The sequence below is a fragment of the Mastigoproctus giganteus genome, chromosome 8, assembly GCF_048544385.1.
Source record: "Mastigoproctus giganteus isolate SK-2022 chromosome 8, ASM4854438v1, whole genome shotgun sequence".
Classification (NCBI taxonomy): domain Eukaryota; kingdom Metazoa; phylum Arthropoda; class Arachnida; order Uropygi; family Thelyphonidae; genus Mastigoproctus; species Mastigoproctus giganteus.
Genome location: NC_143582.1, coordinates 201,820,670 through 201,892,758, shown reverse-complemented (window position 1 = coordinate 201,892,758; position 72,089 = coordinate 201,820,670). Strand labels below are relative to the sequence as shown.

Sequence of the window (72,089 nt, the reverse complement as noted above, 5' to 3'; positions counted from 1 at the left end):
AAAAGTGCAATGAGCTGAGTGAGGCACGTTAATCATACGCCATTGTTGTTGCACGGACGTGCGCTGCTTTCACTCCACTGATCATCTAGCATTAAAACGGTTGTCTCTAGGGTGGGGTGCAGACGTATGCCTTTGTGGCGGTTTATTGCCTTTGGATTGTTTAATATGTTGAGTGACTCTAGCCATAGGCGGTGGCGAAAGTGTCGTGAGTGGTCTACTACTTCAAAGTCACGTTTGGGATCAAGATCGTGGTTGGTGGCCCAAAAATGTTCCGCGACTGCGGACTGGTCAGTTTCGGCAAGTCGGATTGCTCTGTCATGTTCCGTAAGGCGATCTTGGAGACGCCTTCATGTTTCTCCTTATGTAGCAGCTGTCACAATCTCTACAGGTGATGCGATATACTACATTGCTGCGTAAGACAGGTGTGACAGGGGTCTTCACACTGGAGACAAGTGAACGTAGGTTCCTGCAGGGTAACTGCACGCATTTGATGTTGTAATTTCTAAGGACCTTCGAGATCCGTCCTGACACGCCTGGATAATAGGAAATGTAGGCGGACGGTATACCGTCTTGGTTCGGTGGTCTTCGTTGGGATGCGAGTTCTTGTACCTGTAATAGGCACCTGCCTAGCACATGGGATGGATAACCACATTTGATTAGGTCTGTCTTCACACGGGAGATCTCGTTACGCCTAATTGTGTTGGTGCTGGAATGGCTCCAAGCCCTGGAGAATCCGGTGCGGCAGTGCTATTGAGATGACTTGGTGCGTGGCCGGATCTGTAGCTAGCGAATTGACCGCACCACATAGGTTTGCGGTATACTGAAGTCTCTAGATGTGGGCCTCCGCGATGCACTAGGGCATCCTGGAACGGGAGCGCATCTTTGACCTCTAACTCTATAGTGAACTTGATGAAATTAGACAGGGAGTTGAGGTATTCCAGTAGTGCTGTTTCGGAGCCACGTGGTATTACAGTAAAAATATCGTCAACGTATCTACACCATGTTGTAATAGGTGTAGGTGTGTTCCGGTGTATCTGCTCCTCCAGATCTTCCATGGCGATGTTGGCTACTACGGAACTAACAGGGGCACCCATAGCAGTGTCATGTACCTGCTGATAGACTGAATCCTCAAAAGTGAAGATGCTGCTTGATAAGCATATGTTGAGGGCGGTACAGATGTCATCAGTGGATAGTGATGTCATGGATTGGAGACTTAAGTCGTTCTCGAGGATCCTTCTGGCGCAGTGTACGGCCTGTTGGACGGGAATTGAAGTGAATAAAGAAATCACATCAAATGATGCCATGACAGTGTTGTCAGGGATTGGAAGGTCTTTAATGAGGTGGATGAATTCACTGCTATTTTTAACGGTGTGTGAGGTATTTCCTACAAGAGGTGAGAGGAGGCGCGCGATATGCTTGGACAGTTCATACGTTGGGGCACTGCAGCACGACACTATTGGTCTGAGGGGAATACCCGGTTTGTGGATCTTTGGTAATCCATAGAATTGCGGTAGTTGATAGCCAGTAGCACGTAGAAGACGCTGAGTTGTAGTCGAGATCTTATCTTTAAACCATGTGTGGACGAGGTTATTGACATGTGTCTCTAGACATTTCAAGACCTTAATGGGTGGATCAGATAGAGGTTCATATACGTTTGGGTCTAGTAGTAGGGCCAGGGCTTTCTCTCGGTAGGTTGATCGGTCTAATACAACGGTCCGGCGCCCTTTATCAGCAGGAAGTACGACGATGGAGTTGTCTTTTCTTACAGATGATAGGGCGGCATGTTGACGATGGTTAAGGTTTGAGTAAGTTTTTCGAGTGCTGCAGAGGATTGCGGCAGTCCTGAAACGGATCTCGTTGGCAGTTTCTTCGGGAAGGTTGGTAATACTGGCTTCTATACCCCATAGAGAGCTGTGTGAATGGAGGTTTGGATGATATGACGGCGAATTTCATGCCGTTGAATAAGACATTCAGCTGTTCAATGGATAGTTGTTTGCTGCTTAGGTTCAAGACGAAGGAAGTTGTATCACTTGAACGTGTGCTCGCCTTTAAGGAGTTAGCTTCTATGCTTAAGTTTATGAATTTGCGCTGCTGACGTAAACGGTAGGTATCAGAGATCTGATTAGCCCGATGACAGATGGCATGTATAAGGTTCGTAAATATGATAGGCAAGACCTTACCTTGTAGATGTTGTAACAGTCTGGACCTGTTGTAGTCAGCGCTCTTGATTTCACGGTGGAGATGGGTTATCCACAATTTTGATGTGCGTAGACTGAAGTTAAAACAGGCATGATCATGTGAGAGTTGTGGAACGGGGCTTTGTAGCGGAACCCTTTAGGTACGATTCGATATTCCACGTGGCTCTGAAACAGCACTACTGGAATACCTCAACTCCCTATCTAATTTCATCAAGTTTACTATAGAGTTAGAGGTCAACGATGTACTCCCGTTCCTGGATGTCCTAGAGACTTCAGTATACCTCAAACCTATGTGGTGAGGTCAATTCGCTAACTACAGATCCGGGCACGCACCAAGTCATCTCAATAGCACTGCCGCACCCTATTCTCCAGGGCTTGGAGCCATTCCAGCACTGATAGAATTTTTTTTTTTTTTTTTTTACGAAAACCCCAAACACGAAAGGTATCAAAACCTATAGTACTTAGTACCGTGCATGAGTTGAAGGAGAAGTATGGGGGGAGGGGAAGGCCGGAAACTTTGCTCTAGAGACTAAACATGGGTTTCACCACTTCAAGCCTCCAATAAGCAAAGTGGTGGTATTTCACCGGTTGATGAAAGTTATCTACCACCTGAGTTTTAGGCGTAACGAGATCTCCCGTGTGAAGACAGACCTAATCAAATGTGGTTATCCATCCCATGTGTTGGTGAGGTGCCTATTACAGGCACAAGAACTCGCATCCCACCCAAGACCACCGAACCAAGACGGTATACCGTCTGCCTACATTCCCTATTATCCAGGCGTGTCAGGACGGATCTCGAAGGTCCTTAGAAATTACAACATCAAATGCGTGCAGTTACCCTGCAGGAACCTACGTTCACTTGTCTCCGGTGTGAAGACCCCTGTCACACCTGTCTTACGCAGCAATGTAGTATATCGCATCACCTGTAGAGATTGTGACAGCTGCTACATAAGGAGAAACATGAAGGCGTCTCCAAGATCGCCTTACGGAACATGACAGAGCAATCCGACTTGCCGAAACTGACCAGTCCGCAGTCGCGGAACATTTTTGGGCCACCAACCACGATCTTGATCCCAAACGTGACTTTGAAGTAGTAGACCACTCACGACACTTTCGCCACCGCCTATGGCTAGAGTCACTTAACATATTAAACAATCCAAAGGCAATAAACCGCCACAAAGGCATACGTCTACACCCCATCCTAGAGACAACCGTTTTAATGCTAGATGATCAGTGGAGTGAAAGCAGCGCACGTCCGTGCAACAACAATGGCGCATGATTAACGTGCCTCACTCAGCTCATTGCACTTTTCCGTTGTATTTTTGTATTTGAATTTCAGTTGATGAAGAGACACGCCAGTCTCGAAAGCTACTGCCTGTTAGTATATATTTGTATTTTTACATTAAACTGGATTTATAATTTATACGTGTATGTCATTTCAACCATGGACCCCAGTACACCAGGCCCATTCGTTACTATAATCTATGTGAATGATACTTTATATACATCCCATACATTCTTGTTCTCTGCCACTAGCCTCATTACTTCATATGACATCCATTTAGGCCTAAACCTTGAACTGTATTTCTTAGTTGGAATGAAAAGCCTAGTAGCCTCCAAAATTAAGTCCCTGAAGGCTTCCCATTTAGAATTCACTGTTGGTAACATCATCAGTTGATCCCACTGTACAGAATTTAAAAACTGTCTGAGACCTCTGTAATCACCTTTACGAAAGCAAAAGCCCTTCCCTTTAGCCTTGATGGCAGTTACATCTTTAAATAATTCCCACATCAATACATTGTGATCACTGTCGCCCAGTGGTTCCATTATCTTCAGATTCTTGATGCATGAAGAATCACTACTGATAATCAGATCAAGAGTATTACTCCCTCTGGTTGCCTCTCGAACATGTTGCTGTAGAAAACAGTCATCCAATAAATCCACAAAAGCCTTGCTAGTGTGCGAGTGACCAACCCACCAGTTCCAGTCAATATCTGGAAAGTTAAAATCTCCCATTATAAGACATGGTGATTTACTGGCCCACTCTATTTCTCTGCACAATTTCTCATTATACTCATCAGATTCATTTGGCCTATAACACACACTCCTCTTATTTTTCCTTTCTCAGTGCTTATGTCACACCAAACAGACTCAACATTGTATTGTCCATCAGTGTTAATTGGATGCCCTTCCTTAGATTTTATGTGTTTCTTAACTAACCCCTCCTCCCTTCCTGTCCTGTCTATCCTTTCTGTACGTTGTACTCCCCAAATTCCAATTCTGCACTGCTCATGTGTGTGTGAAACCGCATCTCTGATATCCCAACAATATCTGCCTCTTGACTAGCACTTCAAACTCATCAAATTTATTTACCAAACTCCTAGCATTGGTGTACATGCAAATATACATGCAGCTGTTCCTGCTCCTAGCCACCCTAACATATCCCATGTATTTACTTGTTCCACTATGACTCCCAGCAGTCCTGGAAATCTCTATTACCTTGCTTTCCAGTCTGCTGCCCATTCTGATAGAAGCAATGCAAGAATCACTTTTGCCTCTGCCTGCAGCCACTGTTAACCTTTTAGTCTGTGTATTCCCCCACGCTAGCAGTTTTCCGCCCCACCTAACACTGCCTCGATAGCATCAGCAAATATTCTTGCACTCTTTCTATTTAAGTGTATCCCATCCCTGTAGAAGCAGTCTCCTATCAACAAGCTCAGTCCAACCTGAAAAAAATTGTACCCCTTAAGCCTTGCGCAATCTCTCCAGGGCCGAATTGATCCACAAGGCTCTCATCATATACTCCCTCCTATCGTGTCTGGGCAGAATTGCAGACACTTTCACATTCAACCCTAACTCGCGACTTTTTTTCAACATTGACTGTACTTGTTGAGTAAATCTGCAGATCTCTTACTCTTAGTGTCATTAGTTCCAACGTGTACAACAATATCACCTTTTCTGCCCTGAAAAGATGATATCTGCTCTACAACGTCATCAACTTTTGCCCCTGGCAGACATACCCTGGTCCTGTTCCACCTATCGTTCTTACATAGTATATTCCCGTTTCCCTGACAATAGAGTCACCAACAATAACTAGTTCCTTTGGGACCAGCGCATTCTGCCTTGGAGTTTGTCTCTGTGTTGCCTGATGCACAGGAGTGAGTTCTGTCGTTGAGCTGGCCAGCTGAGAGCCTGATCCCCCCCCCCCCCCCCTAATATTAATTTCTTCGTTACCTTACACCTCAAGCTCTCATAGACATCCATCAGAACGCTGAGTTATTAGGATGTAAAGTTATCACTTTACATCTTCCTATTGTATTATTTTCATAATATTTTTGCTATATCACTTATGTTATATTTATTATATAGTTATTTTTATTAAAAAGACTTGAATAATGAAATTTTAGTTAGTTTTCTCTAATTTATTAAATTATTTATTTAAATTTTAAGTTATTAAATAGAAAACAATTTAGACACCTTTTCTTATTTTCTAATTGTATACCAACCGGAAGTATGTATTTTGAGGTCACATGATAATCTGGGACGTCCTGCCAAATACCACAGGGACGTCATACCATACCTAAGAAATATGTGTCCTTTGGTACTCCTGGTGAGGACAATAGTCCTAAGTGCACAAAATCGATTAATTATTTTATTTATTAAATAAATTATTATTATTATTATTATTATTATTATTATTATTATTATTATTATATATAATTTATTGTTGTATATAAATTATTAAATGCTTTAATTAATGTTATTATATAACTGTATTTTCAATTTTAATTATTAATTAAATCAATTAATAATTTCATTTATTTTTATAGGCACTAAAATTAAAATCGCGGGAGTCTTGGCGAAATAATAGCGTCTTCCCGGATCTGCTGAGGACTGTTGCAAAGAATTTGGTGGGTGATGGATAGTAGCGATGCTTTCTCCAGAATATTTTGCAATACAGAAGCGATTGACCTGTGTTAGCATGGGAGAGTTGACCGTTGGTTTTTAGGAGTGAGTCGGAGAGCATCTCTTCCATCTTGATGAAACATAATGGTTTTCAAGGCATTTTTATAAAGGTTGAGGAGCGGATTGATGATGATGGCACTTCAGCATTTGATGATGGAGTGGAGATGACATCATCACGGATGGTTGCTGTGAGAGGTAGAGCGTTAACGGCTCTTATTAGTTGTTGCATGGAAATTCGGATTGTAACGAGAGCGTCAGTGGGATGAGAGTGGCTGAAGACTGGCAGGTTAGGAAGAGCTGAAGGCTACTTAGAAAATCTGGCAACATAGTCGAGACACTCATCCGAGTAAATGTTTTCCGGGGAAAACTAACCTTTGTTTTGTATAATGGCTTTCTCTTTTTTGGAATTCTTTCTAGGTGTGCCTTAATTGTTGCCGATTTTTTTTTTTTTTGTTGTTGAATTCCGCCCTAGCCGTGGAGAATGCAGTGCGATGCAATGTGGAAACTTTGGTTGAGGTGGGAATGCCACCACGCTTTGGAGAGCGGAGTGATAATGATGGTCTTGGTAGCTGTGTGAAGGGGCGTGCGGAGTACCTGTATTAATCTCATCCTAAGATCCTTCTAAGATGTTTCATGGGAACATCTTAGAAAGATCTTCGAACATCCTATCTTTAATGCAGCTCATTGGATTCGAAAATTGGGAGCAGCGACCTTTCACACAGATTTGATTTTTGAAATATTGAAGTTTTTATGGGTAGGAGGCTGTAATTATGATTGATTCCCTGTCCGATTGGAACATATCGCCTGTGATTTCTTCAAGTTGGCATGTCTCCAAAGAGTAGACTCTATCTAGGAGGTTTTGGATTCTCGTTAGCAGATAGTTAATTTGGAAGGTTGGAAGAGTGATTGAAGAGATTCTGTGAGTCGACTTTTTTGACGTTGGATAGGCGGCGGAAGATTGAAGTCTCCACATACGATGTGAGTGGCCGCTGGATGCAGATTATTAATGAGTGAGTGGTTTTGTCGAAAGCAATCACAATTGATGTTGGAGGTAGGTACAGGGATAAGATGCAAAGTCCATTGATGTTTCAGTTTTACCATTAGGACTTCGACGTGAGCTATTTGAGAGAGAGTGTACGTTGGAAAATTTGGCCGTACTGAATATTATGGAAACTCCAACCCTCTACAGTTGTCGCGAGAGGCCTACAGAAATGGGGAAGCTTATATCTCTCTGGTTTGGCTCCAGCCACGTTTCATCGAGGCACAAGATGTCTAAGGAGTTTAATGGTAGAATCTCTTCCAGTATGTCAGATTGTTTCTTATGGACCTGATATTCTCGAATATTATCCCAATGGTGGGAAAAGTTATTATGCTTATCCGCATGGGAACGAGCCTTGCTTCCCGGCTGAGCACGAATGGAGGCTCTCTACATTGAGAGATCAGGACAGGGATGAGGCGATCTTGGGGTCACTGACGTTGGCGAGCGATATTAGCATCCTTGGGGAAAGTTTACCCTAGGACATTAGTGCGGGTTCGTTCTGCTGCTGGCGTCCTTTCTGGCAAACATGCATAGTCGCTGAATCAGCAGCGCCTGAAGTGAGAGTTCTTCTGTTGGGTCTGAGCAGTGCCTCTAGTTTTCGGGGTTGACTGATAATAAATAAATGGACTGATCCTGGTTCCAACGGACTAAATGACGATGCTTCCTAACGAGGGGACCATTAGGGCTGACGTCTTGTAGACCATTAGGGCTCACGCCGAAGTCCCAATGGTCTACAGTCGATTTTAAATGCAGCATTGACTCCTAGTTTGTAGTTTGTGTACGGTCGGCCGCAGATTCTAAAACAATTGTACGACTAGTTGAGGGGTTGTGTATGGTGACAGTCAATATACGAAAAGGCTGGTTGTGCTCTTTTTGGTGGTAACTTCAGTCCTGAATGCTCACAGCTTGGAGTTTATCGCTATGCCGTACTTGACAACTTTTTTCAGAAGAGACGCAATTCACAGACATATTATATACGGCACAATATGGCCTAAGTTTCTGGTGCTCCTAAAACCCCTACAACAACCTAGAACCAATCATTGCAATGACTGCCTTATCCTCTGGATGGAGGATTAAACTAGAAATATGTATGTATATTGTTATTGTTGGTTGGGTTTTAGGAGCATTGTCAACTAAAGCCATGTTGTTAGATATTAAAAACCTTGGGAATGCTCCTTTAACCGTTCCCATACATTTTTTGGACACAGTGGATAGTTGCTTTGTCGTCTTGAAAGAATCCATCGCAATCTTGAGGCAAATTGAAGCACTGCAGGGTACAGTTGGTCCGATAGGGCAGAAAGATATTCACTGGAGGTAACACGACCTTTTAACAGTATGAGTGAGTTCGTACCAACAGAGCATACCACATACCATGATACCACCTCCAGCATCAATGGTGGGCACGAGAGAGTCTGGATGGGGTGGCTTCATGAAGTGTACACCATGCTTTCACAATACCATCTGTGCAAAAAAAGTGTAAATCGAAACTTGTCAGACCACACGATCTTTTTCCACAGTGCCACAGTCCAGTGTTCGCGTTGGCGGCACCACTCCAGCCCAGAGAGCTTCGACTACTTAATAAAATATCTTTTCTTTTTAGAAAAATTGTCTCCTAAGAATGTGGCAGTATGATTTCTTTTATATCAAGAACTGACATGAGTAGAACACAATCCATCACATTAACAAAGCCAATCATGCTGTGGGTCATCGAAAATAAATCGTAAACAGATATAATCACAGGTATCGAATATCACAGATCTGCTATGGACAGGTTTCATTAGTAATTTGAGCGATGCTAAAACATCTTTACGAGATTATCTACTTTTAGAAATGGAGTTCAGGTGGGTTACCGATTAATGACCTGAAAAAACAACAGTAAAATTCAAGAATACGGTTCGTTGCCGCGGTAATGCTGTAAATTAGTTTAATGTGGCTGCAGATCGTAACTGGGGATGTGTGAGATAATTTGATCTTCAGCTATCACACCAAACAAGGACGTCTGGATGCTCTTGGGAAACAGGGTGTTAATCTGATGAACCTTATTGATAATAAATGTCCCAGATGATCAAAACCTTAACTATGTTTACGTTACGAAATCTCTTCCGCATCGTCTGAAAGTGAAGATTCCAAATATATTGGTCTCATGGCTACGCTGGAGAGAGAACTGCCCGTCATAAAACAAATATAATAAAACTATTAACACCGGTGGGATTGTAATCTGCATGTGGAAGCCATTGAGATTGACTTCCTGATTGCAGCTGATCCAGGGGTCGGAAACTTACAGAATTTATGCCAAAGGGGCACACCGGAAACGACTCTAAAAGCAGCAAGAAAATATTTCATTATCCCAATCAAGAATCACCACGAAAGTTTCCACAAACACAAACACGCGTGTCCGTGTTGCAGTTTAATTTGAAAGTGAAGTCCCCGCCTCCTCAATCTGATTGCATATAAAAATTACTTCGTGGCGGTTTCCTTACACATAGATCCCCCCTCCCCATTTCAAAATTCACTATTGATACTTGAGACACCAAATCAGAATGAATCCGTATCTGAAGACCCGTGCAAGAGAACCTAAGTACGCGTCACCCATTGATAGTTTATAGGACTTGCTGTAGACAATCAGTCTGATAAGTTTACGTTAATTATTTGAAATGAACTAATAACGATCAAGTGAATTCCTCTTTTTACAATTTTAAGACTGTTTCTACTGTCACGCACAGTCACTGAGTAGAAATGTATAGCCTCAGACAACGAAATGAAAACCATCCTAAGGCAACTACACTGAAATATCCAACCGAAGTTGCAATGCCATCATTTGTTGGGATTCTTTAGACAGTAAGATACATTTTAACTGAAAAGATTTTAATTATACACACACTGTCCAAAAAAATACGAACCTTTATACGGTATCGAATCGGGCTGCCTTTGTTTCAAATAACAGAAAGTGGGCGGTGGGCCATGAATTCTATAGGGTGTTTTAGTCTCATTGTAACCATTCTTCCAGCAAAATGTCGTGTATCTGTAACAGAGTTATAGGAGGAGGACTTCGTTGCCGTACAGCTCACTCCAGCATATCCCACTCATTCTCAATAGGTTTGCGATCAGATGAATGTGGGGAGCCAGGGAAGATGGTGGAAATTCGTGTCATGTTCTCCTAATTCTTGCCATTGTCATTCATAAAGTAGCCGTCACCTTCGGGATAAAAGTGTAACATTGCAGGATTTAGTTGATCTGATAGAGTCAGGTACTTCCTGGATGACATTCGACCTTCCACAGGTATCAACGGATCCAGTCCATGCCAGACTAGAGCGCTCCTTTTTTAAGTTCACTTTAATAACATTGAATCAAGTCAACCACAAGATTGTCAAAGATAAGACACGGCGTTATATAAATGAGCTTTAACTTTGTGCCAAAGTTGATCTATTTTATTAACACCGTATGATCGCTGACACAGGAAGAGGTGAAATGGAAAAATGGCTACGTGACATACTGGATTTCGCATTAGCCAAAAAAAAAACTCTTCCCATTTCACCCATCCATTAACTCCAAATGTTTGTCTAACCTTGAATTTATTTAAGCTATCAACTTCCACAACGACAGATGGAAGTTTGTTCCAGCAATCAACCACCCGCTGGCTAAAGGCAAATTTCCGCAAATCTATTCTACAACTGTCTTTCCTCAATTTGAATTTATGTCCCCTTAGGCGATTAATCTGGACAAGAGGAAGAATACCATCAGCATTGAGCTTGCTCAAACCATCCAAGGCCTTATACACCCCAATTAGATCATCTCGCAATTCATTTACTAAGGTTAAATGAATTTCTGAATATTTATATAAGCTTGGCTTTATATTTTCGACCGCTAGCACATGCCAGTAATCGATTTAAATGAAACATCAACATTGGACATGAAGAAATGCTCAGATTTAAATAAAAGCTGGAATTTCTACATTTCTGTGCAAACAAATCGTACTTTTTTTTTTAATTGTTCATTCTTTGTTTTCGCTTACTTAATGTAATAATCAAATATAAGCTCTCAATCCTTCTACTTCTACTTCCATGCCGGTGTATAATTTCCCATGAATTCACCTGTAGGAGGGCTTACTTATGATGTGTGGGTCACATCTGTGTCACAATACAGAAGTGTTATCTCTTCCGCGACCTGTGACATCATCAAATAGTATTGCGGAACAGAAAACAAAGATTGGGCTGTTATATAACCTACATAGCATATTTGTTCCAGATAAAATATTCAACCCAAATTAAACACATGTTTTCCAGTTGTCAATTAAGAAGATGCAAAAAAAAAAGGCAGATTTATATTATTCATTCAACTCTGGTGCTTCATAAGGTGTTAAAGGAATACATATTATTTATTTTATTTGTTTCATCCATGTGGATGAAATTCGCCCCAATTCCTTATAATAGTTAATCAGTTTGGTGAGGCATGATCGCCCTTTAACAAATCCAAACTTGTTGCTTTATAGCTGAATTCCTATCAAGACCTTCAATTGCGTTTTTTTACCACTTTTAAGCACTAACTCCTTCGTGAAAAAAGAGATGCATTTGTACATCTTCAATCTGTAGAGACCTCCACTGAATTGAGGGATGCTCTTAGTATAATAGCCAAAGGTGTAGCTACCTCTTTTTCTGTTTCTTTTAATGTAATTGGATAGATTCCATCAACCCCAGTTGCTTTTTTCACTTTTAGCAGTTGCAGTTTCTCTTCCACCATCCTTTCAATTATGGTAAAATCATTTAACTCCCAATCAGTAAACGTCTGCTAGCCCCATCTCTAAAGACCTCTTCAAGAATGAATGTAAATTTTTATGTAAAATATTTATTTAGTTTATCAGCAGTCTGCACTGGACCATCAATAATAATACTATTCATATCCAATGGATATCTGGTTTATCCCTTTTCTTCTTTTGCTAATATAGAAAATATTCCTTTACTCATCCGTCACTTTTCTTTGCATTATTCTCCAAAGACTTCTCATAATTCGCTTTGGCATGCCTATCCCCTCCCTGAATAACTTGTCATTTCTGACAAAAATTTATATAAGATTATTTTTATAATTTTATAGTTATAAAATGCACAAATATATTTAGAGTCCTTTTTTTCTCTCTCTCTCTAGAATGACATTTAATTTGTAACTGCAAACAGTATTGAAATTAAGTTAGGTTTGTCAAGAGGTGGTCCACATTGAATACTTACTTAATAAGATGCTTCTAGCTCGAATCTTACAAAATAACATCTTTTAGAGCAATTCAACTTTTTTGAAACTGTTTGTTTCTTTTTGAATATGTTGCTTAACTTTTGGACACCAATGCATAAACACTAAAAATAATGTTATCTGATTAGACCTGGATGAAATTTTTCGATAATGATATTTAATCTTCGGCTAAAGATTAGTAACGATGTACTTTACCATGCCAATGTCATCTTGTATTTGGTTATAACAGTTCAAAATTCAATTTTGTGGTGACAATTAGCTTTGAAGTTGGGTGTAAAGGGCGAAAGCTTATTGAAAGCTTCCGTTGATAGATAAGAAGCAGTCGTATGACACTTATCTAAAAGTATATCTGTTTACTCTCTGGAAAGGGATAAAATATTGTATATATTCCTCAGAACTTTCGTTTACATTCAGTTCAGCGGATGATATCTTAACACGGTTCTGTGTATTTTGAGGCCTTCAACTTCGTTCACAATCAGGGTTTACAAAAATGAAAACGTTAATCTCAATAATTGTCCTTATTTCCATTTTCTCCGTGGCTGTTCCGAAATATTATTCGAATTGGAAATCAATTGACAGCCGTCCCTTACCTGCTTGGTACGATAACAGCAAAATTGGTATTTTTATTCACTGGGGTTTATTTTCTGTACCCAGTTTTGGTGATGAATGGTTCTGGATGTTTTGGAAAGGCAATAAAAATCCAGAGTACGTGCAGTTCATGCAGAAAAACTACCGTCCAAATTTCACATATCAGGACTTTGGCCCTCAGTTCACTGCCGAATTTTATGATCCTGATGAATGGGCAGAAATTTTCAAAGCATCTGGTGCCAAGTAAGTTTTGCAGAAATTTTCATTATAATTGAAGTTGATATAAGTAGACGGTAAATTAATGAAGCGGACACAAAAATTAATTTTTGTGTCCGCCCCTTACTTTAAACTTTTAATATATATTTTTGGATTAATTATCGCAGTAAGCTCTCACTTGGGTAGCAGCCCTCTCACTGGGAAAATTCACTAAAGTTTCCCCGATTAAAAATAAATAAATCATAGTAACTTGTTTCGAAAATGAAAGTTTCACTTGAAGGAAATCGAACCATGGGTGAAAGATAAGAATTGTAGCTACGTGAGAACGTTTCTTAGCTTATCAAATAGACATGTCATAATTAATGCAACTCTCCATAAATATTTATGAAGAGTTGGAGTTACAGCCAGTGCTGACATATTAATTTTCGTGTGTATTTAATTATAAAAATCAACGTAGTGTTTCTTTTAGTCTCAAATATATTTAGATAAAAAAAATATTATATTTACTCTTCTATCCTATATATAAAATCTGTATGACAAAGTGAGTTTCCTCTAAATATATTTGTAAAATATGGTTGAATTAAATTGACAATCATTAGGCATAAAAACAACTCGAAAAAAAAAATGAAAATAATAGAAAAAAAATAGATAGGCAAGGAACGACAACAGCGCCATCCATTAGGCTTTTGACAAATTATTGTGAATAATTGTAAGTCGGTAATTCTGACTCAGTAATCACACTTCTGATTTATTCTTCTTATATTTTCTTTAATAAGTCAATTAGTTTCAAAGATGCCTGGAAGACGATTCCAAATTTATTTGAAAATAATTATAATAAATAAACAGTCTGACAAATAAGAATAATTAATTGTAAAATTGCATTACTCTGTATTATGCTGCAGCAATAACGTTGTTTTCTTAAGGTCATCTGCGCATGAGCAAAAAAATTCAGGAAAAGATAAATAAATCAGGAGAGAGGAGGACGCTATTAATTCCTCCCGAATTATTCCAAAAGCACGTGTTTGTATGTTATTTCTACAATATAATTTTATTAATGGAGGAAAATAAAAAAAACTGTTCCCATGCCGGGAATCGAACCCGGGCCTCCTGGGTGAGAGCCAGGTATCCTAACCACTAGACCACATGGGATGTTCCATGCTATGATGTTACTATGACAACCTATTAAAGTCAAAAGTAATAATGGTCGTTAAGTAAAATATCAATTACGTGAAGAGCTTTAGTGCTATTGGGTCACCATGTTTTACTCCCCTTTCTATTTTGAATTTAGGTCACAACTCCCTCCCCCCCGCACACACAAAAACTTCACCCACTGCAAAAAATAAATCATTAGACCTTGGACTGAGAGTCAGGGACAACATGAAAATTAAAAAAAATAAATAAATAAAATTTTAAAATAATATATCATTCTCTGGTTTATGGTGGAGGTCCGAGTCCCTTTAGAACTCCAGCCTCCAGTGCAAATGCTGGTTATATATACTCCTCTGATATATGTGTTAACGGTATTCAAATTGCAAACTATATACAGTATCTGGAAACGATATTAATATATTTATCCCCCATGCAAATATTATACTCGTTTTCATTTCTTCTTACTTTTGGATGTCTCGTTTAATTACGGATGTGCTCAACTTGAAATTTCAACCGTGGCTCAAACATCGGTGACTACATAGCAAAACCAACAACATGTTCACCGAAACATAAACATTCTACTGATATTCTGCAAAAAACCATTCTGCTGACCTATTTTAATTTACATATGTAACCTAATTTACATTTGTTTTAGGCAATATGTTGTTGGTTATTAGCATAACAGTTGATGGTTATTAGCATAACGTAATGGCAAAATTATCTCTTATCTCTACATCTTTCAACCACACACCCACCCACACACACACAAATATATATATATATATATATATACAGATGTGAAAAAAAAATAATACGTATACATAAAAATATTATAATACAAAATGATTTTATGGTATATCGCACAACCGTAGCATCGTTTTCAAGTGTCAACCATCGGAACTGCCCGACAAGACGACAATATAGTATTCTTTGTTTCTAACTTAAAGTACATGCCATGGCATGGGAGAATAATATCATTATACAGTACTGAAAAAAAAAAAAAAAAAAAAGGCGAAGCCAAAAGGGAGAAAAATATTGAAAGCTGGCATGTAATTTAAGGTTGACATGACAAAGGACCCAAAAATAAGTATAAATATAAATGGGCGTACAAAAGAGCGAAAGATATGACAATGAAACTAAAACAAAGGTCACAGAAGTAGTATATCGTTGAAAGTAGAAAATGGCTAATGACAGAAATAGTTATAAGCGATTTATGGCGATTTAGCTAACGGGAGAGTAAATTACATAAGTAAATAGGATAAAAAATAGACACTCCTGCCCTAATATTACGCTAATAGGCTAGAGTGTGGAAAATTTTAGTTTTAGGAAAGTGAACGTATATTGACTGAAAAATATAAAAGTGCTCGGGTCATCCGGAAGCGCGATTTCCTGTCCGTGCTAGTAACGACCCTGCAGAGAAAATTAAAAATAAAGATAATATTAATATTAACATTACGTACAACACAAAGGAAATAAGAAGAATGCAATAGTAGACCGTGTAAATAGTAAAGCGAAACGGATGATAAAGAACAGACTACATAAATATGAATTCACCCAATACACGGCGAACATACCAATACGGGTCGATCAAATCTGATAAGACTGGTAAAAGAAAGTAAACTGATACACGATGTATTTGCATATTTATGCATTATTTTTTTTATATATACCTTGTTCTCCTATCTCTACATCTTTCATCCACTTTCATATTATATTATTATACTATTATGGGTATTAGGTTCCTTCTGGCCATTACTTGGCTTTGTTCATAATCAATTTCCTTTTTCATACTACTTCTCCTACTAATCTTAAATAACATGTATAATAAGAAAAATAAATAATTACAAAATAAGGATATTGCACACAACTTACAAAACCGGCCTCTCATCAGGTGTCAATGGCCAGGATTTGAAGCAAAATAGCAACATGTGTCTTCATTTCTGATGTAAACTACAATCCAAAGGGTAAAAAGCATAAACATAAATAAAATTGAGAATAATTTTTTTCGCTACCAAAATAAATGAAAATAAAATAAAAAAGGATTAAAAGGGGGTTTTGCCTTGTGGTTTACATCAGAAATGAAGACACATGTTGCTATTTTGCTTGCAGTCCTGGCCGTGGACGCCTGATGAGAGTGCGGTTTTGTAAGTTGTGTTGCAACATACTAATTTTGTCAGTTTTGTAATATTTATTTTTCTTATTACGCGTTTTATTTGTTGTCTTCTATCTCTCTTCTATCACCCTCTATCTCCCTCACTTTATTTCCAATTTTTTTTCACTTTATATATATATAATTAAACCCTGCATGTCAGGCCAAAGAAAATAATAATAATAAATGTTTATACAAGATGTTTATTCAGACAGGGGGTATAAATGAATTAACAACTTTGTAAAGTTGAGTAATTTTTTTTCTCTTGCTTTATTAATTTTTTGCTATTCTTCACAATCTATTAATTAATTGTAATTTTAATATATATAGAAACTGTTTTATGTAATGCAATACCAAGACAACTGGTTGCTAAGGTGATGGTCATGAAATAAACGGTGCCCTCTGTAAACAAAATAAAAATATTTTTAAAATTATTTCTACATTGCAATGGAATATTTAAATCGAATAAATGTAAATAGTTGCGATTAATCATGGGCAATGTTATTAAAATACTAATAAATCAGCAATTTGGACACCAGTCAAATTGCAACCAGGCATGCGCATTCAATAGTACTTCCACATTGCAGTTTTTTTTTACATCACAGAGGGAGCTGACAGTGAAAAGTAAAGAGAGTTCTACCAAACCATGCACTTTTTAGGGTCTACATAAATTAAATCATAGCACTTCAGGATTCTTCAGTAAAATCATTACAGGAGAACCCTTACTCTCCTTAATACCACTAATTTATGAACTCGCACTAAAACATAGGAGAACTTAAGTTTCCTTCCCCGAGATTATTTCAAAATGAAGAAATCTCAAACTAGCCATAAACGGCTTTCATTAACCCAGCTGTTAGCTTCATATTATTTATAAAAAGGTGTATTAAATTTATTCAAAAATATATAAAGTTTAACATAATTTATTATTGTATTTTGCTATTATTTTAAAATAAAATTCATTTTACGGAATATTTTAATAAAATTACTTAATATTTATCAATTATAACATTCGATAAAATTGTACAAGTACAAGCTAGCCTGTAACTACTATCTGTCGAACAATAGCAGAGGTGGGTGGCATTAATTTGCTTGCGTGAAGCGCAAAATTAGATAACAATATTTAAAAATTTTCCTGGGTATTTCTCTGGAAAATAAAAATTTCAGGGGGGAAAAAACGAAATCTATTTATTACTGTTATTATTATTATTTATTTATTTTTTTAATTTAATGTCCCGTAACACCGGATAGAAATAGCTGGCCCTGCCCCTTCGCTACATCCCGAGAACGACCCATTGCGATTATTTATGAAAAAAAAAAAAAAAACTCAAAGTCAACTTTGAATAGTCACTATATTAAAAAGGTAACCAAGAACGTAAAATTAATATAATAAAATCATGCATTCCCATGCCGGGAATCGAACCCGGGCCTCCTGGGTGAAAGCCAGGTATCCTAACCACTAGACCACATGGGATGACATACTGCATGATTCGCTATAGACACATATGTTGTTACTATGGGGATGAAAGATTCCAAAAAGGTTTGCAAAGTTTCGCTTTTAAACATAAACTTTCCTATGAATTTTGCTCTAATTTTTATTAACACTACCTTTTTTATTATACGATTATTACATTTAACTCTTGTTTAGTTAAATTTCTTCCATTGAGAACATTGATTGTTCTATATAATTGCCCTGTATGAGTCTGTTTTTCAGTAAAAGTCATTTCAGTTGTAGACATCAAACACAGTTGATTTGTAATAGTTTTTGGTTAGAATCGGTTAAGTTAGCAGATATTAAAATATATTAACAAGGTTTCATACATCAAACCATACCACAGCAACTACTGGAATTATTAGAACAACAATAGCTTGTTTAAATCAAAACAATCTACTAAAAATATAAAATATTGCAGTATAAACATTATTTAAAATCTATATATTCAGTAATCCAAACTCACTATTTTAAACAACAACTCTATCGTTAATTCTGAAAGGAATTGCTTATCTTACCACGGAGAATTATAATATTAACAATAACAAAAACCTGATGCCTGCACTGATAGCCGCCCCTTGACTCCATAACGATGAATAAATAAATAAATATTAATCACAGACAGTTCATAATATAATCGAGACTCTCTATGAATTCAGAACATGAATTAAAACTTCTTTAAACTTATACAATAACTCATTCACTGCAGATCCTGAATAAAAGAACGCATCTATAATAAATAATTCACCTGTCTTATTGAAGTAGTATTCCCTAATTCCTATCGCCACCCTTTATCTTATAGTGTTTGGAAACTAAGTACCTGCTGGGTGACCTAATTGAGATGTTGAAGGCTTGGAAATCATTGAGTAGAGTAAATTCGGAGGGAATTTTTAAGCTTAGTCACATGATATACACAAATGGGGACATAAATTCAAATTGACAGGGGATAATTATGGATGTCCAAAAATTTTCCTCTAGTCAAAGGATGACTGACTCTCGAATAAACAGAAGTTTATCTAAATTTAAGGAGGAATTGAATATACTTTAAATAAATAGGTAAACAAAAGGCATGGAGGCGACATTTGTTATTTTATTTTAATTTTATTTTCTTTAAAATTATTTTATTTCATTTAATTTATTTTTGGCTGGATTGTACATATTGCTCCCTTGGATCATTGTGCTAATAGTGATACCAATACTAATAACCGTTTTCAATCAGTTCACTGATTATAAACTATTGTAAATAAAACAAAAACGGAACTGTCGCCATTTTAAATATCATAAATTTTCTTCATCTTCATCACTGTTCCAACCCAAGGTTGGGTCAGGTGAGTCAAAGCCTTCCATCTTTTTCTGTCTTCCCAGATCTTGTCTTCTATCATTCTCTCCCACTCAATTCCCTTTGTTTCCACATCTTCTCTAATTTGATCTCTCCCCCTCTTCCTGGGTTTTCCTCTCAGCCTCTTCTTGTCTATTTTCATCTCAAACATTCTTCTTGGTACTCTGTCCAAGTTCATTCTCTTCAAGTGTCCAAACCATTGCAAACGTAATGTAAATCTTCTCCCTGAAACTTTCTATTCCCAAATTCATCCTCCATATCTCAGCAGCATAGGTCAATATAGGGACCAAATATGCCCTATTTATCAGCTTTTGACATCTCATTGGAACTTCCCTAGTTCATAACAGGCTATTAAATTACAAAGGAAACTCTGACTAGCTGTTATTCACCTAGTTATTTCCATATATAGGCTGTCATCCTTTGTTCATAAACTCCCAGGGTACTTAAAATTAACCACCACCACTACCAACATTTCCTACCACAATTTCACACCTTTTACACTGACCTCTTCCTCTCTATCCATCACCATCTCTTTGCTTTTCTGGCCACTTACCTTTAAACCATACTCACTTAACTACTATTATCGATTATTATTTAACAGGTATCTTTTTCAGCAGGTGATTTATTTTAAAATTATCTGTTTATTTAAATGTTAGTACATTAACAGCATATTAAAACACTCTAATGTGTGCGAAATAAAAACAAGGAAAGATTTACCGAGAGTATAAATCGTAAAAGCTGCTGACAAATGTTGTTCAACTGCATTTTCCAAAATGACAGATTTCCAACCCGCTTGATTACAACCATCCGGATATGACGTATACGAATTGACGTCATATCGCCTGAAGCCGCATGCGCAGACTGGGTTTCAGCTCTGGAGTCTCCATAAAAATGTTACATAAGATAATAAAACAGCAATTTATGTTTACATTTAGGTCATAATTATTTACAAACGTGAAGCAGCACTTGTTGAAAAATTCGTTTCTACTAAAGTCATTTAAGTAACGTCGGAAACGAACCTCATTATCAACAGTTCAAAGTTGAATGTAGACAAAAATCATTATTTATTGAAAGAAAACCAGAAAGAAAAAACCAGTTGTCCTTGACTGATAATGTCAACTTCAGATGTTTACAGCTTTGTCGAGTGCTTAAAAATGAAGCTTCTTTCAATCCTTTTGCTCCTACAACTCGTATATGTGGCGGTTCCTTTAAATTATTTACCAAACTGGGATTCTCTTGACAGTCGAGTTTTGCCCAGATGGTTTGATGAAAGTAAGATTGGAATTTTTCTGCACTGGGGATTATATTCTGTTCCCAGTTATGGTCATAGTGCAGAATGGTTCTGGATGTACTGGAGAGTGAATTACACTGAAGAGGTACAGTTTATGGAAACCAACTACCCAGCAACTTTCAAATATCAAAAATTTGCTCCTGAATTCACGGCCGAACTATACGATCCTGATGAATGGGCAGATATATTCAATGCTTCTGGAGCAAAGTAAGTAAGATCTGAAATATCTGATATTTCTAATATTCTTTAAAAGGCATTCCGATATTTGGTTTAATTCGTTATTCTCCTATAAGTCAAATTAAGGTTAAATAACATGGATGGAAATCATAGTAGTGGAAACAGGCAGCTTGTTCTTATTATCTTCCCCCCCCTCCAGTATGTTTAGGGAACTCTTCTTTCTTTTTTAAAGAGTTCCCTAAAAAAAGTTTAATCTTCTTTTGTTTAAAGTTTTGATATTATAATTGTCCCTTCCCTCTTAAATAAAAAAAATCTAGCTACATTCATGATAGAAGCTATTGTCTCTGCGAAAAAAAAAATCGCTGAACTGTGTAAAAAATTACCAATAAAAAACTTTATATTTATTAATAATGAAATAATATGCTAAAATGTAATTTTTGAAGTAAAAATAAAGATAAAAAATTAATAATAATTAAATTTTTAGATATATCTTATATTTTTTTACTGTACTCACTTTAACGATATATAAAGATGTGGAATTCCATTTAATATTTTATATAAATATTAAAAGTCTATTAAAAATTAAAGTTAATATTTATATTAAAAGTTTGAATAACTAAATATTAGTTTAACTTTTTAAAGTACTTTTGTTTAATTTTTTTTATTAATTACTAAATATAAATATAAACAGACACCTTTTAGTTCTTTTATAAGAAATTTTGCTGACATTTTATTGGCATTTTTTTACACACTTCTGTACCTAATTGTATGATGATGTCAAGTGTTCTCTATTGACACCATCATCATTCCTTAATTTCCCAGTGTAATGACCTCCACTTAATCCCAATATGACTAAAATTAATTTCGTAGATGAGTTCAAAGGTTGAAATTTATAAGAAACTACAGACACTAGATAAGAAATCGTATGACTCTTATCTAAGAATATATTTGTTTACGTTGTAAGTTTGAAAGACGCGTATTCCACTGGAGTTCAGTTTACAACCAAAAGAGTAAAGAATGGCAACTTGAAATTGTGCATCTTTAAGAGTGCAGTTTTATCTAAAATGGAAACGTTAGCTACAATAATTGTTCTGATTTCAATCTTCTCTCTTGCTTCTCCAATATATTTTCCGAACTGGAAGTCTATAGACAGTCGCCCATTGCCAGAATGGTATGACAGGGTCAAGATTGGAATTTTTCTACACTGGGGTTTATATTCTGCACCTAGTTTTGGCAGCGAATGGTTTTGGATGCAATGGAAAGGTAGGAAAATTCCTCAGTATGTGCAATTTATGCAAGAAAACTACCCGCCGAATTTTACATATCAGAATTTTGGTCCTCAGTTCACTGCCGAATTTTACAACCCTGACGAATGGGCGAAGATTTTCAAAGCGTCCGGTGCCAAGTAAGATTTTCAGAAATTTTAATTATTTACCATTAATAAATATCCGATATGCTGATAGGTGACACAAATAAAACTGGTAATTTTCCATACCGACAAGGTGGGTGTGATTCTAACCGGTTTGGTCACTTTGTTGTTAATAACGATTTAGAAACTACCTGCCATCTGGAGGTTCTTCAAAGAAGAATAGATTACTTTAATAGATTACTCAAGTGGGTAGATCATCGAAGAACCACGTCCAGGGAGGCCAGTCACAGTGACTACTCAAGAAATGTGCCAAGCTGTGGAAACCATTGTGCTGAACGATAGACGTTTAAAGGTGTCCAAAATCTCCAGGGAATGTAACATATCTGAGGGAACAGTTAAAACCATCCTTCATGACCATTTGAGGATGAACAAGGTCAGTGCAAGGTGGGATCCCTGTTCAGAAGCAATTCAGAGTACGGTGTTGTGAGGAGAATTTAGAGCTTTATGGAAGGAATCTTTCAGCTTTCGTCTCCAGAATTGTTACAGGTGATAAAGCATGGGTTCATCACTGAGATCCTTAGCCTAAGCAAGAATCAATGCAATGGAAGCATAAAGGTTCTCCCTCACCCAAAAAATTTTGGACAGAACAACCTTCAGCTGGCAATAACTGCCATTTTTTGGGTTGCTGAGGGAATTTTTTGCATTCACTACTTGTAACACAAGCAGACAGTCACTGGGGAGTCGTATGCATCCTTACTGTACAACCTAAGGGAGATCATAAAGGTAAAGAAGACTATTATTCTCAGTGGTTAGTATCCGCCGAGAATAAGTAAAATTAAACCGTTAAACCTCCAAAAAACATTGTACCCCAAATGAATTACTGTATTGATTTGCTTTTGGAGAAATTTTCGGGATCTCTCACAATCGTTAGGGTACTGTGATGAATCTTGATCACTTTCTATTGCATCATAGCGTTCCTTGTGGGATTTTTACCTGATTCTGGATGGTGGTTCCAGAGATACTTCTTTGGTGATTGATTCCGGTTGGTTGAATCCAGATGGTGGCTCATTGCGCTGCCTTAGTGAGTGATCCTGGATGGATCAGGCACTAAGGCAGCACTCACGAATATTTTCTTCTCGTCGCAGCTGAAACTAATGAAACTGAAGCCTCAACTTTAGTCAGGAACATATATCGAACCTAGACATTTCTACACGGTTTAAAAAAACAGTAACCATAATTCTCTACTAGTTCTGGAGGCGCACATGTATATACGAAGGAACAGTAATTACGAATACAATGGAACTAGTGGGCCAGACATGGTCCATGTCCAGCTGACTAATTTCTGATTGCTACCATTAGTAGGAGCTTGATGAAGAGTTTCGGAACCAGATCGAAAGAATTTTTCCTATTCCTTGAAAAATCATGTTTTATTGAATTAAGGGATTTTGCTGAAATTATTAAAGATTAAATAGATATTTTTGAATTTGTCAAGTGATCTATCAAAGTTAATAGCATTCTGCAGGGGCGTTAAATTGTTCTGGTGGATCTGTGTTGATAAAGCCGTATGATTCAGTCAGAAGTAAATCATGGAAAAAAGAAAACCATAACTAATATCACAAAGGGTTAATGGCAGCTGATAATATTTTTAATGGATAAAAGGATGGCCTCTGTAATTTTCCACTTGGATGGAGAGGTTGCTTTAGGTCCTATCGACGATGCAAGAAACTTATGGGGTTTTTCAAGAGAACAAATTCTCAAGTTCAAACACGAGCCAACCAGCTTTATAACATATGGAATTTACGGGTAAGAGGCTGAACGGTGTCTCTTCTTGGCGCTGATCCAAAACAAGATGGGAGGAGAAGCAGCTAATGATGCATCTACGTCCGTTTTCTCAACTACGGAAGTGGTAACCTCCTTTTAAATTATTGTTGTCCCGATTCTAATTACCGTATTATCAAGGTTGCTCCAATGACAAAAGGTTTTTCTTGATGCAATAGCCTGTTCTAGAAAATGCTACCCAATAGCTGAGGACAGCCTCCAGTTTTTCGAAACAAAAAAAAAAAAGCAAATGCTCAGAACAATAAGTTATTATGAAATTATTAAAAATAGCCCCATGGAATTTTGGAACAGGCATATTATCGTGCTACCAAAACCAGTTCTTATTTTCAGGAAAATTTGATCTGATCTGTCGAATTCTTACTGTATGCCACTGCACCCCCCACGCTAACGACGGTAGTACAGTAGCACACGTGTTTAAGTTGACCGCAGTTCGAACTCACGTGACTGCTAATACGGTTAAAGTATAAACGGGACATATAATATGTACACGTCACATAGAACAGCATTAAGTGAAGTAAGGTAGCGAAATATAATGCAATAATACACTCCCTTCCAAAATACTGGAGAAGCCATATTTTTGCGCATTTTATCAGCCTGTGGGCCTTTGTTTTATTGATTTGGAGACCGTTGTCCGAATACATTGCAGCATCTGAACATTCTTCCACAATAGGTTTATTGTGGAAGAATGTTCAGATACTTCTTTGCTTTTACAAGAGGATTCATGCCATACCACAAAAGCTCCCATACAAGAAAACCAGAACCCCCAGTAGTCCTTCACAGAGGGTCGAATGCGAAGTTTGAATAATGGAATGCCTAAATAAAATTGACTAGCGTTCGATCTGAATCCACCTGGACTACAGATTATGGTGACAGTTGGAGTTTATAAGATATTTTAATACCTGGCAGTCTGAAGCGATCGCTGGAGGGAACAGTAGCCAATGGGACATTAAGGATGGGCCAATTTCATTTACGAAATGAAATTGAGAATTTCTCTATGGAAGTTTTATGTGTAAATTCGGCCTGGGATTTACCAACTTACAGATGACTCTTTTATTTTGATTTACTTCGGAGAAAAAAATAAAAAATGTAAAATTTCATGAAAATCTTTAACTAAGAGTGGAGTTTGATGTGTGGCATATGATGCAAGAGGAGCTGATACAGCATCAACCATCCATCACAATGGATGTATGAAATGGGATTTCACACATCCATTCTGTTCAATCCTATCAACTTTTACAACGACAGATGGAAGTATTTCCACAATTAACCACTCTTTGCTAAAGATAAAGTTCCGCACATCTATTCTGCAACCGTCTTATTACATGAGGACGGACAGATTGATGACAATAAGCGCTATACACATATACACTATAACGTCCCTGAAAATACATGTTCGCTTCTAATCAAGTTTAAAAGTTGACGCCCATGATACGCTGGAAATGTGGCAACTCATTTTCCTCTTTGTGCGTTTCCTTTTATGCAACATCCTTGAGTAGACCGGTGATATTTAACTGCTGCATCTAGTACTATCTATAGCTGATATCCGGAAAATACTTCAAAACACAATATTTCAAAAAGCAATTCTTCCAAAAATGCAATTTTTTTGGAAGGGCAGTAATTCAAGATGAATTATTGTTGTGTTATTTGACCTGCGAGGTGTCAGAGAATTCACAGAATACCACCAACTTAACTTCTGTCATGTAACTAAGCGACTAAGAGGATTTAACTGTCTAGTCTAGAATGAGGTAATAGTCTTATCTAGACAAAATTCTGTCTTGACAACGAGTTGCCGTGGTGTAGCACTACTTTCAAACAAACCTTATTAACCTTTTGGCAATTCCATTTGTTGAAGATAGTGCAATACCAGCACTACTCGTTGCTTATCAGCATTGTCAGCGATAACACAGTGTTATTAACTTATGCAAGTGTCCACCTGCCTGAATCTCTAAAATGTGTTCCACGAAGACAACACTTGGTGTAATAGTCATCTGAGGCCAGATATGCATTGTACGAGTAAGTTGCACAGGCTCAAATTCACGAATTTTAGTCTGAGTGCACGTGCTGTGTGCAAGGGTGCATTGTCATGGAGAAGCAGAACCCGATGACCCAACTTTCCTCATCTTTTTACTCAAACTGCAGCTTTGAAATGCCTCAATAACATTGATTCCACATCACCGTCTATGCCTGTACGTCTTTGATGCAATAATGCGTCCCAAAATTGTTGATGTTAGGATCAAAAGTTGATTATGGACAAAGGCAAGTGATGGAAAGAAATAATCTAAAGCCCATAATAGTATAATAATATAATATATAAGTGGGTGAAAGATGTACAGATAAGAGAAGAAAGTATATAAAGAGAAAAAAAACACATATATATATATAGAAATAAGCAATACATAGAAATATTATAATACAAAATGATATTGTTATATATCGCACGTTCCTGGTCTTTTTCAAGTGTCAACCACCACAGTAGCGCAACAAGACGACAATATAGTGGCCTTTGTTTCTAACTTAAAATCATTACATAGTATTAAAAAAAAAAAAAAAAAAAAAAGTAGGAAGCCATAAAGGGGGAAATATTGAAAGGCAACAGGTAATTTAAGGTCGACACGACAAAGAACCCAAAAATAAATATAAATATAAATGGATGTAAAAAGAGAAAAAATGACAATGAAACTAAAAAAAAGAAAGTAGAATAAAGACCATAGAAGTAGTATATCGTTGAAAGTAGACAATGGTTAATGACAGAAATAGTTATAAGCGATTGTATGGCGATTTAGCTAACAGGAGGAAAAATTAGATAAGTAATTAGGATAGAAGTGGATACTCCGGCCCTCGTATTACACTAATAGTCCAGAGTGTAGAAATTTTAGTTTTAGGAAAGCGAACAGTATATTGACCGAAAAAATAATATAAAGTTAGCGCTCGGGTTATCCGGAAGCGCGATTTCCCGTTCGCGCTAGTAAAAGCCCTGGGCATATATATACATAAAATCCTCAGGCTTCCTTGCATCATATAGCTAATAATAATAATAATAATAATAATAATAATAATAATAATAATACATGTATAAGCATCCTGAAAATAGCAATCATTGATACAAGTTTTCCAAACTAGAAAACTGTAGCAACTAGTTATCAATATGTACAGAATATACATACCCAAAATATGGGATAAGAAAAGTAGTCAAGGAACCAGATAAGTTAGTTAGTTAATGATTTGATTAAGATTGAAATGATCAGAAATAAGTTTTTTGCGATTTTCAATACTATGTAATGATATTATTCTCTATATCCCGTGACATGAACTTTAAGTTAGAAACAATGGCCACTATATTGTCATTTTGTCGCCGATTCTGGTGGTTGACACTTGAAAACGATGACAGGATTGTGCAATATACCACAATATATTTTTGTATTATAATATTTCTATGTATTTGTATTATAATATTTCTATGTATTTGTATTATAATATTTCTATGTATTTGTATTATAATATTTCTATGTATTTGTATTATAATATTTCTATGTATATGTATTTGTTTTCTCTATATATGCTTCCTTCTCGTATCTCTACATCTTTTATCTATTTGCATATTATATTATATATATGCACCATCTTCAAATGTCCGTCCGCATGTAATATAGGGACTCCTAGTGGATGGATTTTCATGAAATTTATATTTGGACATTTTAAAAATATTTGTAGACCCATTGAAATTTCATTAAACGCGGACAAATAGAAATCCAGCAATTATTGTCTTCTTTTTTTTCATACAGTTTATATGGAAAAAAGAAATTCATGTATTAAATTTATTTTAAAAACGATATTCTTAGCTTTAGACAGTACGCGAAAGTTTCGCATTATTGTTATGTAACACTCGTGAACGTGGTGTTGCTTGTGAACAGATACATATATACAGAAAGAAAAGAGATTTAAAAGTATATGGGAGAAGAGTAACAAATATTGCACAGTTCTAATTAAACTGAAAACTTAAACTTCAAAAGGTAGCAGGTGGTTTCTGCTACTGCTAGATTTAGGCGAAGTTGTTTGAATGTAGTGTAATACCGTGGCAACTCGTTGTGTAGAGCTGAAACTTTCTTTAAGATAAAATTTATATTTTTATTATTGATACAAATTCTCAGAAGTGAGGGCTGAAAGAAGAGAACCAATATAACCATTTATACTAACCACAATATGTATATTAATTAATATTTGTGAAGTTTTTTTGATGTAATAAAATACTAAGAAGGTGTCATCGATCTCTACAGGTATGTTGTGTTGACCAGCAAACATCATGAAGGCTACACCATGTGGCCTTCTAAAGTGTCTTGGAACTGGAATGCAAAAGACGTTGGTTCTGGTAGAGACTTATTAGGTAAGTGATGACCGATACTTGTTTAAAAATAACAAAATAAATTTGGGCAAATTTCTTGTTAAATGAACTGAAGTAATGACATTAAAAACTGGAATCCTAACTCTAATTTTAAAGGACTAGTTGACATTCTCTTCTATAGTTCACTAATTAAAGATAGCCAACTTTCCAAGAATATTTCCCAGTAGGATTCACCAGGAGTCCATCTGTTACATGCGGACGGACGGACGGACGTAATAGTGGGTAAATTAAACTCACAGTTTTATGTCATAAAAAGACATAAAACTTTAAATAGAAACCTTTATTTATTTTTAAATTAAGCAAACAAATTTAGAGTTTTATAATTATAAAATAGATAATATTTGACCTTATCGAAATAAATAATAATAATAATAGATTATTTGCAAATGTGATTAGTTGTATTAAATATAAACAGTATATAGAAACAATATTTGGGCCCTCCTGCCCCGACTGTTGTGGTAAGAGGGTTTACAAAGATGAACCACTCCAGTTAAAATTTCTTATATACATTGAGTTTTTTTTTAAAATCAGATTTTTAAAATCTTACAAAGTTTGAAACATGTCTTCTTCCTTCATTGTGTTTCTTCTTCCTTCATGTTTGTGTGCCCAATAGGATTTAAAGTGCCTATCAATGAAAGGGACGTATGGCCCACAGCCTTCACAACGAGTTGCCGTGGTAGTGCATTACTTTCAAACAAATAACATCCCCGAAAGGTTAGTATGCCATTTAACTTAAAGATGTGACACCAGTATGACAGCCTGTTTCAGACCTACAGGGTCATTATCAGGTAGCAGGCGGTCTCTTTTAAATGACTACCACATTAATATTTTAGCGAAGTTGTTTAAATGTAGTGCAATACTAGGGCAACTCGTTCTGAAGACAATGTTTGCTCTCTCTTTCCAAGTTCACATAACTGAATGAAATTCCTGCACTAGTATTATTGAAGTTGTAACAATTTTATTTTTTTTAAATATTTTTATTTTCAAATAAGGTATGATTCCTAAAACTCTTAATTAAAGTGCAATAATAAAAATAACTTTTTCTTAATCTAAAACAATTATTTATTTATTATTACATACTAAATACTAAATATTATTGCATAATAAAAAATAAATAAATAAATAACGTTATTTATTTATTTTTTCTTAATAAATAACAGCTTTAAAAAACTTATTTAATTTGTTGCTTTAAATTGCGAGTAATTTTATTTTTCTTAACAATTTGTAAATGTAAACAAAGTTCTGATGATAAAATTGTATTATTATTATTATTGCAATGTTTATACCTACTCAAAGGAGAGAGAGAGAGAACAAAAAAATGTTTTATTTTTGATTTTTTCCTTTTATTAATTTTTTATATCTGTTAATAGCATCATAATGTAATAATAACCTGAAATAGGTCTGAATGGTTTTAATTTCATAGATGAGTCTTTCATTTATATATTGTGCTTCTTTTCTCCAATAGATGGCGCCAGTCGCGATATTCATTTTTCAGTATTTTGTGAAGTGACGTGTACAGTGGATTTTTTAACCTCCTTTTTGTTCGCTTTAAAAAAGGAATAATTTTTTTAAATTCTTTCTCTGTTTTTGTCTGCAGTTCTCGGGTATGAGGATGAATGAAGTGTGTAGCGTATTTTTGTTTGGCTGATTCTGTATAAGCTTGCTTTCTTGCATAATTTAGCTACTACTACACTGCTCGACAAAATTAACAGAACACGTAGAAAAGGTGGCGTACTAGTGCAGCCTACGATGAAGAGGGGCAAACGGTATGGGGTGTACCTCGGACAGGTCTAAAGGACATTTATAGGGTAAGTTGTATAAGAATTACCAAAAAGGTCACATTGCAGAAGAGATGCTCGAAAATATGGTCACATGACATCACTGCGGCGTATGATTCCCCCTCCAACAGCTAAACAGCCCTGACGCTGTGAACCACGCTCAATACAAGGGTGTCTATAAGATTCTGTGGCAATAAATCCTACTTCCAATCTTTTACTGGCACAGTATGTAATAACTTATTGGCCCAGCTTTCTAAGTTCCTTCTAATTTATAAGTGGGCCACAAAATATTATTGAAGAAACATCGTATGATGAAACAGATGTTGCAGTTTCCTTTGGGTTCCTGGAGATCCATAAAAATTTCTCTTTTTTTTTGGTACATTATAGACTCGATGAGGTTCATATAAGAATCTGCACAAACATCTAAAAGACACAGAACCAATCTCAATGTTTTTTTATTGACTTCACAGGACCGGCAACGCTAAAAAAACTACAAGTTTGAACTGCGAGACTGATCACAGAAAACATTGGTGAGTAGGAGACACCAGTACCATAGCAATAATAATAAACTAACCTGAGAGGGCAGAGTGAACCATGCGCCAGCGTCTATGAAATCAGGTTAGCATCACTAGTTGGTAGTGATGATAACCGCTGGTTATTGGAACTGTTTTTGCTGCGTGGAAGCTTCGTGTTTATTCTTTGTAGGAAATGGAAAAACACCTCGCATATCTGGGTGCATCCGCCCGTAAATGTGCAATCAACTGGAAGCGGAGCTGAGCAAAAAAACGATCCACATCGCCAGCTGTCAGGTGACATGATTATTAGACTAGAAGTAAGAAATGAAAGTAGCACATTTCGTAAGCGTTGCTAAGAAACACGTGAACTTGGAACATCCAGCGCATTTAAAACAATCTCTTGCATTTCTTCAGAAAGAAGTTTCCCCCCTCTGTTTCATTCATGAATGTCATTAAAAACATCATTATTCATTACGATGAGAGGTTTTTTCTAATAAGACTACCCAATGAGCGCACATTGGCTTTAGACAGCAGGAACGAACATCGTGAGATACCCTGTATTCAAAAAATCTCCCAAGATTTCCACTGAAACCGTGAAGTTGCAAGTCATTGGACATTTAAAAATCCTTAAACTCTTTATACGAATCCATGCTAAAGGTAGGAATTTTGATGAAACTCAAGCAATTGCTTTTGACATTTGCAAAGATAGGATTGAACATTCCAGTTGGAGAACCCTTGCCCTCTTCAATTTCTTCAACATCAGTCCCAAAATCTTTAAATGGTGATATCCAGGTAATTCTCCAATGGGGCAAAGATAACTTAGTTAATTCCATTCCTATCTTATATCTCTCAGAAAGGAATCTACTGCCCTTACGTTTATCTTCGACGGCATTTAAGATTTATAGACAAGATCACATAACTCTATTAGGGATTACCATGACTTTTAATCTGTTTTAGCATAAACATATCAAAAAGATTGCTTCTTCTGCATCTAAAACACTAGGATTTTTCTCTTTCGCTGCCGGCTTTACTTTTCTTTCGTCTAATACCTACACTACATCTATACCTATATTATATTAGTGCCTAATATCTATATGTATACTCTTTAATGAAAATCTCTGTTCCATGTTAAGATACACAACTTAGGTAGTTATTCTTCTTGCAGGTGATTTAGCAAATTCCATCAGGAAAAACACTGACTTGCATTTCGGTGTCTATTATTCACTGTTCGACTGGTTTAATCCCCTCTATCTCTTGGACAAGAAGAACAATTTCACTACCCAATACTACGTTAAGGTAAGTGATTCTTAATCAGAATGAAACGGTTATAGTCAATATCTTTAGTTATATTAATACAAGTCCATATTGTACACTCATAACCGTTTCTCCTTTCAGGGTAAAGAAATGCCAGAACTGTTCGAACTGGTGGAAACTTACAAACCAGAAATTATCTGGTCTGATGGAGATTGGGAAGCACCTGACTGGTACTGGAACAGCACAGAGTTTCTGGCCTGGCTCTACAATGACAGGTAAACAACACTGAGTTATAGTGATATCTTTACTAATAGAAGTTCTAGAAGTTAATCTGAGTTTGGTAAAATAAATTTCAGTGTAAAAAACTGCTTAAAATATTTACTGAGCTAACGTTTCATGTTCTGTTGTGAATTCCCATCGTCAGAGTATGAGAACCTGAAAATTGATATTGAGTGACGTCACTAGTCAATATTGTTGAAAAAAAAAAACAGTTGATAAATCCGCATAAATATAAACATATTAAATTGATATGTAAATGTTCAGTACAGATCAATAGAACTGCATTTTACAAATTAATTTATTATCAGTTTAATTTTATGTCGAGAGTATTTACAGATATACTATTTTTTTTACCCCTCTTAGCCCAGTAAAAGATACTGTTTGCGTAAATGATCGTTGGGGTAGTGGCATCCCTTGTCACCATGGGGGATACTTCACCTGTTCAGACAGATACAATCCAGGTGAGTTAAGTTTTGCGTAATTTTTAATGTATGTATACAATATTATTATTATGTACAGTGTACGATATTATTATCACTAGCTGCTAGAGGTATGTTCTGGGAACAGTACACCCCCATTAGCACGTTTTGCTGACCTGGGGGTGAGGCCAGGAGTCCCAAACTGAATGCATACTCTGCTAATGACAACTCAATTGCTGAGTTGATATGCTAGTTAAGGACAGATGTTTTATTGATATTTATTTAGGGAAAGGATCCAATCAGTCCTTATTTTATTTTATTTATTTTTCAATGTACCATCTCTCAAGACTTGTAACTTCCGGATCCTGGCTATCTCAATGTAATCCTTTATTTACTTAATGAGAATATTTCCTGGTTTCCTTCCTGTGGTGGTATCGTGGTTTTCGTTAATTAGGTGAAGAATCTTATTGATGACACATAGGAAGTTAGCAGGTTTCCATGACAACTATAATTGTAGTAGCAAGTCCCCATGGCATCATTCTGTACCCTAGACACCTGGTAGCCATGAAAATGTGGGTCATGCGCGAAGAGAAATAGGTCATTTTGCGATTTAGGGAACCCTGAAGTCGAAAGTAAGTCAAGGTGACAGAAAGGACTGGGAGGCTGCATTATTTGACAGAAAAATGGATCAAATAATCATCGGACCATAAATGATGGACAAGATAATCGAATGATATTATCGAGCTAAGAAATAATATTTATAAAATAAAAAGTCTAATCATAGTAAGAGGAATTCATTTCGATTGGCAATTTGATGTGGAAGAAGAATTTGGAATGAAAAATTACAAATTCCTTCTTTTTTTTTTTTTTGAGACGTGAACAACGTTTGATAGTAGAAAGCTGGTGAATTTTCAAGTATAAAGAACAGCTTACAAAATGTCATATTTAATAAAAAATAAAACTTATTGTTTGTTTTTAAATGATCGAGGAAAGATATTTATTCGGAGTTTGTTTTAGCCATTACAGAGATGATTCTATCTTATATCACTGGGTGGCAGCACCAATCAAGTAATCAAGTTCCGGTTTCCTACGTGAACCGGAACTAAAATTTCTACTTTTGTCATTTGAAATCCTTTTGTATTAGATTAATAAAGGCAAACTAATACAAAGAAACCAGACTTATTTGGCATAAATCTAATATATGTATAATAATAATTATTATTTAAGTTGTATAAATAATCCTGAATACGCAATAAAATAATTTAAATACACAGAATTGCTTTATTTTTTTTAAAATTAATTATACATGGTTAGAACTTAAAAATTATAAAATATATAACGCTATTTGGTCATATTGGAATAATAATAATTATTATTATAATAATTATTACTCAATGTTATTAATCATACCTGTCAGTAATAATAATAATAATTATTATTATTATTACGGACAGGTATGATTAATAACATAAAATATATACAGTACACACTTTGCCTTCACAACGAGTTGCCACGGTATTGCACTGCTTTCAAGCAAATGTCATCCCCAAAAGTTTAATTTGCTAATTATTTGAAAGATGAGGCAATACTATGATGGCCTGTTTCGGGAGTTGTAGGTCCATCATCAGATAACAGATAATCAATCAGATAATCATCAGATAATCAATCTTTTGAATAAATGTAGAGTAATCTTGTGGCGATGCTCTTTGATGGTGCTGCAATACAAAGGCAACTCGTTCTTAAATAAACATTATAATTTAACAAGTTATAAATAATGAAACGCTGTGCATGTTGTGCTCACTTCCCTTTCATCATTTCAACAGAAAGACAACAACAAACAAAGATATATTCCGAATACAGTGTTACTCAGATAATCTTGCAGGGATAGTAGATATATCCCCCTATGCCCTTATTTAAAAATCGGAAAAGTGAATGAACCATTGATGTGGAACTTTTGATATTTCTGACTTTTATCAATTTGCTTTGATAAAAGGTTTAATTTCAAGGCTTTTACCAAAGCCCTGAAATTTTTACCAAAGCCCTTTTATCATTTCGATAAGCCCTGAAAAAGAAAAAGAAGAAGAAAAAAAAAAAAAAAAAAAAAAACACCACATTGAACCAACTTACCTAATTCACATAATAAATTCTGTATTACCATTTGTGGTCTGGTAATTTTACTAAAAATGGAGAAACTCGGTGATTTTTCATAATTCTAAAGAGGGACGACTGTTGGTACCAAGATGGTAGGTGCCTCTCTCACCGAACAGCATGTACAGTGTGTTCCCATAGCTGTTGTTACCAAGGTGTACATGGAGTGGAGTATTGAGGACAACACAACCAGCCATTACAACTAATGTGATAGAAAATGAAAGCGCACATACAGGACGAGAGAAAGGTAGATGTTTAGTCGGGGGCGGCTCGTTGGTAGGCAAAGCGGAACTGCAGCATCCCTGTTGTGAAGAACAAAATGAAATGCAATGAATATATATTTTTTAACAGGTCCCGCATATAGTACACTCATTCTCTATTTACAATAATAAATAAATAAATAAATAATATAAAATAACTAATTGCTTTATTTAATACAAGTATTAAACAGAGTCCAGGCCCAACCATAGCCTTTGGTTCAAGGAAAACCAACTATTTCCAATAATCATTTCAATAATAAACGAATAAAAACACGAAATCGTTTTCAACTTTGAAGTTTAACCGTAGTCGGAACTGCGTGCTAGACAGTTCCACATTTTGCTCCCAGTGATTGAGTCAATGTCTGGTCGGTGGGCATTAATGTAACTTTAAGAAACAGCACTTCCATACATCAGTTTAGTGCATTCTGAAAAGCCACTGACACTGCAGCTCACTTCCTTTAAAAATGATAGTTTTTTTAATTAATTTAACAAGTAATAAATGCTAATCTTACAAAATACGACTAGTATCTTACTTATTTACTTTTCAGGAGTACTACAGCCAAGGAAATGGGAAAATGCAATGACTATTGATAAGGGATCTTGGGGATATCGACGTAACACTCAACTTAGCGATTATTTGTCTGCAGATGAGTTAATTGACACCTTGGCCGAAACAATCAGGTCAGTACCAGTCAGTCACTTATTGATGTATTAATTAAATTGGCTCGGTCAATTTGAATTAAAAAGCAAATTTTTTTTGTTCTGAGCTTAAAATAAATATAATTTTGTATAAAATAATTTTAGTAAAAATAAATAAAAGTACATAATGCATTATTAATAGGTATACAGAATACACCAATGTTTGTTTTTAATAAATCTGTCTATTTTGTCCTGTCCTTAATTGTCAATCTTATAAATAACTTCCGATAATTCATTATTTGTTGATAGATGGCAGTTATGTCGTGTTTGCGTTATTTCAAATATATTTGTACTTCGTTAATATGTTCGTAGTGTAATGTATTTATCTACAAAACAATTTAATATTAAATTGTTTACAAAGTAAAGTATATCTAAATAATGTACTTTATTTATTAGTAATCTCAGATTAACTGTGTGGTACCGCATTCAACGAGATGGAGAATAGAAAAAAGAATAATAAAGTTCTCTGAGCAGTGTAGACAGGCTGCTAGGACAGCTCACGGGCTTTTGTCACTGATATACAGGAATTTTGCCATCAGGGATAAGGAGATGATTATCCTATTGCATAAAGCAATGGTCAGACTGCATCTTGAGTGCTTCATACAGGTCTGGGAGTCCTGTATGAAGTATTTGAATGACTGCTAAATACGGTGCTGTTTCTTGTATTCTCTATCTTGTAAACTGCTCTGACCATGTGGTCCTCCCGAATTATAAATAAAAAAAATATTTATTTATTTAAACGAGGCACCTGCGAGAACTTCCATCTGGTGTTGTGAACGCGTTTAGTTTGAACAAATTTAAAGAAGGATTGGACAAGTTATTAGAAGCGATGGGAAAATGGAGAGGGTCTTTTGGGAGAGGGGTGATGATGTATAAACTTGCTTCTTCGCATCGTTTTGCACTACTAACTCATCCTATAAAAATAAGTAGAAAAATTAAAGTGAGGACGTGATTACTGAAGAATAAAAATCATGAATACATTATTCCGAACGTGTATTGAGACACCCGGGGATAATCCTTAATTCCAAAGATCATGTGGCAAGTTGGCGGTACTATTAGTCAAGAATAGGATACAAAAGGCATGCACACGTCGATGAATGGTGGGTGGATGGAGTGGGACGAGAAATAGGATTATAGAGTGAGAGTAGGCTGCTACATATCTAGTTACCGGACAGCATAAAGAGTTGGACACCCATGCTCAACTGTTGGAAACATCGTACATTAAAGGAAGATAAAAGGCAACGGAGTCATTCGTCTCAAGAAATAACCATAGCCTAAGTGCAGTTCTAAGAAAAACGTACGATGGTTGCTTAGCTGCTTGTCCAGACACACACAGGCCAGGCATGAGATGGACGTAACGGAGAATGACGTATGCCAAACCAATGGTATCATCAGTGGCGAAACTATCATTTTGTCGAGTCTACTACAGAGGTGGAAGGCTCGGGGATCCGGTGAATCTGGAGGGGGGGGTGCAGAATTTGTAGTTTTGCTAATGGTTTTACAAAATAAATTGCACCAAAACTGAAGTGTGGTGGTGGCGTGATGGTATGATCCTGTTTTGAGTAGGTTGGTCTTTAGCACTGGTCTTTGACATTGGTGAAACCATGAATGCAGCTGTCTGTTGTGACATTCTGGACAATTTTGCCTTATTGCTCTGTAGCAAATCTAATAATGGTGGAGGGGCTGTATTTTTTTCATAAATATGGTCCCTCTCCAAAGAACGCTCTGTGTCCCAAAGAACGATCAGTGCCAGAGTAGTTTGAGGATAATAGTGTAGTGATCTAAATCTATATATTTGCTATTTTCTGGAAATAGTATTAGTATTAGTACTACACTGGTGTGCAAAATTTAAGGACCAGTCAAGTTTTCACCTGTAGCTTCTCAAAGCATAACAAAGGAACCTCGTGATGTTCCTTTGTTATGCTTTTCCCATATCCAGGCCACTCGTATGTTGTTTCCTTGCTCATTTCTGTACCTCACGAGGTACAGTAATGAGTAAGGAAACATCAACACAACAACAGAAACAAAACAGTACAGAGGGACTTTATTCTAAAATGGCAACATGGCACTGGCTGCCATGATACAGATGCATCACTGCCAAAGATGGAACAAAGGGAAGAAGTGGTCTTCAATAGGAGATATGGCCACCCCCTAATGTCCATGCAGGCTTTGCACCGCCTGTCCATACTTAGAACAATATTGTTGATAAGTTCTTGCGGTAACATCGTCCATTCCTCTGTCAGCGCCATCCTCAGCTGCTGAACATTTTCTGGTGGGCTTGGATGTGCCGCTAGACGTCTCCCCAGAGCTTCCCATATGTGTTCGATGGAATTTAGATCGGCGAAACGGGCAGGCCAATCTATACGAACAATTTCCTCACTTTCCAAAAGCATATCAACAGCTGCAGTGCGATGGGATGTGACGTTATCATCCATAAACACGAACTCGGGACCAATGTTACCTCGGAACAGACTCACATGGGGAAGGATTACCTCAGTACAGTAGCGTGCACCGGTTACAGTACCGCCTTCCAGTATCTGGAGTTGTATACGTCCACTCAAGATAACGCCTCCCCATAAGAGAACACCTCAACCCCATATCGATCCCTTTCAGTGATGTCTGCGGGGTGATACCCTGTGCCAACCTCTCGCCAGATGATGTCCAGAATCGCTGCTGAGACTGAATCTACTCTCATCAGTAAAGAGTACCTTAAGTAAAGGTTTTGCGGTTGTAATCTTTAGAAATAGTGTTGGTCTTTAAGTTTTGCACATCAGTGTATTATTAGTGGCAATGATGGAAGAAACCAAGCTTATAAAGAATCAGCCAAAAAACCTAGAAAACTTCACATATCACCTGTCCATCACCCCTCCAGTAGTTTCCTAGTTCTTCGTTCTTCCTTGAATTTATTTAAACTATGCACTTCCACACCAACAGATGAAACTTGGTCCCAACAATCGACCACCCACTGGCTGAAGGGAAACTTCCGCACATCTATCCTGAAACCATCCTTCCTCAATTTGAATTTATGCCCCCTCATGTGTGTAGTCTGAACAAGAGGAAGAATGCCATCGACACTGAGCTTGTTCAATCCGTTCAAAGCCTTCTTCTTCTTCCTCCAGTCACATAGTTCCCTGAGGAACTGTTGTGGACACCAACAAATTCCTCCAACTGCATTGATCATGTGCTATACGATCGCCATCGCAAAGTGTCATGCCCAGAAGTTCACTGATCCCATCCTTCCACCTAGTTCAAAGCATCTCAATTAGACCACCTCGCAACTGTCTAGTCTCCAGTAATTGACAGAACTGAAGCCATTCTTGGTAAGATTACCCTTTCGTTCCCTTCACCAATTTCTGCACCCATTCCAGCAGCTCTACATCCTTCCTAAAATGAGGCTTCCAGAACTGTATGCAGTATTCAAGGTGTGGCCTGACCATTGTTGTACAAATGGATACTTTGGAGGGGTGGAACATTGATTCCAATGAATATTGGAATAACGTTTAACATAAATAATGAATAGCGTTTAACTACCTTTAAGAATAAAAATAAATTTTGTCAAGGAAGAATTGTTGTGGCACAAAGGAAATTCAAACCAACAACTCATACTTTTTAATCAATATCGAAATTACAAATTTTGTCCCCTCTGCGGGATTCACGAATGGAACCCCCTTGCTCCTTAACAACCATCCGAGACCCCCCAACGTCTCGAAAGAATATTAAAGGTTTGTTTTTGACATTTACGTTTTGGAAGCTCCACTTCGAATCTCTGCTGTTCTTATTTACCATTTAAAGCGAATGAAAGTTTGGAAAATCGTGCAATAAAGCTGAGTTTTCTCATTTATTTATGGATCTAATCTCGCGCGTGAAATTCTTCTAATCTCTAACTTAATGAGAAGTAATGAAGGTGTAAATTATCGAAACAGGAAAAGCGAACTTTAATATACTGCACGTGTTCTAGTTCAATTGGCAGAACACAATCTGGTGTAGTTGGGGAAGGACCAACTATGCCCATTTCTCTTCAGGTCTTTGTCTTTGCCTTTTTGTCAGTTGATTATTTAATTATTGCGCTTTATATTCTGTATTAAATATTCTTATAATTTTACTGATGCTTTTCAGCACTGGAGGTAATATTTTAATCAATGTTGGACCAACTCACGATGGTCGCATCTTGCCAATCTTTGAAGAACGGTTAAGGCAACTGGGTCAATGGCTTCAAGTGAATGGAGAGGCAATATACGAATCAAAACCATGGACCTATCAGAACGACACTATTACTCCTAGAGTGTGGTAATGTATAATTAATTATGCTTTTATGGATAGAAGTTAGAGAAAAAAAATTAAGGTTATTTACATTTCAAATTCCAGGAATTCATCCATTGTTTTAAAGATTAGAATCGATCCTGAAATATGCAGGGTGTTACGAAGCAACCTGTGTGGTATTATTATGTAGGATACACTCCTGCCTAAAAGTTTGGAGTCACAGCGTATGATAACAGTTTTCGTTATTTATTTATTTTTTTAAAATTAGCTATGTTTTGTTAAGATGGGTAATCTTCCCAGGCTTGACTGTCTAAATGATCTCATAAAAGCTCTTTTGGGTTGAAGTCAGGCGATTGGGTTGGCCACAACATAATTTGCAATAATCCCTCCTGTTGTTTAGTTGCTAGCAACTCCCCGTAGAGTTCTGCTTCCGGTCATTGTCTTGTTGTATAAATTTTCTTCCCCAAAGTCGAAGTCCAGAGAATATTTGCATTATGTTCAACAATGTTTTACTCCAGAAAACAGAAGCAACCCGAAGTCATGATGGAACCACCACCACCGTGCATGACTGTAGACACTAAACAATGTGGCACCATTCTTCTTCAGATTATAGTCTCACATGAACTCCACATTTGGTTCCAAAAGTTTCAAATTTGGATTCATCCATCCACCGTACATTTTTCCACTCTTCAATTGTCCAACCCTGATGGCTCTTAGTCCAAGCCAACCGTTTCTTTCGGTTTTAATAAGGGTTTTCGGACCGCTAAAAGACCATAAAGCCCTGCTTGTTTAAGACGAAGTTTAACAGTGGATGTGGATGGGAGTTTCTCTCACTTCCGATTGAACTCAACTCAGATTATTGCGTTTAGAAATCAGTATTATGGTCTTATCTTGTGCTTCCGTTGTTAGGTGTAGTCGTCCTGATCGTGGTTTGTCTTTTAAACTGCCAATCTCCTTGAATCTTCGAATGGTAGTTTGTACTCCTTTAAAGGAAACACCTAGTTTTTGGCCAATACATCTCGTGGAATAACTTTCTTTACACAGAGTGATAATAACACTTCTTATTTCACCACTCAGTTCCTTATTTCTTTTCATGATTATCAAGAAACACAAAACTTATTGTTAGATTATTGCAAAACACTCTGCAATCATCCACAGTCTTCTACAATATTGAAGAAATACTTCCACTTTCTAGAATCATCCACAACATTCTACCACATTCAGGAATCTTCTGCATTGTTCCCCCACATTCACCAGTCTTTCTTTTACACCTTTATGGATTCTTCTCGAATATTCTAGAAGTTTCTTTTATATTTCTTAAATATTATTTCATTTTTTGAGTTTTATACATAGCAGAAAATATTTTAATAAAAATTGGTAAACACTTTGGCCCTATTTTAATAAAAAAAATAAGGAAAATAAAACTTGAGTCCAAACTTTTAGGCAACAGTGTATGTAATATTTAAAGAAATGCGACCATAGAGAGCGTAACCTCCAATGATGGAATTAAAATAGATTGTAAAATGATTTTTCAGTGAAAAAAATCGAATTGTAGTAGTAATAGTAAACATTGTACAGTAGTAGAGAGTACACCGACTCATTCCTAATATCCGCCGCATTACAAACACACAAAAACAAGTCGCATTTAAGAATAATTGAATGCCTTTTTTCTACAGAATATAGGATTCACTCCTGAGTGGGATGCTTGTGTCTCTGTGTGATCTGTAGTGTGTTTTAAGCTTGGGAATATCCGTAAACATCCCCCCTCCCCCCTGTAAAACAACAGCTGTATCATTATCGGATTAAATGGCGTGACTTTGCTGTTCCAGCTGGAAAGAGCAGCCAACCCAGATACGCGTGAACAAAACCTCTACGATATAACCTTGAAGAAGGATTTCCAATAAGCAGGCCACTGGCATCTCAGCGATGGAAGTGAAGCTGGAACAGCTGTGGAAGATTTAATCCTCTCCTTCTGTCACTTCCGATGCGCAAATAGGTTAATGTAACTGGACTTTGTCACTTTTGGATGCACACTCCTGAAATCGAAGTCATCTTCTTCCTCGAAATATTTAAAGTGGGCACGCGAATATTAACAGCATTTTCGTACACAGAACTGAGCAGTTTTTATGACCATAGTCGGAAAAAAAATAACGTTTAATCATTTTTAAAAATTAAAAAATATATATTTAAAAAAATAATTTCAGAAATTTATGAAATAGTTTTTAAAGCTTCGGAAAAAAATTTAGAAAATAATCTTTAAAATTTAAAAACGTTTTTAAAGAATTATAGCAAATATTAACAAAATATTTTTAAAAATTACAAGTTTTAAAAATTTATGGAAAATAGGGCGGTTAAAAATAAACTAACATTCTCCTTGGTTTTCTGCCCAAGAGTAGGATTAAAAACAGAAAGGATTTTCTCGTTTCATTATGCAAATTATTATACAATATGCAAAGTAGTATTTTATTACGATTTCCACTCATTTTCCTGTGAGTTTAGCTTTCTCTGAAGGAAAAATAAAATAAAATGAAATGCAAAATATTTAAAATATTCACATAAACTGAATCTGAAATCTGTAAAATATATTTTTTGGATATTCTTCTACGCCTCTGCTTCATGATTCGAGTCCTCTTAAATAATTGCCCCCCAAACCAATCCCTCCAGTCTCTCCCTGACAAGCAGCTGTCCTTCTTACAGGGTTTCCAGTATATCAGGCGAACACCATTTGTTCCAGAACTGTTTATGTTCCAGTCTAAATCGCGAGAATATTTATTGTTTGGTGACTGTGGTCCTAGCATCTAGAGAAGACACACCAGTTGACCACTGGTCAAAGATGGCGTACATTTCTCCTGGTCTGCTCTTGTTTCAGTTGTGCGAAGTTCCAGAGCTCATGATAACAACATTGGGCTCATGGGCCCACCAGCTATCGTAGCATTAATCCTGTGAGGAATCCATTGATTCTGTTCTTTTAGGGCTGACCCCTAATTGCTGTTTAACAAATTTGCTCTAATCTTTGATGCCATTAAGGTGGACATTACCATCCTGAGGAACTGCAGATGAATGCTTTCTGTACCTCTTTAATGGTTGGGCATAAGACACAAAACAGGGTCATCTTCTCCATCGGAATTCTAGATTCAAATCGAATTCTACGAATATTATATGTATATTTTGATTGTATATGTAATAAAATATATATTAAATACAAAAGGGAGTGAAGAATGAAATTTATTATTCAATTTTACTGCATTTTTCCTTCCTTTAAATCTTCCTTTTTTGAATCTTCCATGCAGGTATACGTCGAAGACAGGTGAAGGAGCAAACCCCATTGTATACGTCATCGTATTAGATTGGCCTAAATACAACGTGCTTCATCTTGGAGCTCTTAGCATAGGAGAAGACAGCGCTAAGGTGTCGATGTTGGGTGTTAAAGGAAATCTCACTTGGAAAAGCGGAACGGCTGAAGATACCTATATATACTTTCCATCTCTCACCCCCGACCTTCTCCCTTGTCAGTGGGCGTGGGTACTAAAGATCGAGTGTCAGGCAACGTTTCCCCGCTACAATAAACTCTGAGAGCGAAGAATGTTATCCTTCGTGGTTTGGAATGAAGTCCATAAGAAGTCCATAGTCCAAAAGAAGGAAATTACAAATAAGTTAAATTTACATCTCATCTTAATGAACATCAATATTGTTTTTGCCAATATCCAGACACACGTGACGAAAAATTATCGATTCATCCTGATGGATTACAGAAGATTGATCGCAGTCCATGGACAGATAGATTAAAGATCTGAAATTTATATTTAAATCAACATTTTCGCTCTCTTCCATCAATGTTAAAATCAACAGAGATGGGAACAGGATGAAAAACCTTCAGTAACATTTTGGGTAGATGCCATTTATCTTTTGTCTTGACCACCCTTGCACACATACAGCATCCCTAAGCATCTAATTCACCCCTTTTATATTATATGACGTGATGCTATCATTGGAGTAGAACTCTATTCACTTCTGTTATGTTATTAAAAAATGTACCTCTTAAGATTCTGGAAAAGTCCTCACTGTAAATTATAGTTAAAAATAAATTTTTAAGTTCGTTATAGCTGTGCATTTTATTGCTAGCGCCTTTCTATTTCCTAATAACATTTTTCTAATTTTTTAACTTTTATAATCCCAACATAAGAATATAGAATGGCCAGAAACATGATTGGTGTAGGTTTGTGTGAGAAGTGTGCGTGTTCTGTTGTTGTTTTTTGGCCACTTGGCTACCCAGAAGCATCAGAAGAATCAGAAATGGTTCTGGGTACTCGTCCACACCACGAGAAGATGAGTCAGTCCCAGTAGAACACGTACTGTCTCAATAGAGACTCTAAGCCACCAAGTGTTGCCAGAAGGTGGGCCAGGATCCTCTGGGGCCTAATCCAGAGTAAAAACCCGAATCTAAGGTCATTGCTCCGTTAAACAGTACGAGCGTAAACACCCAGTTTTATCAAACTGAGTCTTGCATAATTTATCTACCATAAGTGGTTTTGGAGAAGAGTCAGAATTTATAAGACAGCAAGCTGGAGTTCTCAGTATTTGCCATCATTAAATTATTCAGTAGACTCAGGTCAACTAACTTTCGCTTCTGGCGCTGGCAAATTAAACCAAAGTGTTGACATCAATCCTGATAATTGTCCAAAGTGCTATGAGATCCCCCATCTGAAAACATAAAAATTTAACCGTGCCCTTTTGAACTTTTTAAATAACATTTATGTCTCGATCTTTATGGAGGCCAAAGATCGGGTTATTATTTTAAAGTGGCAATTACCACTTTACCATCCGCGAACTTGATATCTGTAAATTTCTGGAGATTCTTTTAATCTTTTCAAAATTTTCTAGAAGTTCTCTTAGTAATTTTATTACAAATTCTTAAACTACTCTTGTTCATCAAGGACAGCCAGATCAGCACGTTCGGGCCCTGCGGGACTCCTCTATAAAAACCTCTTCTGCCACTTCTGCACGGTCCGTCATCCTCAAGGTTGGGGTGAAGGTACGAAGGATTGATTTCGGGTCTATCTGTGTGTCCGAAACAGAAGATCCTCATCGACAGATCTCAAAACAGCATGGGAGGAGGATACAGGAGTAAAGGCAAGTACTGCTGCAGTATGTAGATGCCTTTTCTCATCGGGTTTGGTAGGGCGTCCCGCAAGAAAAAAGCCTTCACTCAAACAATGAAAGTTCCTGGAAGATTTGTACTGTGTGAGCATAAAGTTTCAATCTCTGCAATGTTACTCACGGTATTTGCAGCCTTGCAGATAGATTTTCCAGGACTTCGGGTAAACACTTCCTGAACTTCGGAAACTTTATTTGCAGATACACTAGGCCTACCTGCTCCTTTCTTCTGCAGCAAACTGCCGGTTTCTTGAAACTGTTTCAACCATCACCTCATTATTGTTCCGTAGATGGATATTTCAGGAATTCCCATTGAAAACGTGTCTTTAGAGCCACTGAAGATTTGATATCCCATTGCTTTCTCTTGTGTAGCCATTTTAATTGTGGACTGTCGCAATGCTTGATGGGATCAAGGCTGCCAACCGCATGAGAAAAAAACTTGAGTTGCTTTGATAACTGCAGCAAACCATTTTACACTAAAATTTTAATCGTGCTTCGTAATCAGATGAATAATTTATAGACAAAGCTTGCAGCTGGTAATAAACTAAAGATTGGATCATTTTCTTTTAGATCGCTTTTATTGCCTTCCTTAATGAAACTAGAAGGGTCTGTTTTAACATCTTTCGGTTCTTAAGGACAAATCCAAAAGGAGACCAGAATCGATTTTAATAATGGCAACGTTGTAGAGGACAGCCAAATAGGGTGGGAGGGTACAATAACGAAGATTTAGCTGCGCGCTCATTGAACTTAATACGTTTTTTGCAAAGCCTTCACCAACCTAAAGGTTCTTTGGACTTTCTGTAGTCGTAAGTAAAGCCAACGGAAAGAAGTCCAAGAACATTCAACTATTAATGGCGCTTAGAATAGGGAGCAGTTCCGGACAGGTTTATTAGAAGTCTGCCGGTGTCTGTTGACCTCCCCGGAGGCATTTCTTGTGTCGCATTATTCCGAATCCTTTTTTCAGCCACAATCAGTAATCTCAAAGTCTTTTCTTCCTAATATCCACTGACGTATGGCTGCAGGGCAGTTAAGGGGAGGCTATAACCCCCAAACAGCGCGATACATCACCATCCTGCCTCCTAAATAGTTTCTCGAAAGACCAGAAAATGTTTATTTCTCTCTCCGGGTGCTCTCTTGGTTATTAATGGTTGTCTACTTCGCCTTCCTATATATCTTGACTCTTCAAAGAAGACTGTGATCAGCTGATTCGTTCTTGACTCTAAAAGAAATCGAAGAATAAATATAATTTGAAGACAGCACTTATTGCATAAGCAGCAAGTTAGAGACCTTTTTTTGGATCGCTCGATAAATTTTTAAGTGCTGTTTTTTTTTATGCAAATCTTTCCATCAATCTGAAGGACAGGATGTACCATTCATCTCGCGACCATTAAAATGTCATTTATTGGAAACTGTACCGTGTTGCAGTAATATATTTCCTTGCCACTCTACATTAATCATTGACGTATGGGAAATTGATTTTCTTGGAACTAAAAGCCTGCGTGAGGATAATGAAACTTTTCTTCGACATTTTGGGAGACTATTTTTTTTCTTTCTTTCATTTTCTATTCTTCATTAGCCTATTTTTAGAACTTTAGTGCATCCTAGGAAAGCGACTCCCAGTTTTCAGAGCCACCAATATAAGTAGAATACATTCAAAGGTCAGAAACGTAATAATAAACAGAGCGTGTCCAAAACCTTTGTACATTTTTATATTCTAAGAGACAACACTATATCGTTCCATGGTGCAAAGTGTGGCAAACAGGAATGAAATCCTCCTGCACTGTTTCTATATAATGGAAGAGCCTGGCGGGACAGCATCCAGTAGATCTGCATTCCGAGTGAAGATGAAAAGAAACATAAACCAACCGAATTCCAAAGATGGAAGATCGTTAGAGTCAGACAGATAGGGAACTGTCATAGGACGGAGACAGGAGAGCTATGGAAAGAATGGTCCACTCGGAACCTAGGTCGACGTTGTCGCAAAACACACAAATCCTCAGTGAGACGATATAAACAGACTTTCCTATTATTCGTATTATATCCAATTATGACCGTTAATTAATATTTTTGGATGTTCGATGATTAAACTTTGTAAAAATTTTGTCATATGTTTAAAAAGACAATTGGCAAACTGATAATCATAAACAGAGTGTAATTTTCAAAACTGCAGCGCCGAATTCAGGGTTGGAAGCCGCGGGGATATAAACTTGTAATGAACTTCGTGTGCAGATGCAGCAACTTTAAAGAGAATTACTTTCCCGTTTTCGTGAGTTGTCAACACCTTAGTTTCTTAGTTTCTTTCGAAATCACTTAGCACATAACATCCTGGTCGTTTATTTATAAGATTCTTTTTCACAAAGTCTGTTTGTGCCCGAATATTAAAATTTCATTTGGAAAAAACCTGCTCTTAGGGATATAATAAATGTGCATAATGATTTTTCTGAAACTTTCTGAGTGGTTCGTTTTATTAGTCTGCAAGAACGGCTTGTATATGAGAAAGAAACTGCACTCAGAATCATAATCCACATCAAGTTAACGGATTTTTATGACTTGGACAAATATTAGCATTTCTGGTTTACTCTCTCTCTCTCTTTCTATCTCCTCTCTTCTTCGATATTTTTTACTCCTTTCTCAGCCGTATGAAACATTATAAAAAGTAGGTCATCTCATCCAAGCAAGTGGGCGTTTACAGGTTGGTTTTCCTTTGAGCATCGATTTCAAGAAGACCGTGTGACCTAGATATTTGGGTCAGTATACACCACTTTTAATTTTAGAAAGTAATATTAATATCGCGTGTGTTGGGATCAACATAAATTCATTCTCACGCGACAAGAAACGTGGTTGCTGACACTGTTCATCTCCTCGATTCTGAGGGCGTGTTTTTATAGATGTTTACTCCATCTCTTGTAAGAAATATAACGATCGTGTTGCTGATGAAATTTTCCATTTCTGCCACCAGAGGAAACTTTACACTCTTATCGAGTAATTAGGCATTGAATAACTGCTGCCCCGGCTAATTTTGATCTATTCTTATCCACCGAGTACTGGACAGCGAGATGGATACATTTAAAAGTAAAAGTAAAAACTTGGGAGTAATATTTCGAACCAATTATTCCTCTCCGAAGACTGCATTCTTTTTTTTTTTAAAGAACAAAGTCTCTTTTGATTGAAAGAACCAGGATTTGAGCCCTCAAAGTTTTGTTCTCATTCATTTCTCTTTCGGAGATATTTTTTGAAATTTTTGAGAAACAAAAGAACTTGCTCTCTTACCCAGTATTTTGATTATTATAGAAAAGGCAACAGTTGTAAATAAATTATAGAAACATACGCTGAGTGTCCATATTATTAGGTGCACCTATGGGTTTTTTCCATGAAAAGGAGGGCCCTACATTCTAAAAATAAAAGCGCAAATGCCCATCACCTGTGGAACTCTCATAAGAGAAGTGTCATTATCTTTTTCTCTTTATTTCAGCATTCGGCACGTGGAAAAAGTTTTTTTCTTCTTCTAAGAGAAAAGATAAATATTGCATTAGTTTCTATGGAAACCTCAAATGTTTTACACCCACTCAGCCATCCCCTATGTATTGTGGGAGTGTAATGAAAGGTCTGAGATGTCAAGCCGATTCTTTCTTGATCTAAATCGTTTTTAATCTGATGTCTCCTTTTTGGATAAAAACGCCCTAAAACGTGTCGAAAAATAGGGTTGTTCAACACTCGTGCGTATGCATCTAACAACAGTCCTCGCAAGAAGAATATGATTAGCAGAGGAATTTAATTTGTTATTCGCTACATGGGAAAAAGAATTGGAAGACCACGTGGAAAGAAAAAACTGTAAAGTTTTTAGAATCAATTTAAAGAAAACAGAGGCTGCGAATCAAACGTTTCGTAGATGTTTTCTCCACCTCTTCTGCAGTGAATCTCGAACGGACATTTCCATAGCATTCTAAACATGCTCCACACGGTTCATGTCCGGTGAACGGGGAGGCCATTCCATGATGGTAAAATTTGCGGAATGCTCTTCGAACCGTGTTCTAGTCACCACGGCTCTGTGGGGAGGCGCATTGTCCTGCTGGAAGAGTCTATTGGTGAACGATGGACAAGAAGGGATGCGGATGGTCTACAACGATAGACACGTAACCTGGATCGTTCGGAGATGCGTCTAGACATACTATAGGTCCGAATCTTTGCCCTTTGGACATGCCCCAGACCGTCCACCTGCCTAAACGGTTCCTTGTTGACAGAATGGGGATCCCGAACGGGAATAGTGCAATTTCTGTCGACCCAGAGTCGGGTACCTACTATTATCTCTCTTTCAAAGTCGGTTAACTCACGACGTTTATCCATACTGACATCGAATTGCCGTCTACGTGAATGCAGTGTACCTATATACCTGCCAAGCGGTGGGTTCGTCCACGTTGCCCAGCAGGGTGTCCCATGAATTCTGTCCTTTTAGTGTACACGGAGCAACATGACCTTAGTTGCTGATGCTCCTAAAACCCTACAAAATCAATCAATCAATCCTGAGGAGAACTTTGACAAACCGTTAAAGCTGAAACCGAATAAACCCCAATAAGAGGACATGATCTTTAGAGTTTCTCTACTCCCACCACAACCAGAGATTTTGTCCGTGTGTATTCATGACGAAGTCACGTTTGGCAATCTACTGTTACAACCTACGAAAGAGAGAGAAAGGAAGAAAGAAAGAGGAAATCGATCATGGAATCTGCATGCTCATTTCTTTGGTAAAGTGTATCGACCTTCTTAAGAGATTAGCGTCCACGGCACTGCTTTCGAAACCAGTTCAGCAACAGATTTGTGCCTCAGAAAGGTAATTGGATTTGCTCCTTGATGAACTGATAGCAAACAATGTTTAAGATGTTATTCTTCGAAATGCTGTCTTGGTTTAGTTCAAAGGCAACTGAGGCTGCGAGTTTTCAGTGAATCACGACTGCGGATTGTGTATTTTAAAGCAGGGTGTTCTCTGAGTACACCTCTGTGGAAATATGGAGGTTAGGGGTGTGTATTAAGCGCCAAAGCAATGAAGGCTGTGACGCGTCTGTATGTTGTCTGTAAATATGTGCATTCTTAGTTCGGTTTGCTGGATGAAAAACCCAACTTCCTAGGAGAAAAAAAACGAAGCAACCCTTGTAAACCGACTAACTCCCCGCATTGTGAACGTATCTCTGTCTTTCTCTGTCTCTTCCTGATTGTTGGTTGGTTGTTTTAGGATTTTATGGCCAATAAAAACTGTTCGCTTTATTCACTGGATACCACCACCCAGACGACACTGTCTCAAGGCTTTTTGGCCCCTCTTCGGTGGGTGGGTAGGTAACCTGTTGTTGCAATAGTGACAACCCAGTTATGAAGTATAGCTCCTCATCGGCTGATAGTGCGCGCGGTTTAGGCATTTAGCCAAGAAATATCTTTTAGATTAAACCACGCACACCATCAGGCATCTCATATTGTGGAGTTATACTTCATAACTGGGTTGTCACTATTGCAATAACAGGGAACCCACCCACCCACCGAAGAGGGGTCAAAAAGCCTTGAAACAGTGCCGTCTGAGTAGTGGTATCCGCCAAGAAGGAGCATAAGTAACATTACTCTTCTCCACTGGTGAAGCGTTACTTATTCGAGGTAATGCAATACCATGGCAACTCGTTGTGAAGGTATTCACAATATGAGATATAATCAAACGATGCATTAAAACTACTTGGTAGCAGAAATGATGTGTGGGGGGAGAAATGTCCTCCAATATTTTCTCCCCCATTCGGCCTTAAAAGCGGCTACCAGTTCAGCTCTATTCTTTGGGTAGTCTGTTCTCACAGGCACCCAACAACACAATTCATCCAAGAGGTTCTGTATAGGGTCAAGGTCAGGGACTCTGGGCTGGTCAGTCCAATCTTTCGACGCCCATGTCCTTAAACCAGTCCTGCGAGCAGTATGACATTGTCCTGCTGACAGAGGCGTTGTCCTTCTCCGACGTGCTACCATAACATCGGTAACTCATTATTGTCCATGACCTCTAGACCTCAGCATTCAGATTTTGTCCAAAACAACTAATGGTTCCAGACGAAACCATGAAAATCAGCCCCAAATCATCACGCTGTCTCCACTACGCTTCACTGTCGGATGATACAGTCTGGCAGTTATCTTTTACCATGCATCAACCACATCCGCAAACGACCCTCAGACTGATGGACCATGTACCTTGACTCGTCACTCCAAAGCACAGCTTTCTATTTGTCCAAGAACGGTGGGCCTTGCACGAAGCTAAGTGGTGTCTGGCATTACTCGGAGTGATTAATTGCTCGTGGATGGCTGTATGATCGTGGTAACCAGTATCATACTGGTGCTGAGAGGTGTCCCAATCGTCTTACTGAGGACTTTTGCGTGCTGCGACAACATCGATCTGTGTTCCAAGCGGATGCTTCTTTGCAGATCTCCTCTCACGTTCCGTCAGCACTGGGGGGGGGGAGGGTTTATAGGTCCTTTCTTGAAGTTTTCAGCATCAATCCGCTCCGATTTGCAAATCATATCAACAATCGTCGACTTAGAAATCTTCTGTGTCATTAAAATAACGGATAGCTTATGTGACTCTATTATCATTCCGCGTTGGAAGTCTGTTAACTCCCAATTGCGCACTCCTGCATTTTCAATGGAGGGGTATTTGGATATTGATTGTATGGAAGTGGGGCTAAAATCCCTGATGGTTTAAAATTTTGTCTCTTCTTATCTAAAACACGAAATGCTTAAGAAGGTTACGAAAGGAGAGACAGCAATCTTTTGAGGATCATAATGACGTAACGAAAAAGTTTCTTGACCTCTGCCGAAGTAATTCCGACGACAGGAAGTTTTACACCATCTGGGTGAACGTTGATGGATGCGTGTTTCAGTTGACGAGAAGAAATAATCTTACGCTCGTCACGTACTGATGCATCTTCGCGATAAAAAATCAATGCTGGAGGAAAACCGTATATCTTGAGAAACACCGAGAAGATTTTTGAACCAATAGAGTCTCGTGTACTCCTATGACTAGAAAACTTGAATTTTTATCAGCAACAGCTACTGCGATCATCAGGGAAGAATTATTATAAAAGAATCAATCGCTACCAACGCGTTGGAAGTATCTTCTCATTTGAAGTACGAGGGCGTTCAATAAATTATCTCCCTACCTATGAAGGAAATGAGACAGAGGATTTTTTTTTTTTTTTTTTCAATATAATAACTCTCCTGAACTTGTTCCATTTTGTTGGCAATAAGGAAATGCCAGACAAATGAAATTGTTTGTACTATCCATCAAAGAAAGCAGAAACAGCAGTCTTCAGTTCGTCATCATAAGCGTCCATGTACGTTTTTCTTGAAGTGTCAAAACAGAGATTAGTCAATGGGGGCCAGATCCGCACTATAAGGTGGATGGGCGAGTTCTGTAAAGTCACAGTCTCTCAAAGCAGCAGTAACAGCATGTGACCTCAGCACTGGGGCGCTGTCCTGAAGAAGCAGCACACCTCTGTAAAGTTTTCCACGGCGTTTTTCTTTAATGATATCCCTTAGGTTGTACAGTAGGGATTCATATGATTCCCCAGTGACTGTCTGCTTGTGTTCCTAGTAGTGAATGAACAAAATTCCCTCAGCATCCCAAAAATTGTATCCGTGATATTTTGGGTTGGGGAGAACCCTTGTGCTTCCATTGCATTGATGCTTGCTTGGTCTCAGGATCTCAGAGATGAGCCCATGTTTCATCACCCGTGACAATTCTGGAGATGAACGTTTCAGGATCCCTGCCAAAAAGCTTTAAATTCCCCTCACAACACCATACTCTGAATTGCTTCTGCACAAGGGTCAGAAATCATGGGATCCACATTGCACTGACCTTACTCATCCCCAAACGTTCATGGAGGATGGTTATAATGGTTCCATTAGATATGCCACATTCCCTAAAGATTTGGGACACCTTTAAACGGCAATCATTCAGGACTGTGGTTGCCACAGCTTGCCACATTTCTGGAATGGTCGCTGTCATGGGCCTTCTATGACGTGGATCATCTTCGATGGACTGTCTACCCAACTTGAATTGTTTTGACCAGAATGTCACCTGGTACTCTGAAGGTCCACTGCTGCCATACACAGCCACCATCCTTTCGTGTGGCCCAGTTCCTTCTTTGGCGAGATCACTGAACGATGCTCCAATTTCAGCAAATCCATAATTTGATAGAGGTGTCCTCCTTCTTTCTGTTGCAGCAGCACAGCCTACAAACGCAGTAGGATCAAAATTAGTATGATTCAAGTTGAGATATGTAGGAACATGATAAATCATGAATCATCGAAATATAACTATTGGAAGTACCTTTGTTAGACAATTTATTGAATGCCCCTCGTACTCTGAAAGCTTCCCCATAATGTCATTACATTAAAAATGACATTAAACAGTAAAAAGTATAATTTCAGGCAACAAAGCACGCCAAAGAAAACAGAGCATCATGGATTCCTGCAAAGAAAAGGCGCAACTGATGACCAAAAAAAAAACACAAGGAATCCCAACCTATACCATCCATTAGCAGAAACAAAAAAAATATATTATTCTGCACTTAATATTTCTGAAAGAATAAGGTACTGTTTTTAATTATTCATCGATCTAGATTCGCGTTATATTCTATTAATAATTCATAATTCTTTACTGGAATTCTGGGACAAAGTTTGTGTTAAGAAACAACACGTGAGACTTCTCTAAAAGGTTTCCAGACGTTCCATTAACGGAAGATTTCTTCAATTTTTTATTTGTTTGAATAACTTTAAAGCTTAATGATCACATCGAAGCATTCATAATTAAGTTCTCGGTGTACTTTTTTTTTTTTTTTTTAAATCATAGGCAGACAGAATTTTCAGAAAACAGCAAATGTAATTAAGAACCTCCATTTTTTTTGTAAGTTAATACATCATCCTGTAAAGTCAGCTTCACTGCCTGGCTGGGCAGTATTACACTCTTCAACTTTGTTTCGGTTTTTGGATGAAAACTATAAAGAGATTTACAATTTTTAAAGTGTATGAAGAAGTCAAGAGAGAATCATTTTTTATTCCTTTAAATTTTTTAAAAATTTTATTCATTTTTAATTTATTGTTTTAAATATTATTCTCCATTTTTGTACTCAGCTTATAAGCAATAGAATGCAAGATGTCCTTGAAAATACAGTTTGTATTCTGTTGTTGGTCGGGAGAAAAAACCATAGTACCCTCGCCTGAGACTGACTAACTCAGCCATGTGAAAAAGGCCCATAAAAATTCTTCACGTCATCGACGGGATTCGGACTCAAGTCTTTTCCACTGAGCGTGGGCAGGACCGATCCTACCAAATGTGCTACCCACGAGGGGATTTGTGTACTGAGGGCAACAGTTCGATAGACGCACCTATCCAATAGACTGCCCCTCAGTATACAAAGAGAGGGGCTCAACTGGATTTAGATTTGGCGACTAGGGCAACCAACAGTATGCTGAATGCAATCTCGTGTTCCTGGAACCAATTCTGGCCTTGCGAAATGCTTCAAGAAGCAATTTCTTGATGGACATACTGCATCCACGAAGGGATGCACTTGGTCAGAAGCAATTTCTAGATAACCGTTGACAACCGAACGTTGATCCACTGTATCCGGAACCAAGTGATCCCACAGCCATCTTTGTAGACACGTGGTAAGATGGTTCAATGCATTCATGGTATTTTCGCCATAGTCTGGTCGTCTCATCAGCGTGAAACAGAAAGAACTGAAATTCATCAACCAGACAAGGTTTTTCCAGTCGTCCACTGTCCGTGCTGGTGTTCCTGTGCTCCCTGTAATGGTACCTCTTTGTTATTTGTTGGCATTAGTGGACTCGGTTTGGTTGTTGGTCGCAGTGTCCCATTCATGACAAGGTACGGTGATTGCACTATTTTTAAATGCATTCTCGCGCATATACAATATCCCAAAAGGTATTTGCCCACCTGCTTTATATCAGCATATGAATACCTGATGGCGTTCAATAGCGTAAATTTAATGAAAAGGGTAGATGTACCTAGCAAAGTGACCACTCAGTGTATATTCAGAGGTTTTATTTTCAATCGACTTAATTTAATCCGATATTAGAAAAAATTTAATTCAACGTTAAATTCCTATTGGAAAGAGTCCTCCAGAATGTCTACACTCTAGACAAAAAGGTATCGAGGCCCACGGAACTCAAAACATGTTCATCTACCATTGGTCTACACTAAATGACGAATAGTAGAACCTAACCTAAAACGTTGGACATACGCAAAAAACATATTTCTTAAACGTACTGATGTACAGTGTTCCACACTATTAATTGCTTTTTTTAAATCGACACGTCCTCCTTGTTACCAGGACAAAAACAACAATCTGAAAGAAAGGATTCTTGCGTTCCAGAGAGCTACCAATGACGTCAATGGTGGCCCTCACTTCTGTCTTTATAAAGGGTAAGGTAAAAATGAAATGTCTGTTGATACTTGAAGATGTGGAGTTCCCTTTTGATTTGCAAGGTAGGTTCAATAAATTTCCTTGCTTTATCTTTCTCTGGTTGAGCAGAGCAAGAAATTAATCTCCGTGCAGCGATTAATTTCATGAAGTTCCCAAAAGAGTACAGCAACATATTCTGCGACTGTTTTGATGCCCACTTTCTCAATAAACCAGCTATACATGTATACACTACCCTACCATTAATATCCGGACGCCCTTCCATGGATGTGGAAACAGATCCTATGCATGCAGCACGTCACAGAACCTGCCATAAATATGCACACTGGGCTTCGAACAGACAATTCCAAAAGTGGACATGCAAGATGACACCTTCAACAGAATTGATCACCTCAACAAATGCTAGATATCGATTAACATGGTGTAAGGAGCGCGAATCCTGGACTGTAGAGCAGTGGAAAACAGTCCTATGTACAGACGAGTCGAGGTTCGCCTCTACCAGTCTGATGGCCGTTCCTGGGTGTGGCGAATGCCAGGGGACCAGTTTCTTCCTGATTGTATCCTCCCAACAATGAAGTTTGGTGGAAGCAGTGTCATGATATGGGTTGGGCCCATTAGTCGTTATCGACAAAACCATGAGTGCTCTGCAATACCAGGGCAGCCTGGACAATTATACACTTCCAACATTATGGCAATATTTCGGGGAAGGCCTATACCTGTATCAGCAAGACAACGCGCCATGCCATGCCATACTTCTCGAGTGGTAACAGAGTGGTTTGAGGAGTTGGATGTGCAAAAGTTGGACTGGCCAGCCCCGAGTGCAGATTTGAACCCTATCGAGCATCTTTGGGATGTATCAGGGTAGTGCACGTCGAAATTGCCCAAAGAACAAGGCCGAACTGGTGGCTGCGTTAAAGGCCGAGTGGAGGAACATATCACGTGATATTTATAAAAAGCTGGTTGAGAGTATGCCGCGAAGACTGAAGGCCGTATGTGTCTAAAGGCAGGTGTCCAGATATTTATGGTAGGGCAGTGTATATATCAAAAAAATTCCTGACAGAAGTGAGGAATTTTCAAAATCACTCGCTGTTTTTCCTTCGATAAAGCTTTCCTTAAAATAGCACCAGAACCGAACTACACGCGCCAACACAACATTTGCTATGCGCATGCCTACTGGGACATTTCCATTGAAATGTGAAACGACAGACTACAAAATATTCAAGGTACAAAATATTCAACTCCGATCTTAAAATTCCCGTGAAATATTCTTTCATTTCTTATAGATATAAACTCTTAGAGGTGTATTGTAGTTACTTAGTAACAGGAACTATTTACTTCCTATTAATGTCATGTCAATATTTTATATTAATCTGACACTAATATTATATTTTTATGGAAAAATGTAATTTAAAATATTAGTTAATATCGATAGTAATCATCGCAATTAGTTCCTTGACCAGAGAACTGTCTGTGAGCAAAGAAATCCACGCAGTTAGCAATTAGAAAACTCACACGAGTCTGATATTTAATTTCCAAGTTTAATTAATCCCATTCTTACTAAATCACATTTTAGATTCTTCCAATTAATTTGTAAGGAGTAAACAATCTTTCTTTCTTTAATCTCTGTCTTTTAGCATCCTTAACGTAAGCAGATTAACGAGAAAATATCCGACTATTTCCAGAGCGACTTCGCAATTTGAAAAATCACTTTCGAAACAACTTTCCTACTCAAGAGGTTGTTCAACTGTATTCTCTTGAACGAAAGGAAGATGAGACAAGATAATTACACTAGTAATACGAACTGACATGGAAGGAGTGACTCAGATAAATAAATATCTACCAAAATCTTTCTATTTTAGTTGAAATGTCATCCATAAGAGAAAAGCAAAAGTTCTGTAAATACGTAAACAAAATAATGATTTCAAGCTATTCTAGGAATGGCAGAATAGAAAAAGTTCTGATCTAGGAGCGGCGTCTCCTGTAGGGGCAGGAGAAAGACAGGCTAATTTTTGTTGGGGTAAAGAAGCAATTTTCTAGCAAAAAGCGAATAAAAATTCATAAATGTTTCGGTTGTTGTATAAGACCAAGAGCTTCAATTTTCACACTGAAATTTTCCACCTAAAAGGAGTACATCATCTTGGTGAATACTGGGCCATGCTCTCTTGCATTTATGCTTTGGTTAGGCATCAGTGGTGGGGAAGGCGAGGCAAAGATAAGTTCCATCATATTCCAAATGGTTTAATAGGCAACAGACCTTATGAACCTGCAGGCCAATACAGCAAATCCACATCCGTAGTGGGTGCAAGGATATGAGTAGCGTATTTAGGAGAGATTTGACCTGCTGGAGAGTACAGTTTGGAATGGAGCGCAGAAAGGATGGAAGCACTGGTGTTAGAATAGTTTCTACAATCTCTTCTCGTCAGTGTGCCATCAGTAACGACCGCAGATGAACAGCTATAATTAATGATTCTTCCTTACCATGATCCATATGTTTCCTGGTATGCCACTGTCCATTGTCAACGTCTGCAGTGATTCAGGAAAGAGATCTTGTGCTACAGTACGATCTAAGCCATAAAGGCAAAGAAACGATAGATCTTGTAGACAAGGATGATGATATCATGTTGTCTTTACAGATGAATCTTGTTTGTTTGGTCTGCTCGGTGATGGTCGTATACATATCTGGAGATACGGCAGGTTGTTGTTGTTGTAAGGTTTTAGGTGCATCAGCGACTTAGACCACTTTGCGCCATATATATTATGTCTGTGAATTTCGTGAGTTTGTGGTTGATTTGCTGTTTGCTGGACGACAAACCCATGTTCCCGGGAGAAAAAATGGTACCCGATCCTGAGGCCTTAGCTAACTTAGCTACGTTTGGAATAAAAGACCTATAACAATTCCTCGAGTCATTGACGGGATTCGAACTCCAGTCATTTCCATCCGGTGTGGAAAGGACGGTGATTCCACCAACTGTGCAACCTACGAATCGAAATGATGGCGTCAGAAGTAGACAAGGCAACAGAAGGAAAGAAAACAGTCTCACTCCTCCCAGTCGTCTTCTAATCGTGCTCCTCAGCACAGGTGGACACAAGAATGGTGCTACCACATTGGAAATCTGATGGATTGCAATAAAATCTGTTTCCTATTAGTCGACAGATCCTTCGATTCTCCTGCACTGAAATTCTTCTGGTGTCACCAGAAGAATTTCAGTGCAGGAGAATTGTAGATATTGCTGCCAGCAGCGGTCAACCATTCGAGTATCACGACCCACACGAACGCGATTTTCCGTATTAGCCATCCAACTTCTAAAAGCCCAATGACCCGACCCATTCCACAGACTGTCATAGCTGTGGTCACCTTACGCGTGTTAAAGGCATTACACGCTCATTCGCTCATTGCATACACTCACTGGATAAAATATTAGATACCTTATGCAACTTTCTTCAACAGATAATTAAATGTACGGTACGCAAATGTGTTTTCGCATGGTATGATCACAAATTCCTTGGTATCAAATAAATACTGCACGCTTTCCTCGAGTCATTGATGGGAAGTTCCTGGGCTTCTTAGTCGAAAGGTGTTATTTTTGGAGCACGTTTAGCGAGAGCCACAAGTGCGAAAACAGAAGGACTGTTTTCTGGTGTCACGAAAGCAAGAATCATTCTCCAACAAAAAACAATCCAGACGGCCTATTCTCTTGGAATTAAAAGACTCGCAACCGAACTACGCGGTAGGAGTTGAAGAATCTGAAATTTGGTAGTCAGGTGCCTATACTACTACCAAATCCCACTTCTTTCTGTTAAAAGAATAAAGATTCGACAGGAATGACACCAAGATTCCCAACATCTACTCTGGCCGCCTAATTCTCCACATATGAATCCAGCTGGGATCTGTTAAGGGCAGTTCAACTTCGCAGTTCTCTAACAATACAGCAGCTAACAAAAATCCTGATGGACGAAAATCTGGTTGTAAACTCCCTCAGACACCTAGTGGAATTCATGCCACAACTTGTGGACTGTAAATCGGAAAAAAGGTGGCCCTACTAGATATTAAATAAGGGTTTCTAATTGTTTGGCCATTGCGTGTCTTCAGATTCCAATTATTGGACTTTGTAGCGTGCCGAATGCTTATACTTGCTGTTCAATTGATATTCAATTGATACACGCTTGTCAAAAGAAATAAAGCTCCTTAAAAATGCGGAAAACCAGAAAAAATAATCTGAATGCAAGAGAGAACACCCAAATTACGAAAACAACTCACCGAATCGAGCACAACCCACAAGGGATTCAGTAACAGTTCCTTCCATCAGCAGCAAAACTCTTTTCTGGCGTACACCACTGAATCAATCTGTAAGTTAATCTGCCATCGTGTGAGGCGAATAATTTTCATCTTCTAATTGGCAGCTTATAATATCCTTCTCTCAAAAGATCATAAATACTTTTTTCTTCATTGGCATCAGTATTCAGTCTACTTCTCATCATGGGATGACATTAGATGAGTTGCTAGGTTACAGAGAAGAAACTATCCGGCCAATAACCTCTCATTAAGGTATCAGCTTCTGCAATGAAAAGAGAATGCAGCGAGAGGCTTATGTCCCATCCAAGGTCTCGCTGATTATTATTCTACACTCGGACTGCTGCCTTGTCAACGCTAGTTAATTAGCCTCAAGCTCAAAGGGGACTTCGGCGACCAATTATATTCCATAAATAATTATGTTAGTCTCATTTTTCCACTGGAGGTTTAATGGATTACTTTAAGGGAACTTGAGTTTTGGTTAATTTTGTTGTTGGTTAATAGCACTGTCACACCGATGACTACTGCTAAGTGTGAAAAAAAAAACAAAAAAAAAAAGAAATGATTTTTCTTACACCATGGCCTAGTTATTTGGTCTCTGAGAGGGTTATATGAATTCCAGTAGGAGCTTTTCAACCTGGAAAACAAACTGACCATAGAATGCAAGCAATTTCGACATGATAAAAGCCTCAACGATATTGGCCTCAACTTTGGCCCATCTCAATTCCAACCTCTATCAAAACGAGATAGTTCTATTGCCATTTCAGCCAAAAACAAAAGCGACCTGCTAATACGCTACTTTTCTTCTAGCTCTGCTATTGACGATCTTGGTAAACTTCCTTCTACTGTTACCAGTACACTCCATTGAAGGTCTCCTGTGTTCTTCCGTCAAAAAGATGTCAGAAGGATTTTGATGAATCTTGATGCAAAGAAAGCTCCAGGTCTTGATGGTATTTCTCCACTTTTCTCAAAACCTGTGCTCCTGAACTTACTCCTGTTCTGTGTCGCCTTTTTGCACTTTCTCATTCCAAAGGTGTTTTTCCTTCTGCTTGGAAATTGCTCATATCCAGCCAGTTCCTCCCATCCAATTATCGCATTGCAATTACTTCTACTCTTTCTGAAGTAATGGAGAAATCAATTAACCGCCAAATCTTAAACTATCTAGAAACCTTCCATCTGACAAACGATCTCCAGTATGGATTCCGTCAGTGTCGATCCACTGGTGATATTCTGGCTTATGTTACCCATTTATGGACTAATTCAAGGGAAAACTTTGATGAAACTTAGTCAGTTGCTTTTGACATTTCCAAGACTTTTCATGGTGTTTGGCACGAAGTCTTCTAAACAAGTTTTCACCTTATGGTTTGCCAACTGTTTTTGTAATTGGTTACCCAGTTTTCTCTCTGATCGTTCACTGAGGGTGATGGTAGATGGCTCTCTGTCTTCTAACTTCTCCACTAATGCCGGTGTCCCCCAAGATTCAGTTCTTTCCCCCACTCTTTTCCTCTTATATATTAATGACCTTCTTCCATTGACTGGAAATCCTATCCCTAGTTTTGCTGATGATAGCACATTGCATTCCACTTTCCACTTTGAGAAACCTGGTCCTGCTCAATCAGCTTCAATTTCTCGAAAATCTGCTACCAATTCCTCAAATGCCGATCTTCAGGTAATTCTCCAGTGGGGCAAAGACAACTTAGTTGATTTCAACCCTTCTAAAACTCAATCTTGTCTTATATCTCCCAAAAAGGATTCTTCTGCTGCTATGCTTATCTTTGGTGACACTCCGATTTCTAGGCATGATCAAGCTCATTACAAATATTGCTTCCTCTGCATTTAAAAACTGGGTTTTTTTCTTTAAATCTGCCTTACCATGGAACATTATCCCCGACATCTGGAGCGATGGCCCCAAAACCTCTCTCAGGCTTCTTGATTCCATTCAGAAGAGGGCAGTTAGGTTAATTAATGATTCATCTCTAACAGAGTCTCTCCACTCGCTGTCTCATAGACGCACTGTTTCTGCTGCATGCCTCTTCTACAGATACTTCCATGGGCACTGTTCTTCTGAATTGGCTTCTATAATTCCCGCTCTCTCTTTCAAAACAAAACACGTTCCGCCACCAGCCAACATCCATTTACTGTCCAACTTCAAACCCACAGAACCAACTTTTCATCTTCCTCATTTATTCATTCAACTGCCGTTTTCTGGAACAACCTTTCTTCGTACGTATTTCCTGAAAATTACAATCTACAGAAGTTCAAGTGCAATATCAACAAATATCTTCTTCCGTCTTCCCAACCTCCAACCCAAGCACGGTACTAAGTACTTTAGGTTCCAATACCTCTAATGCTAAGGGTTTTCTTTAAAATAATCGAAAGATTAAAGTTCGTCCTCGTTTTCCTCTCATTTTGAAAATCCATGAACGCGAGAACACAACTGCGTGTCGAGTTAATAAAACTCCATTTGTAATCTGTAGAAGCAAATCCTCGCCAGATTAAAGCTTCAATTATCCGAGCCCGCGAGATTATTGGGTAAAAGCTTGGATGTTCTGAAGCATCCTTGCGTTCAAGGGCAGAAAAGATAATCGGATTAGTACCTGGTTGATGGTCAATTTGCTTGCTGAGTGAGGTTCGCTTACCCATTCCAGAGAATTCACAGGACAACGGGTAAGAATACCAGTTGCAGAGCTCGCACACAACTGCCTCAGCGAGATATCTAAAATGTGAAATAAGACAAGTCCAATTCGTCTGAAGATCTCCCGACTCTATTGTAACTTAACACCATGTTCAGTTGCGCTAAATTGCACCACTTACACAAACTCATCCATATCGGTTTGTTGCGATATATTCCCGGCTTTAATATAATAATTTTTACCTAAGTATATAAATAAATTATAATATTAAGTAGAAAAATTTGAGGCCCTTATCACAGTTGGTACCCGGGGTAACATCCTAACAGTCCTCTCCTTTTAAATATAAATTAAATTATTATTAAAATGCCTCAAAGTGTACAGTCCAACACCTGAGACAATGTCCTGGAAATTCGCGAGAGAAGTATAACGGTGAGGACTCTAGTCGGACTCGTAAATCTGAACAATAGGAAGAACTCTCTTCAAATTGAAATTATAAATTTCTTAACAAAATTTTTTATAAAGTTCAAATTTTTATTAAAAAGTAATAAGTTTTTAAAAATTGACTTTGCATAATGCATTTTATTTTGTGTTCTTAATCTCGATAGCTATTTAAATGCGTATCAGTTGTAAACTCCTTTTCTATTTTTCTAAGATAGTGCTTTAAGAATTTTTAATTGTTTGTTCAATTGATGAATTTTTTTCACTGTTAATAAAAAAAATGGCAGTGAATTTTCAGTGATTAATTTTTATTTCATGGTTAATTTTTAATTTTATTGTTTTTTTCATGGTGAATTTTTTTTTGGATTTTTTCATGGTTAATTTTTTTTTTATGGTTAATTTTTTTGTGGATTTTTTCATGGTTATTTTATTTTTTATTTTTCATGGTTAATTTTTTTTTGTGGATTTTTTCATGGTTAATTTTTTTAGCACTTCTATTATTTGTCAGTTTCTTATCGTGTGTTTTTTTGCCATTGCAGCTCTTCCTGTATTAACTTCGTTAATTTTCTGATAATTGCAATTCTTCTTCGTAGATGACCACGTCTACTTCCGCACCTTGATGAAGCGGAGCCATCCAGCTGAGGGACTGACCTTTCACCCCATTAGGTAACTTGATATTCTTTTCTACATTCCTTCTGACATACCCAGTGGAAAGGCGGTACTATCTGAGTATAGGTTTTCGAGGAAAGCGAATTTAATTGCCACGCTACAGACGCTTGCGAATTATCGATTATTAGGGTCGTCGTCCTTGTGAAATTCCCCTGGAAATCTACTTGATGGAACTGCGTTTTTTTTGCAGGAAAAACAGCGCTCCGATGCCAAATTGTGCATATACTCGACCCTATCAGGTTTGTGTCTACCGATCACATTTATATAATTTGGTTTCTGCAATTTTGTTTCTTCTTAATTAACTTCTGCAACGCAAGCGTGAAGTCTAGAAATTCTGAAAGGAAGTGGGTTAAATGTTTGGTGGAATAGGTTTCATTACGTTTCGAGTTTAATTTTATCCATCCTCAGTGATTATTAAGTTGGTGATATATCGACACGAGCTGTCAGCAATAGTGTTTTGATTTACCAATTAGAGAGCAGTCGTATTTATGGTAGAGCTCTTGAAGATTCGTGACATCAATGTGACGTCACAGTTAAAACTTAAAATCCAAATTATAAAAAAAAAAAATTACTTTTCTTCACTTTTTTCATTTGTGCATAAAACATTTCTTTAAACTTATCCGTTTTATTTTTCAACTTATATACTCCATAATATCCTTGTAATTGAATTGTATGGATTCGATTTCTGAAGAACACCAAATTAACTTTGAATACTGTTGATTAATTTAGAATTATGCTAAAGCACTTGCCATTTCAAACATGCATTCCATGGTCGGGGTGAATGTTTTCTGAGGTAAAAGAATTCGAGTTTTTGGAGGAAAATCATGCAACTGGAGATCAAAAACGAAATAATTCGTGAAAAAAAAAATATCTGATGCAATGGAGGTGAATGGGCTTTTTCTGGAACGATTGCTACTCAGAAACTCCTCCAGGTCACCTGGTGAAAACGCGCGCAACATCTGTACTAAGAGTGCATCGTACTATATCTTTCTCGAAAGTCCACAATCCGTGGCAAGAAGACAGAGACCCTAAGAGTCTATCGTACTATACCTTTCTCGAAAGTCCGCAATCCTTGGCAAGAAGACAGAGACCACATCCAATCCATCGTACTATACCTTTCTCGAAAGTCGAAAATCTTTAGCAAGAAGACAGACCATAGCAATCATTAAAAAAAAAAAAATCTACCATCTTGAAAATTGAGTGTTTCTAAATAACGTCAGCAGATGGTGCCATGTGGGTTCTCAGTGTTGCCTACAAACTTCGATTAATAATAATCGCATAACGTGTTGATTTTGCGGTTTTCATTTGAATGATCTTTGCACATATCAAATTACCCTATGTTGTCCCAATTATTTTGTTAATATAGTGTATATATATTAAGCAACACTACGTTTCGGTGAACCTACCCAACCTTTATCAGGTGTTTGAAACAAAGAGAGCTTATAAGATTTTTACGCTTTTCACCGCTCACCCCCGATGAGCACCCCCGATTTCAGGGGAAGGACTGTGGAACCGGTATTGAATGATGCCACATTTCAAAATTTTAATCTGGTCTCGACTCCTGTCGACGACTTGAGGAATTTCTAATGTCCTCTTCAATCGAGACTATAGTTAGCTTATCTCAGGCGGAAGTAGCAGGGTTTTCTCCATGAGTGATTCCCAGTTTTTCAGCCCGCACAACGTCCAAACCATCCCATAAACATACACATTTACATGCATAACACACTATATGGATACAAGTTACGCTTGGCAGCCATTAACGTATTTTTTCAACTATTTTCATCAGCGTGTTATCACTGGAGACCATCTACTATGAAATGAGAGACCAGCTGGTCCTGAAACAGGCTGTCATTGCAGTGGTAACTTAAATAAACGGCCATTAACCTTCTGACGAAGCGATCTGCTCGAAAGAAGTGCAATATCAAGACAACTCGTTGCAAAGGCAAGTTTGTTCTATTGTGGTAAGATCTTTTTGAGGGGTAGGGAATGTACCAAATCATTAGACATTGTTTACTTCACAATTACAAAGTGTGAGCAGAAATGTTCGGAGGTCTTTGTCGAGCGAAAGCGGCAAAGAAAAATGACGGCGCCACACTTTCAACAAAGAATATCGAAGAAAAATTATCGTAATAAAACTATCGATCAAAGAGAAGTGGCCAAATACCATTTTTTGTTACGAGTGCATGTGTTATCCTGAAAGAAACCTCTCGCCTGATTAAAATTCGAAGGATGGCGTTCCGCAAGAACAACTTAATTACCTCCGCTCTCCTAGCGCCATTCCGCCGTTCACCTTGAAGTGCGTGGATACCGCGCATTGATCAGTTCGGCGCTTACGGTACTAGAAGCTCATTATTTCGACCAGTACGGTTAACCGAAGTACTCTTGCTTAATCCACCCACGTGAGGCTTTCACTTAACGCGTGAGGTTATTGGACTCTCGAAAACACTTATTAATTACAGTATACGACCGAGAGGGAAGGGGGTGCGGTGGTTTCCCGCCTACTGTAGTCGTCGACAGACGAAAAACGCAATTTGCGAAGTTCTGGTGTCTATTGTATCTTCGGGTGAGGCGACTAAACTTTTTAACAGGCAGTCTTACATTCGTTAAGCTGGACTGGTTGTAACTGGGACTAATTCGGTCAAATGTCACGTGTGTTTACTAGGCCGTTGGACTCTGAACTTTTGATCGGGCCATTTGCTTACTTCCTGTAAAGGACGGAAATAGCACAAGTGGTCGCTAATGCGCATGACTTTTCCTATTTCCGTCGATAACACGAATTAATGGGGAAATGTCGGCCAGTATGACATCCAGTTTTTGTTGATTGACAACTGAAATTGTGTTGCTAAAAATATCTTGGATGAATGATGGGAAGGGTTTTTTAGTGAGCAGAGAAAATTAATGTCTTTTTTATTTCATAATTTTGAGAAATTCTGTTGTTTGGTGTCATAAAAACAAGACAGTGTATATTTTAAACAAATAAGAAAGTTGTGAAATAGGTTTTATTTTGACACTTATAAAAGTTAACACTATTGTGTGCAACAGTAGAATTGTTATTTTCAGAGAAACACCAGAAGTGGCATTACTTTGCAAACAGTCCCCGTATATGTCTTTTATTGTTCTGTGTTCTTTTCATAGCAACACCGAAATGTCATTACTTTGTAAACAGCCCTCGTATATGTCTTTCATTGTTCTTTTTCAGAGAAACACTGGATATGGCATCACTTTTTTTAAACAGCCCTCGTATGTACAATGACAACTTAAAATATGGGATGGTTATTATAAGTTAGAACCCACGAAAATGCGAATAATCGAGCAAAAGAGTGCTAGAGACATTAAATTTAGAAGTAATTTTTATTCTCTGACGTTATTAAATTTGTTACAAAATATAAACCGTGATCATATAATGGAAGATGATCAAGCGTGTTCAAAAACACTGCATGCAGCTTATTGGGGACGATGTCGGAAATGATGCAGGGTAGGTTGCATTTCAATTCTTCCAGAGTGTCTGGCTTATTGTTATAGACAATAAGCCAGACACTCTGGAAGGTGTCCCTGGACTATGTCAATTTACTCCTGATAGGTATGGTTTCTGAATGAAGAACGTCACCTGCAAATGTAATGTCTCTAGCACTCTTTTACTCGAAGTTATTCCATTTTCATTGGTTGTCATAAGGAACTCGTTAGCAAAGACAGAAGCGGTTAAAAAAAGTCCTAGGTAATCTTATCTAGATGTATATTGTTTGAATTTTCTTTCGTTGGCCCTTTTATTTGTTTAGGTATGCGATTGAAAGGAAAGAAGAAAAAAAAAAAAAAAAAACACTTGAGCCGGACGTGATTCGAACACGCAACCTTCTGATCTGGAGTCAGACGCGCTACCGTTGCGCCACCAGCCCTGCCTTAATCCGTTTCTTAAGTAAGTCTAATATAAGGAAGAAAAAAGGAGATTACAAATTTTCTCCCCCCTGACAGATTTCCTCCACGTGATCGTTAACAACCATGCCAAATTAGAACCATCAAACCCCTCCCCATTATGTTTAAAATAGTTCATGAACCTTCCAGAAACTTAGGAGCCATCCATTGTAAACACAATTGCGAATTTTGACAATGCATTGTCAAAACTATATGGAAATCCTGGAATTTGGCAAAATGAACCAAACTTACCACAAACTGGTTTAAAAGGAATCCACACTACAGGTAAGGAGATTAATGAAATACAGTAGATGGAGGTTAGGCGTTGAGTTTAGCTATTTCCAACCTTCGAGTAGAGAACAGAAGTTAATAGAAAAAGTTCGGAGGACATGCAGAAGAGTGGTACATGGATCCCATCGAATACTGTCAACCAGGAGTTGGGGAAAATCATCCAAACTGACAAGGATGATAATCGTTTCTTAATAAGTATCAATAAATGATTCTTTGGAACATGCAGATGTCCAATTTCCCTTGAAACCAACATTCCGTTATTTGTGAGCGACTCTTTCAACTTTTGTTGGACCTCCAAAATGTCATCAGTTCTCTTCCCTTTCAGTTTTATATTTTAAACCTGTTTTAACGGGCTAATGCTCCTTGAATTACTTCCTCCACGTTTCCTGAGGAAAGAAGGAAGGAGTTTAAGGCTCATGACTCTACTGATATCGAAAATACAACAGACAAGCCCTTGGCATTCCAGCGAACGTTCTCTTGAAGGATTCCAATATGGCTGAAATCATGTAGGATCCTATGAAATTCTCTGTGCAAAATGTAACTTCGGTTTATCTAGAGATATGGTACTTTGGACGTCCACAGTTACGCACTATGGACACTTAATTATTGACAATTATTGAAAATGATAATCTCGTGGACGTTCACACCTCATCACGCAACGAAAGATGCAAATTATAAGAAAATGGTTTTCTTGATTTCAATTATTACTAAATGTGAGTGATGTAAGGTACGGCTAAACTGAAACGCGAATCTTTGCTTACCAACGCCTTACAGTATGATCCACAAAGCATGCAGTGGCAACTTCCTCTTCTCCCGTTTAAAGAAAGCAAGAAGGTCTCGTCGAGAAGATCAATTCCAGGCTTGTCGTTGTGTTGTTCAACTTTAATTTGTCTCGCCAAATCAGACTATTAATCAGACACTCTACACGGAGATTTTAGGAAGACTTCGCCAAAAAATTCGAAAGATGCGGCCCAATTTATTGTCTGATAAGTGGTTTTCCATCACGACAATGCGCCATGTCATTCCTCTGTGCTAATGAGATTTTTTAACGAAGATCAACATTTGAGCACCCGCCTTATTCTTCAGATATGGCGCCGAGAGACTTTTTTTCTGTTCCCGAAAATTAAAATCTACCTCAAAGGAAACTTGACTTCTTGGCAGACATTCAGAAGAACACAAAGCAGAAATCAAAGACGGTTATCTTTCGAGAACTTCATTGTTACTTTGGATCCTGGAAAAGGCAAATGAACCGCTGCTTCTTCTCTTCTGTTTCCTTTATCGGGATACTTATTCTTACATTTCGCTTGAGCCTTATCTTCCTTCATGAGATCCACTTCTTTCATTATCAAAAGAGTGATTAAAAAAAAATTTAAAATTAAAAAAAAAAGAAACCAAATGGCCTGGAACAAAGAAGTTTATATCAAACGACCACCACGTCTTCTGTTCCGGAGGAGAAGAGAACACCAAGCAGACGTACGGCGTCGCTTTCGTTGTCCACAAACAACTGGCCAACAAAGTCACCAGTTTCACCCCAATATCGGAACGAATCGCACTACTACAGCTAGCAGGCAACAAGATCAACCTGAATGTGCTCCAGGTCTACGCACCAACAGCGGACAAAGACGATCAAGAAATTGAATTGTTCTACGACAAGCTAAGCAACACTTTAAAGTCGCTGAAGAAGCACGACATGACGGTCATCCTCGGTGACTTTAATGCCAAAATCGGTCAAGGAAAGCTACAAAACATAGTCGGAGAACATGGCTTGGGGACACGGAATGAACGAGGCGACAGACTCGTCCAGTTCTGCCAGGAAGAAAAATTTAGCATTGCCAACACTTGGTTCAAACTACCACCTCGACGACTATACACCTGGACCTCACCACAAGACTCTGACAACAATATCGTCAGGAACCAAATTGACTACATCTTAATCAACATCAGATATAAGTCAAGTGTCCTCAAGGCAAAAACTTACCCCGGAGCTGACATATCATCAGACCATAACCCAGTAACAGCAACACTACGTCTCAAATTACGAGCACTCAAACGCACAAGCACAACAAAAAGAATCGACCTGGAGAAACTGAAGAAACCGCCAACAGGCGACAAGTACAGCTTCATCTCAACACTACAATCCGATCGATCGAAGCAGTAACAACAGACGTGCAAGCATTCGGGCGTTCACTCAAACAGTGCATCAATGAAACAGCAGAAACCCTGCTAGGACATCAGGCGTCGAAAAAGAAACAACGGTGGATGACCCAGCACATACTAGACCTGATGGATGAACGGAGAATATTCAAAAGCAACAACAACCGGGAAAAATACAAAGAAATACAACAAAAGATCAAACAGGAAATCCGGAAGGCGAAGGAAAAATAGATGGAAGATCAGTGTGCAGAAATCGAAGACCTAATCAAGAAAAATGACAACTATAACCTGCACAAGAAGCTTAAAGAAGCTGGAAACATCTACAAACCGGCTCCTATCCCAAGCTTATATACGGACAACAATCAACCTATACTAAGCAAACAAGGCAAACTCGACACCTGGAAGAGCTATATATACAATCTGTTCGGCACCAACAGAAAACCGGCAGAAACGCAACAACAAACACAGGAAGACAATCTCCACATATTAACATCTGAAGTGGAACATGCCATCCGAATAACAAAGCCAGGCAAGGCCTGTGGACCTGATCAGATTCATGTGGAACTGCTGAAACAACTAGACTACAGCAATATCCAACAACTAACGAAATGGTTCAATCAAATCTACAACAACAACGACATTCCATCCGAATGGCTCCAATCCATCTTTGTGGCCCTACCAAAAAAGGCTACCAACCGGAAATGCGAAGACTTCAGGCTGATCAGTCTAATGAGCCAGGTGCTAAAAGTCTTCCTCAAGGTGATTCAGCAAAGGATAAGATGTAAGTGCGAAAGTGCACTAGGAAACACACAGTTCGGATTCTGCAGGGGACTAGGCACCAGAGAAGCAATTTTCTGTTTACAAATATTGCTACAAAGGTGCTATCAACATCAAAAAGACGTGTATATATGTTTTATTGACTACGAGAAAGCCTTCGATTCAGTAGACCACGACCGCCTAATTGACCGACTGAGAAAACTTGGGCTTGAAAACAACGATATCAACTTTATTACAACTCTCTACTGGAATCAAACAGCCCGGCTTCGCTATGACAACGATCTGACAGACCCAATTCCAATAAAAAAAGGCGTCCAGCAAGGCTGTCCATTATCTCCCATTCTTTTTAACATCTATTCCGAAATGATCTTCGACCAAACACTGGCTGACAAGAACATCGGCATAAAAGTTAACGGACATTACATCAATAACTTAAGATATGCCGATGACACAGCACTGATAGCGGATTCAGAACAAGATTTACAGACCATCTTGAACGAAGTGGACATAGAAAGCCAAGCATGGAGGCTACGAATCAACAAAAAGAAAACAAAGGTGATGAAGGTCAGCAGGACTGCAAGCAAAATCACGATCAAACTAAACAATGAAAAATTAGAGCAAATACACCGCTTCAAGTATCTCGGAGTACTCATTGATGACCAGCTGAACCATGAGGCCGAAATCAAAAGCAGAATTGAACAAGCCAGGCAGGCATTCACCAAATGGAGAACCCTCCTCATCGACAGAAGCTTGAACATCGTGCTCAAATTACGCACATTGAAATGCTACATCTGGCCAATACTGCTCTACGGTGTAGAAACCTGGACTCTAACATCAGCCACTACAAAAAAGCTCCAGGCCTTCGAAATGTGGCTCTACCGAAGAATGCTGATAATTCCGTGGACAGCCAAGATAACCAACGCACAAGTCCTGCAGGACATGCACACGGAACGGGACCTGCTCAAAACCATCATCAGCAGGAAATGCAAATACCTAGGTCACATCGCAAGGAACCAACAAAAATATCACCTACTACCACTCATCCTGGAGGGAAAGATCGAAGGCAAGAAACGCCCAGGCAGACCGAAAATGGCATGGCTAGATAACATCAACACCTGGCTTCACATGACAACAGCACAAATTCTACACGCAGCGCTAGACAGAGAACAATATCAAAACGAAGTCGCAAACGCCATTCGGCAGCATTAAAGAAAAAGATTAAAAAAAAAAAAAGGATGCAGAAAAAAACTTCTTT

The 72,089-nt window shown here is 37.8% G+C and overlaps 1 protein-coding gene and 4 non-coding genes across 5 annotated transcripts in view; 1 reads left to right on the top strand and 4 right to left on the bottom strand.

Annotated features, from left to right (window-relative positions):
- Window positions 1-14,322: 14,322 nt before the first annotated feature.
- Window positions 14,323-14,394, bottom strand: TRNAE-CUC (transfer RNA glutamic acid (anticodon CUC)). The gene has a single exon. It is a non-coding gene; the product is annotated as a tRNA-Glu (tRNA).
- Window positions 14,395-17,942: 3,548 nt separating this feature from the next.
- TRNAE-UUC (transfer RNA glutamic acid (anticodon UUC)) lies at window positions 17,943-18,014 on the bottom strand. Its single transcript has one exon. It is a non-coding gene; the product is annotated as a tRNA-Glu (tRNA).
- Window positions 18,015-20,344: 2,330 nt separating this feature from the next.
- On the top strand, window positions 20,345-44,160 carry Fuca (alpha-L-fucosidase). Its single transcript, XM_090379160.1, has 8 exons — window positions 20,345-20,869; window positions 28,322-28,428; window positions 31,905-32,035; window positions 32,135-32,268; window positions 32,636-32,733; window positions 35,648-35,780; window positions 39,915-40,085; window positions 43,349-44,160. The coding sequence occupies exons 1-8, from the start codon at window positions 20,484-20,486 to the stop codon at window positions 43,629-43,631; spliced, it is 1,443 nt and encodes a 480-aa protein (XP_090235286.1). The 5' UTR covers window positions 20,345-20,483; the 3' UTR covers window positions 43,632-44,160.
- Window positions 44,161-67,524: 23,364 nt separating this feature from the next.
- Window positions 67,525-67,596, bottom strand: TRNAW-CCA (transfer RNA tryptophan (anticodon CCA)). The gene has a single exon. It is a non-coding gene; the product is annotated as a tRNA-Trp (tRNA).
- Window positions 67,597-72,088: 4,492 nt separating this feature from the next.
- TRNAW-CCA (transfer RNA tryptophan (anticodon CCA)) overlaps window position 72,089 on the bottom strand; it is a 72-nt gene continuing 71 nt past the window's right edge. Inside the window, exon 1 of the tRNA in view lies at window position 72,089. This exon is cut by the window's right edge and continues 71 nt beyond it. This is a non-coding gene — a tRNA (tRNA-Trp).

Bases quoted from the DNA above. Each gene is read 5' to 3' on its own strand.
- Fuca (XM_090379160.1), top strand. From the start codon at position 20,484: ATGTCAACTTCAGATGTTTACAGCTTTGTCGAGTGCTTAAAAATGAAG. The intron at 20,870-28,321 runs GTAAGTAAGATC...CGATCTCTACAG, and splicing joins TTCAATGCTTCTGGAGCAAA to GTATGTTGTGTTGACCAGCA. The intron at 35,781-39,914 runs GTCAGTACCAGT...GATGCTTTTCAG, and splicing joins ACCTTGGCCGAAACAATCAG to CACTGGAGGTAATATTTTAA.